The sequence below is a fragment of the Oncorhynchus keta genome, chromosome 17 (assembly GCF_023373465.1).
Source record: "Oncorhynchus keta strain PuntledgeMale-10-30-2019 chromosome 17, Oket_V2, whole genome shotgun sequence".
NCBI classification, from domain to species: Eukaryota; Metazoa; Chordata; class Actinopteri; order Salmoniformes; family Salmonidae; genus Oncorhynchus; species Oncorhynchus keta.
The window spans coordinates 4,450,837-4,522,925 of NC_068437.1; the positions used below are offsets into that span (position 1 = coordinate 4,450,837).

The 72,089-nt window shown below is 42.9% G+C and overlaps 3 protein-coding genes across 4 annotated transcripts in view; 2 read left to right on the forward strand and 1 right to left on the reverse strand.

The window, feature by feature from the left end:
• The first annotated feature begins 489 nt into the window (after positions 1-489).
• On the forward strand, positions 490-26,129 carry LOC118396310 (eukaryotic initiation factor 4A-I-like). Its single transcript, XM_035790424.2, has 11 exons — positions 490-631; positions 1,960-2,017; positions 2,245-2,377; positions 2,854-2,993; positions 5,876-6,044; positions 6,213-6,322; positions 15,133-15,276; positions 16,192-16,329; positions 24,200-24,289; positions 24,700-24,779; positions 25,099-26,129. Exons 1-11 carry the CDS (start codon positions 609-611, stop codon positions 25,241-25,243), a joined length of 1,230 nt encoding a protein of 409 aa, XP_035646317.1. The 5' UTR covers positions 490-608; the 3' UTR covers positions 25,244-26,129.
• Positions 26,130-31,824: 5,695 nt separating this feature from the next.
• LOC118396311 (transcription factor Sox-19a-like) lies at positions 31,825-34,041 on the forward strand. The gene is made up of 2 exons (XM_035790425.2): positions 31,825-32,780; positions 33,058-34,041. Exons 1-2 carry the CDS (start codon positions 32,125-32,127, stop codon positions 33,335-33,337), a joined length of 936 nt encoding a protein of 311 aa, XP_035646318.1. The 5' UTR covers positions 31,825-32,124; the 3' UTR covers positions 33,338-34,041.
• Positions 34,042-71,005: 36,964 nt separating this feature from the next.
• plscr3a (phospholipid scramblase 3a) overlaps positions 71,006-72,089 on the reverse strand; it is a 3,041-nt gene continuing 1,957 nt past the window's right edge. For both annotated transcript variants that reach the window (XM_035790221.1, XM_035790222.2), the window contains exons 6-7: positions 71,905-72,066; positions 71,006-71,419 (exon numbers count right to left, since the gene is read on the reverse strand). In XM_035790221.1, the coding sequence (XP_035646114.1) occupies positions 71,360-71,419; positions 71,905-72,066 (222 nt within the window). In that variant the 3' untranslated portion in view covers positions 71,006-71,359. The remainder of the gene's footprint in view (positions 71,420-71,904; positions 72,067-72,089) is intronic.

Below are 72,089 nucleotides of genomic sequence, written 5' to 3' on the forward strand. Positions count from 1 at the left end.
CTATTGTAAAGTGGCTGTTCCACTGGATGTCATAAGGTGAATGCACCAATTTGTAAGTCGCTCTGGATAAGAGCGTCTGCTAAATGACTTAAATGTAAATGTAAATGAGTAACATCAGGCTCCTTTAGTGCATTATACGGCTAGATACATTTGCAGTCTTGCAGAAATGAATTTATTTTCCCGGATTTATTTGTATACATTTTATGAAACATTGTTTCTAATTGTCTATCTTGTTATAAGGTAATGGCTAGTGGAGTTCAAATAGTGTGTTGTATTATGCCTCATAATCAACAAATCCAATGAAGGCATTTGTTCGTTATGCTGGTTCTAATCATAGAATTATTCATTTATTTGGGTCTCTGCTTCCAATGGTGTTGTTGCTGGGGAGGAACCAAATGTCGAGTCCTCCTTGTCGCTCCTATTATGGTCAAATAAAGGCGGAGACCATACGTTCAGTGACTTCTTAGATAGCCAATAACATGTCACAATGGGGTTGACAATATGACTCTGGCGTGAATGATAGTCCCCTTCAGCAATCACAACCTGAGCTTCCCAGACCACGTTGTGGTATATAACACTTTTTCGCGGCGTATTCGCCCTTTGTGATAATGTCGGCAGATTATGAAGAGAGGTAAAGAAACCTGCAAATTGTTCCATTGTTTTATTATAACCAGTTACACATATGGCTAGATGAAATAACGCGGTCAGCCCCGCAATTCCTTTATCAAATGAAACATGAATGTTTTCCTTGTGCTGTCGCTTTTAGTGCTAACTAACGTTAGCAACTGTAAACTAGCTAGTGGTGGCCGTATTGGAGCCACTAGCTAGCTGGCCAGGTCTAACTGCAAGCCCGTAGTACATGTTCCACGTTATTGTGCCCTGTGTTATTGTAAACACTGATCTGCTGGCCAGCCCACGAACGTTACTTCAGTAATGCTGGGTGAAGGCGAGCTGCTAACATCGGCTAAGATGGCTATAACTAGTTATTTGGCAGGCGAACACCAGACAGGGGTTGCGGGAAAATGGTGGCCTGTCTCACCAGCGAGCCCCGCCATGGTGCCCAGGTCACGTTGAGCGAACAGACGTTAACTACGAACTCCCGGTAGCTGGTGTCTCGCTAGCTACAGTTCTTATCCGGAATATTATGCGTAGGCGCTTGTTGTTTTGGTGTAGCATCGCTAGCAACAGTTCTTAACCGTAATATTATGCGTAGGCGCTTGTTGTTTTGGTGGGGCAATCCTTTCCGCTAACCTTGTGCGCTACGACCACATGCTTTTCGTGTAAAGGGTCGCTCGGCCTGGTGGCGGTGCGTTATTTGTATTTTTTTTCTTTATTGCAACAGTGAAGGATTTTCTATCAGATGGGCCATCCGGTTGAGTGACTGCTCCTTCCAGTTAATATGGTTAGCTATCCCTGTTGAAAGTATCGTTTTGCTTGTTAGCCAAGGTTAGTAGTGTAATCATTTACAGTTCCACTCGGGACTAATCAGCCAGAGAACCCCCACCAATGTGTTGTCCACCATTATTCGAAATCTCTCTGAGTGCAAGTTACTGCATGGGCGTGTTCGAGTCGTCTGCACTGGGAAGACTTAATGAAATATATATATATATATTTTTTAAATTGAGTGGCATCACAAACTTGGTTGTGTGTATGTGTGCCCCAACTTCTGCATCGTTGGTAGCCAGCACCACCATCTTATGCGAGTTTATTATACATGGGGGGGGCCCTCGATGTAGTCATTGGCACTTCATGTCATGCCCATTACAATCACTCTCTGGCATCAAACCCCTTCTAGATGAATACAGGCATGTCATCCCATTACAATCACAAACTCTGGCATTAGACCCATGATACATTTCTGGTTAGAAATGTTTTTGTTCGTGATATCATTAGAATCTGCTAATGTGTTATGAAACGCATGCAATCATCTAGTATTGACATGTGGACGTTTCCCCCCAGAGACCTCTCCAACAGAGACAATGGCCCTGAGGGCATGGAGCCAGATGGCATCATTGAGGTAAAGTTAAATGTTTTGTTTGTGTCAGGCAAGTTTGTCAAAAGTTGGATGAAGGACCAGTTAAATTGTTGAATAGTTGAAAGGCATGTAGTCCAATGGGGTGGAGGTGAAGAAGCATTTTCCATCTCTCCTCTGGTAGTTAAACAATACTGGGAGTCTGTGTAAGGACTACAGTATCTGGGTACTATATACACTAACCGTGATCTGGTATTTTTCTCTCTCCACAGAGTAACTGGAATGAGATTGTGGACAGCTTTGATGAGATGGCCCTGCGTGAGACTCTCCTGAGAGGAATCTATGCCTATGGTTTTGAGAAACCATCTGCCATTCAGCAGCGGGCCATCCTCCCTTGTATCAAGGGTAAGTTCAAGTTTCCTAAAATCAACTCTCACACACAGGATATTGTGTGTGGGAGACCTCTGCATGTTTGTTCGTTTCCATCAACTTATGAAGATGGGTGTAACTTGAATATCAATAGTGTTGATTTTTGTGGTCTTTTTCTGTCAATATCTAGCCTAAGTTGTCGCTGACGGAAGTTGCTTCTATACTTAATTAATCCTCTTCATTCCTATGTGGAACATTAGGTTTCCTTGATCATAGTACACAGGCTTTTATTTATTCCATCGTATCCTACATGTCAGGTTTGGAGGCTTTCTCAATCATGAGTCTAAACAGTGAACCAAATGCCTATCAAACTTATCCATGGTCATATTCACTAGGAACCAACTGGGATGAAACTGGGAAGGACCAGTCTGAATTTGTCCAATAAGAAACACTTGGTATTAGTGTTTTGTTATGGTGTCCACTAATGAATACCACCCTTCATTCCCCACCAGGTTATGATGTCATTGCACAGGCCCAGTCCGGCACAGGGAAGACCGCCACGTTCGCCATCTCCATCCTCCAGCAGATTGATATCGAGCTGAAGGGCACCCAGGCCCTGGTCCTCGCCCCCACCCGAGAGCTGGCTCAGCAGGCAGGTTACACACACACTTAAATTGCCCTAAAAAACTGTCCACATTAAATGCAACTTCTGTACCCTTTACACACTGTCGTGCCAACTCAAACGTACCATGCTGGATCTGATATTTTTAGTATCACGTGGGCCTTTCCAGCAGTGTTCTAGCAACCTATGGTGGATGAATAGCCAGCACAGTACAGCTTGGCTTCACTCTGCTCTATAGTGTGAATCAAACCCTGTAGCCTGATGCTGTAATGTGCCACCCCTGTCACTGGGCAAGGTGGTGTGTTTGAGTGGGACTGAGTCTTGTTAAGCAACATGTTAAGGGCTCAAACTCATGAATTACAAAAGTACTGTTGCTTGTTCGATGACGACTAGCAAAGTAATTAACATGTATGCTAAAATTATCTTGAACATGGAAGTACTTAAAATGTTACTTAGAATAGGGAAGTCAAATGTTCAGCCTACTGCACTAACACTATGGAGACTCTAGAGCGCCTGGTTAAATTGTTTGAGAGCATTTTCAAAATGATACTTTGGGATTTTGGTAGTGAGGTGCTTTATCTACTTCCCCAGAGTCGGATGAACTCATGGATAACATTTTTACGTCTGCATCCAGTATGAAGAAAGAATACTCTGAAAAATCTTGGAAGTGTCCTTTTAAACTCTGAATGGTTCAATTTGTGATCAATAGAGTGGGCAACGTAACATCTGAAATTGACATTTTGATGACTTTATATTGTCCTAATTTCCCTAATGTGGACAGATTTTACTGCCTTACACAAGCTTGTATTTTCACCCCATAAAATGTAGTGGAAATCCACATCCTTTTTTTGCTCAGATTGGTGGTGATGGTATGAAACTTTAGTCATCACAATGAAATAAGATCAATTGCTTAAAACCGATCATTAACTTCGCATAATCAACTGTATAAAACCAATGGGGTGTGCAGGACTTGGAACTGAGTTCATTTTCAAACTCTCATAAGACACAAACAATTAAGGACATTCTCTCTATAAAAGTCACTGGCCACACACCAATACACAGATGTGACAGAAAAATTATCACTTAAGCCGGGTGTACATGACACGATTTTTGGCCACGATTTAGCTGTCCCAGAAGTTTTTGAGATTGGAGAAACAAAATCCCCATGTCGTTGCCTACTTGGGGGGTGCAGCTGTTACCGACGCTCGTTTAATGTGAACAGGTCAGGCACAATCTGAGGGCTACCGATCTAGTCTTTGAGCAGTCCCAGACATCCCGATATTTCCAGACATGTTTGATTTTTATTGGCACAATTTGCAATGCTCTTTTAGTGTGAAATGTGCAAGGACACGTTTTGAGAATGGTCATCAGCAATAGCCAATGAGAGCTCGTCAGAGAGTTGACGTTGTTTCGTGTCACCCAGCATGTGTACTCTCGAGCAGGTGCAATGACTACTACTAGTATGCATTTGTAGTTGTCTTTAGCCAGGGTAGGGGTGGCAGGGTAGCCTAGTGGTTAGAGCGTTGGACTAGTAACCAAAAAGTTGCAAGTTCAAATCCCCCAGCTGACAAGCATCTGTCGTTCTGCCCCTGAACAGGCAGTTAACCCACTGTTCCTAGGCCGTCATTGAAAATAAGAATTTGTTCTTAACTGACTTGCCTAGTTAAATAAAGATAAAATAAAAAGCCAAATTGTCATTGTTACAGCTCTGAAGTTCACAAGCAATGTTGTTCAATTGACAATGTTGGCTAGATATTTCAACTCTGTATGGGACGCGTGAATGTCTGATTGAGAACGTTTGAGTCTGCTTTGAGCCACAGCTCGTTGTAGCTATGTTAAATCCAATCCCAAGATTGTTTTCGTGAGACGACGTGGTGTCGAGAATTCTCACAACCAAGTCAAGAATCTTGTAGTGTGTGACCCCCATCTGTGCCACGTCGTTTAGTGTGCACCACTACGTTGGCTAAACACTACAGGAAAGACGGTAGTTTTTAATGTGAGAGGCTCAGCGGTGTTAGGGTTTTGAAAGTCATGTAGCATACACCTGGCTTTAAATAGCAGCCAACAGTTGTAAGTTTTGCTATCCTATGCTGCGTTGTGATTAGTTGAAGCTACCAGGAAAAGTGGTTTGTTCGCTTGTCCATGATGGCAGCCTCCTGAAATAAACGTTCAACGTTCCAAAACGCAGATCTTAAGCCTTCTACAAGTTCTCATCTAACCAACCATTTCTAGATTATTATTCCAGGTTTCCGTGTGGCCTTTGAATGGTATAGTTTAAATGAAACAGATTCCTCGGGTTTTTGAGCTGTTAGTTTGAATAGAATGTGTAACCTCATCTCGAGCACAATTGATTTCAACATGATGATCTATTTGAGTGATTGACCGTGTTGCTTTTCTGTTTCTGTGACCCGCGTCTCAATGTAGCCATGTTTTGCTGATTGTCCTCCAACCTGTGATGTGAAAATACCCCTCCCTCATCGATTAGTTATTTATTGCCACTTGTCAAAACACGTGTTTTTGTTGTGTGGGCATGTTTTATAGTGCTCATCAGAAGAAAAAATTAATATCACTATTGTTGCACATGTCCAGTGGGGAGATTTGATACACTGCCGATTTTGCAGGTTTTGCTACTTACAAAAATCCAGAAAATCACATTGTGTGATTTGTAAGTAATTAATTAGCATTTTATTGCATGACATTACTTATGTGATTGATTTGAATGATACACCAAAAATCACCAAAATGGGTTTGCCCTGCTAAGAGACCATGGACATGTAAACAAATACATGCCAAAGGAAGCTTTCCATGGCCGCTGTGCTTCTGCTTGCTCCCTAGTCTAGGCTGTGTTACTGTAAAAGCACTTTGTGACAACTGCTGACTTTGAGTTTGATTGACTTCCCCCTCTTCAACAGATCCAGAAGGTGATCCTGGCCCTCGGCGACTACATGGGAGCCTCGTGCCATGCCTGTATTGGCGGAACCAACGTCCGCAACGAGGTGACAAAGCTCCAGGCTGAGGCTCCCAACATAGTGGTTGGAACACCAGGCCGCGTGTTCGACATGTTGAACCGCAAGTTCCTCTGTGAGTGATGTCCGTCTTTTTGTTACCAGATTTGTTACCAGCTTTGTTCAGATGTCAAACTTTTCTCAACATTGTTTACAGCTGTATGTTTTTGTTTACTGAAGAGTATTGACATTTCATTTTGTGTTCAAGTTTTGTCTAAACCAAGTGCTCATCTTCCCCCCTCAGCTGCTAAGTACATCAAGATGTTTGTCCTTGACGAAGCTGATGAAATGTTGAGCCGGGGTTTCAAAGACCAGATCTACGAGATTTTCCAAAAGCTTGGCACTAGCACACAGGTATGAAGACAGATTGTGTCTAACAGTACGTTAGGAAGTTATGCTCTACCTGAAGCTTTTGCAATTTTTATTTACTTTTATTTATTCAATGTAGCCCAATTGAGACCATTGTCATGTCTCATTTGCAACAAAAATATAAACTGGGGCGGCAGGGTAGCCTAGTGGTTAGAGCGTTGGACTTGTAACCGGAAGGTTGCAAGTTCAAACCCCCGAGCTGACATGGTACAAATCTGTCGTTCTGCCCCTGAACAGGCAGTTAACCCACTGTTCCTAGGCCGTCATTGAAAATACGAATTTGTTCTTAACTGACTTTCCTGGTTAAATAAAGGTAAAAAATAAAAATAATTTAAAAAAAGAATACATTACATCAGGTTATTACAAGTTAGAATCGTCAATTGAAATAATTGCACACTTCATTAAACCGTTTTAAACTACCCCGTCGGCACCAGGGAATTTGTGTAATTTGTTTTGTAAGGTATTCCATAACTGTGGCGCGTTAAAACTAAATACGGATTTACCTAATTTTGTGGAGACGAGTGGGAACTCGAGTTAACTAACCCTGTGAATGAGTGTGGTAGCTCATATTTTTGTATTTCAACAGTGAAGTGAGTTATGTTGGAAGCTTGTGGGAGTAATGAAGTGGTCTACAGACCTTTAGTGAGGTCCAGCTGACCTTCGGATGCAGTGATGAATATTAAAACTGTCACCTGTAATTAACCGTAGGGCTCTATGGTAGACTGCATCCAATGGTTTGAGAGTAGTGGCTGCTGCATTCTGGTAAATGGTGTCACCATAGTCAGGAAAGTTGACTGCACAATCTGCTTCCTGCTGTTAATGGAGAGGCAAGATCAATTTTTTTTAAAGCCCTCTTTAAATCTTAGCTTTTTAACTAGGTCATCAGTATATTTTGTTCGTAAGCTCTTTATCAATCCAAACGGACAGATATTTATAGGCAGGAACCCGCTCAATGAGAGCTATCCAATGAAAGACTAGCCCATCTGAGACATTTTTCTGTGAGTTAGAGAACATGTAGTTAATGCAGGCAAAACTAAATACAAGTTTTAAATCCAGGGCTTTCTGTAATGCAACAAAATCAGATTGCAGCTCTAACATAGCTTGGTTAAGTCAGATCAATAGCATACAAAAACGTATTGCATACAGATGAATATTACAGGATTTAATAGATAGACCAATAGTATTTATATAAACAGTAAAGAGAACAGGTCTCAATGCCAACTTCTGCAGTACACCTTTCGTAATATCCGGGAAACTAGACAGCATCAGAAGGCATACATTGTGTCCTGTCGGTCAGATGGCTCTTCGGCCATTTGCAAGATTCCTTGTCCATGCCCGTTTCAGTGGCTGAAACCATACGATGTCCATATCTAAAATCAAACTGGTGCATATTTATATTAGTGAGAAGTTGAACACCTTAGCTGGGAGTTTGTCAAGGATTCTAATACCTTGGCGAGGCAACATGCTTTAACTTGGAGATTGGGTGGTAATTATCGAAGCCTCCCTTTATGTAGGGGGAGGACGTGCAACTTCCCAATTCTTAGGGATAACACCGGTAGCAATTGTCAAGTTAAAAATACAGGTTAAACTTCTTAGGGATAGGCATCCCGTCAGCGGGACACCAGTCAACAACATCCGGTGAAATTGGAAGGCGCGCAATTCAAATAAATAATCATATTAAACATACAAGTATCATTTAAAAGCTTAAATTCTTAATCTAACAGCGTTTCCAGATTTTACAATAGGCTTTACAGCGAAAGCATACCATGCGATTGTTTGAGGACTGCGCCCCACATATTTTTCAACCAGCACAGGCTTCATAAAAATCACAAATAGCGATTTAAATTAATCAGTTACTTTTTAAAATATTCCTCTGTTTGCAATCCCCAGGGTCCCAGTTACAACATGAATGGTCGTTTTGTTAGATAAAATCCTTCTTTATATCCCAAGAAGTCAGTTTAGTTGGCTCCATCGATTTCAGTAATCCACTCATTCAACATGCAGACAAAGGAGTCCAAAAAGCTACCGCTAAACTTTGTTCAAACAAGTCAAACTACGTTTCTATATAATCCTCAGGTATCCTAAAATTTAAATCGACTATAATATTTCATACGGAAAGAAGTATGTTCAATAGAAAAGTAAAATTAGTAAGTCCGTGTTCTCTTTCACCGCGCGCCAACAGACATATTTTGAACTGGGAGTCTGTATAAAATCTCAAAATTCTTGCTTGTTTTTGCAGAGACAAGCCTGAAACAATGAACAGACTGACATCTAGTGGAAGCCATATGAATTGCAATCTGGGAGCTGGAATTACATAGAACCCAAAGCTTTCCATTAAGAGCCTGGGAGCTAAAAAAACAAAACACACAAAAAATCAGGTTGGTTTTTCTTTGGACTTTTGCCTGCCATATGAATTGTGTTAGTCTGAGACATTATTTTAACATTTCTAGAAACTTCAAAAACTTGTTTTCTATCCAATGCTACCAGTTATATGCATATCCTGGCTTCTGGGCCTGAGCAACAAACTGGCAGTTTACTTTGGGCACGTCAGTCAGGAAAATAGACCCTAGCTCTAAGAGGTTTTAAAGGTTCAACAGTGGGGCAGATAGCTGTGGTAAGAAGAGGTGAAGTGAATCAGCCCCAGATCTTTAGCAAGGCACTTAATACATCGGAGACATCAAATGGTTGAAATTCAAATAAGGTATTTGAGTCTATTAGAGCATCATTCTCTACAATCTGTTCTGAGGTGACTAAAGGACTCCCTCCAGTGGAATGAGATTAATTTTCAGAGACTTATTTCAAGCATGTGGCCAGCTGAAGCAAAATGGTTATTAAAAACACTTCAAATTTCTGTTTCAAAGATTAAACCACATTCCAGAGTTAGCTAGGCTTACCACTAGGTTTGGGCAGTATACTGTATGTACCGGGGTATTTGGAAATGGCCACGGGATGGTTTTTCAATAACGTTAATATATCTGTTTTTCAATGCATATTAATATTTGTAGCTATTTAAGGAATTACCTGCAGCCAACCTGTGCAGATAAAGCAGATGGTATTTTAATTTCACCGGTCACATTATTTTACATTATGAAGTTTGCATAGTTCCCCAGTCATGTTTGTTTTTGTAATTAAGGATCCCTATTAGCTGGGTCCAGCAACATTACGGTAGTACAATTTAAGAGATTACATTTCATAGCACATTGTGTTCCCCCAGGCCAATACTCCCTACCACACATGTACAACACAAATCCATGTGTAAGTATGTCTCTTCAGTCCCTGCTGTTCCATAAGGTGTATTCTTATCAGTCGTTTTTAAATATGATTCTAATGCTTGCATCAGTTACCTTATGTGGAATAGAGTTCCATGTATCCATGGCTCTACGTAGTACTGTGTGCCTCCCATATTCTGTTCTTGACTTGACTTGGGGATTGTGAAGAGACCTCTATGGGTGTCAGCTGTGTCCTAGTAGTTTAAACGGACACCTCGGTGCATTCAGCGGGTCAACACTTCTTACAAAACAAGTAGTGTGTAAGTCGGTCTCTTTAGCTTTGAGCCATGAGATTTACATGCATATTATTGTTATCTCTCCATGTACATTTTAGGGCCAGTTGTGCTGCCCTGTTTTGAGCCAATTGTAGTTTTCAGAGGTCCCTTTTTGTGGCACCTGACCACACGACTGAAAAGTAGGCTAGGTGCGACAACTAGGGCCTGTAGAACCTGCCTCGTTGATAGTGTTAATTAGGCAGAGGAGCTTTTTATTATTGACAGACTTCTCACCATCTTAGCTACTGTTATATCAACATGTTTTGACAATGAGTTTACAATCCAGGTCTATTCTAGCAGTTTAGTCACTGCAACTTGCTCTTTTTCCATATTATTTATGACAAGATTTAATTGAGGTTTAGTGAATGATTTCTCCCTAATACCAAGCTTTTAGTTTTTGTAATATTTAGGACAAAAGTATTCCTTGCCACCCATTCTGAAACTAACTGCAGCTCTTTGAGTGTTGCAGTGATTTTGCTCACTGTAGTAGCTGATGCGTATAGTGTTGAGTCATCCACATATATACATACACACGGGCTTTACTCAAAGCCAGTGGCATGTCGTTTGTAATGATTGAAAAAAGGGGCATTATGCATTATGTTGGAGAGGCTTCCATTAAATACACCCTCTGTTCTGTTAGACAGTTAAGCCTTACCACAAGTCTTTCCAGCAGCAGACTGATCGATAAGGTCAAAAACCGCACTGAAGTCTAAAAAAACAGCTCCCTCAATCTCGTAGTCATCCATTTCTCTCAGCCAATCAGTCATTTGTGTAAGTGCCGTCCTTGTTGAATGCCCTTCCCTATAAGCGTGCTGAAAGTAAATTTGTTTACAATAAAATAGCTTCGTAACTGGTCAAACACTATTTTTTCCCCCAAAGTTTACACTGTATTGTAACAGGCTGATTGGTCTGCTCTTTGAGTCAGTAAAGCGGGCTTTACTATTCTTGGGTGTCTGCATTACTTTAGCTTCCCTCCAGGCCTGAGTGCCCATACTTTCTAGTAGGCTGAAATTTAAGATCTGGCAATAATGTCCCCTATTATCCACAGTATATTTTTCATCCAGATTATCAGACCCCGGTGGCTTGTCATTGTTGATAGACAACAATTTAGTCACCTCTTCCACACTCGCGTTACAGAATTCAAAATTACAATGCTTGTCTTAACTAATTTGGTCAGATATACTTGGATGTGTAGTGTCAGTGTTTTTTGCTGGCATGTCATGCCTTTTTTTCATTGGCAAGATTAGCAAACTATCATTAAACTAATTAGCAATATCAGTGGGTTATGTAATGAATGAGACATCTGATTCAATGAATGATCGAGTTTGCCTCCTTGCTCCAAAATTATACTGGAGCACCATAAATTACATTTTCTTTTCATAGTGTAGTTTCTTATTTTATTCAGTTTAGTCACATTTCTCAATTTACAGTATGTTTGCCAATCGGTTTTGCAGCCAAACTTATTTGCCATTCCCTTTTCCTCATCCCATTTGAACCATACAATTTTTCAATTCCTCATCAATCGGGGGGAAGGGTTTAAATCAAAAAAGCATGATCATTACACAGGTGCACTTTCTGCTGGGGACAAAGGGCCACTTTAAAATGTACAGTTTTGTCATAATGCCACAGATGTCTCAAGTTGAGGGAGTGTGCAATTGGGATACTCTCTCAACCCTTACTCTCTTTGCGTAACGCGTATATGCGTCTCATGCACATGACCGATGGGGTCTGACTTGTAGCATATCATCACATCAATAACTTGGTTATAACAAACACTGGATACGTGACAGCTAAGTGGATGCAGAGGACATGACTGGTGAACTCAAAATGGGAATGTTTACTGGTTGCTCAGGAGGTAAACGAGAATTCAGATGTGTGGAATAAATTTGACTCATTGTGGAAAATACTGGAGATCATGACAAAGGTAAGGAGCAAAATGTAATGTTCATTTCTCGACCATAAGCTACATCCAACGTTGTTTTAGAGAATTTGGCAGTACTTCTGACCGCAGACCTCATGTGGCCACGCCAGCCCAGGACTTCCACTTCCAGCTTCTTCACCTACGGGGTCATTGAGTATTTCTGTCTAATAAAGCCCTTTTGTGGTGACAAACTTATTCTGATTGGCTGGGCCTGGCTGCCAAGGGGCCTATGCCCACCCATGGCTGCTCCCCCTGCCCAGTCGTGTGAAATCCATAGATTAGGGCTTAAGGAATTTTATTTCAGGTGACTAATTTCCCTGTATGAACTGCTATTCAGTAGTCTTTGAAGTTTTATATTTTTGTTCGGTATAGAATGGAAAATAAATGTGTTGCAAAACTGTTGCTGTTAGTTTACAATATAATTTTTCTGACCGTTTGGAACAATGTAAACCACTAAATAAATTAAGCGTACCGGAGTCTAACATTTTTTTGTAAAGCCTTTGTTACCTCAGACTAAACATTTGCGTTCATTGCAGAATGCAATTTTCGAAATGGGACGGTTTTAGTGTAAGCTAATTATTCAAGGTTTGCTTTATTTGATTATCAAACTAAAATGCTTGATTTGGGTTTCCAATCATGAATGACTTGTATGCTGTGTGATGACATGAACAAATTATTGAATGAAACAGTAGCCTATATAATCCTGAGTATGTCACGGTTAATGAAGGCTATTATACTAAGCCTAATAATGATGACATTACATATTATAATGATGATCATAATAGTAATTAACAAGGAGATCAACAGCTAATATGTTTCTGACAATTTGGAACAGTGTAAATTACACTTAAATACATTCTAATACCATATTGGCTATTCTATTTTACGTGCTACCCCAGCCAAACCCTCATTGTGCATAACTTTTGCTGTTATGCACATAGCAACATGGTCTAGGAAAAGGCGCCAATTCAATAGTTCACTGATGTTTCAGAACCACGGACAGCGACCGCTATCCAACGAGGGAGAAAGCGGCCCATTGTTTTTTTATGTAATAACCATATTCACTTTCAATAGCACGTGTCTTAATGATGGACTGTTCCATCTACACGGCCTCCACAATGGATCAGTCCACTCAGACAGGCGACTAAAGACATCTCGGTCGACCAACAGCCTATTGACTGACCAGTCGTCAAAATGGGGTTAGATCTACAGCAAATGTTAGTGCATCAATTCATTCCTCCCTCTAATCCAGGGATGGGCAACTTTGGTGGGGTGGGGGCCACAATCTGAACTCTTGAGTCTGCAATGGCATGCAGGTCTGTAGACCTACAGGGTGCAGAGAAAATGTTATCCTTTTTTTAAAATATGGTATCTGAGTGAGAGTGACTATCAAAATCGACAGGGGCTCACCGGTTGGTAATTCAACAATGTTTACAATTTTAGATAACTGCCCATTAGACTAGTTTGCAAATGAAATAAAAACTACATTTCACATTGTGTATTCTACTATTCTAACGCTCAACAGTAAGTTCAGACCCTGACTGAGTAAAAAAATAAAAGAGATTGATCCGGGGCCGCAGATCCCTGCTCTAATGAAACGTAGTAGTTTTAAAGTGAAAACATATTGGATCCCATGTATCCACACTGAACACAAATATAAAGGCAACATTAAACGATTTTGCTGAATTACAGTTCATATAAGGAAATCAAGTCAATTTAAATCAATTCATTAAGCCCAAATCTCTGGATTTCACATGACTAGGCAGGGGCGCTGCAGGCCCACCCAATGGGGAGTGGGGCCCAGCCAATCAGAACAAGTTTTATTACAGAGACACATACTCCTCAGCACTCCCCTCAGACGATCCCACGAGTGTAGAAGCAGGATGTGTAAGTCCTGGGCTGGCGTTGTTACACGTGGTCTGCGGTTGTGAGGCTGGTTGGACGTACTGCCAAATTCTCTAAAATGGTGAAGGCGGCTTATTGTAAAAAAAAAATAAAAAAAAATACATTTTCTGGCAACCGCTTTGGTGGACCTTCCTGCAGTCTGCATGCCAATTGCACATTCCCTCAACTTGAGACATCTGTGTCATTCATTGTCTTGTGTGACAGAACTACACATTTTAAGAGTGCTGTTTTATTGTCCCCAGCACAAGTTGTGTAATGATCATACTGTTTTAATTTTGTGAACAAAATTTGAGAATTTGATTTTTGTGCGTATGAAGCATTTCTGGGATATTTTATTTCAGCTTAAAACATGGGACTAACACTTTACATGTTGCGTTTTTATATTTTTGTTCAGTATAGATGCGTATCGAATCGTCTTGAAAGGGAAAGATGCACATCCCTACAGACTACCCCATGCTAATCAGGAAACTCTTGGGTATGTTGTGAACTGTTGCAATTGCTTTGCAGTGTAGCTAGCCACTGAAATACTCTGAATTCACTAGTGCTCTCATCATATCCGGATGTGTACAGCAGATGGGAGTTGTTTTCATAACTTAGCTAGCTAACACATTTCGAGAAGAAGTTGTATTACGTGCCTAGCTAGCGTAAGCAACGTTTAGTGTTTAATGAGACTGTCTAGACAGCTGAGCTAGCAAATATTGTAACAAGTTTTTAATTTTGGATTAGGGAAAGGGGAATACCTAATCAGTTGAACAACTGAATGCATTCAACTGAAATGTCTTCCGCATTTAAGCCAACCCCTCTGAATCAGAGAGGTGCAGGGGTGCTGCCTTAATCGACATCCATGTCATCGGTGCCCGGGGAACAATGGGTTAACTGCCTTGCTCGGGGGCAGGACGACAGATTTTTACCAGCTCGGGGATTTGATCCAACCTTTCTGGTTACTGGCCCAGCGCTCCTACCTGCCCAACATGCTCTGCATTTCAGGAATCACAGTAGTAACTTCTGCTGCACTGTTCAATTATTTAGCCATTTAAACAATACATTTTAAACTATTTTTGCCGCTGGCTTTCATGAGACTTAAACGTGATCTTGTCCCAGGTGTCAGACTCGACGGCAGTTGCTATCCATTGGAGCGTTGCGATTGGTTCCCCACATTCTTGGGCGGGGCATAGCAAAGGGTCAATTAAGCATAATCTCTGGGAATATAGAATTATTTTTTTTTCAAGTAGAATGTACTGTGCTTTTCTCAATGTTAGCTAGTACTTGTCCCAACCCTCCTCCCTGGTAGTGTTCCTAGAGAAAGAGCTAGCAAGAGGGAGATGAACAGCTGAGCACACCATAGTAATCGTCAATGATCCATGTATTCCTTTGTCAAGTGATTGCTCTATAGAGCTAATACCTTTTTTCAACCCTGTTTTCCAGGTGGTTCTCCTGTCTGCCACTATGCCTCAGGATGTGCTGGAGGTCACCAAGAAGTTCATGCGTGAGCCCATCCGTATCTTGGTGAAGAAGGAAGAGCTCACCCTGGAGGGTATCCGCCAGTTCTACATCAACGTGGAGAAAGAGGTATTGCTGTAATGGATGCATGTTATAGTGCGTGTGTGTGCGCACCCGTATAATGAATGTATTGCTCTTTTTATATGCTCGTTATTACAATCTTATGAGGCCCTTTGCTCTACCAACGGGAATAAGTCAAGTCATGAAGTAGCCTCATTTGGTCAATACAACACAGTAACTGTCCTGTTAACATGGAATGATAATCAATGAGACATTTAGAAATGGCCTTTCCCTTCTTAAAATTGTAGTATTTCATTATGAAGATGGTTGATTTTGTATGAAAGAGCTTGCTACAGGGATTCTAATGAGGAGTTTAGCTATATCCTCTTGAGCACTTTGGAAATGTTGTTGGGGTCCCAAGTTCCCTCTGCGTCTCCATATCTGTATATAACTAAGAGATGCTCATGTCTCCACCCTAACAATGGGAGTTGTCCCGAAGGCGGGCGACAGGCTTAGGTCCACAATAAGACCATTGAAACACATTGGGCTTATTTTGGACAGATGTAGGCGAGAGTGAATCCTCTCACTTGGCCTCTTTATGGCGTCTCCCAAGCTGTTGGAGGAACAATGTTCTTTGGCAGGGGAAGTCGACTGCTCTCCACTATGGCTGGCGTCTTTGTCCCTCTCCACAGCTTTAACTTAAAAGCAACCTCTTCATAATTTAGACGTTTGCTAATACTGTAATATCAACCTTTTGTGTAGATACCCCTTTCAGACTACTGAGCTGAGACAATATTTACTGCACTAGCCAGGTTACTAGCCTGGAACTGTGCTGGATAAGGAAAATATTAAAACAAAACATCATAGCATGGATAGTGTAATTTGGGTTGGCACGATAGCTTGAAATAGGTTTTCTTGACCAGTTCTTAGGCTTGAAGTTTTCCCATGTCTTCAGACTCAATTCAACCCGCTTTCCTTTGTTAGGAGTGGAAGCTGGACACCTTGTGTGATCTGTATGAGACCCTGACCATCACCCAAGCTGTGATCTTCATCAACACCCGCCGAAAGGTGGACTGGCTGACTGAGAAGATGCATGCCAGGGACTTCACAGTCTCTGCCCTGGTAAGAGTTCCTGCACTTCCAGCTCGCTGTCCATGTCCTACAGTGTTGTCATACCGATAGATGCTCATTGGTTATCTGCCGGAAATACAGTTGACCAGTCATGCTTATCGGTCTGTTAATTTGCATAATTTTGTGGAATTCAATTGTCCCGTGTATTTTTGTTAGTCGGCGTGCATTTTATTTATCACACGCACAGCATACAGAGCCTAGTTTGAGAAGCGGAATAGCCTACCTACCATCTGTCAAGACTTGGTCCTCAAAAAGCCTGTAGGCTACTGGAGTGAAACCTGCTTTTGTAAGCCCAGTCATTGTGGAACAAATAACAATTCTAAACACAATTGCGTGTTCACTTTAGTGGCCACAATTTAGAAAGGAGCTCTTTTTATTTCTGAACTTGTAAAGCGCGCCTTCCATTCGGCTGCGTAGACTATAGCCTGCCTACTGTTGACCTTCAGTGTCCCACCACTTTGGGAGCTTGAGGCACTATAATTGTTTAAAACCTGAATGTTTTACTTCAAATTGTGATATCTTATTTTGCTCTAAAGTAGCCTTGCAAAAATCCAACCATAAAAAAGTAAATGGCAAAGATTTTATAAATACTTCCTCGTGCAGTTAATTTGAATTAACAATTAGTTTTGAATACAAAATAAGTTACCTACGTGATTCAATATAGATCCGACCAAGAGGTCACAACTGGTTATATGTGAATGAGTGAATGAGCGCGTTTGGAGCAATACTGGCTGTATCCAAGGCTCAGCCAATCGTTCGCATAACAGAATGATCAGCTATGAAAAGCCAACTGACATTTACTCCTGAGGTGCTGACCTGTTGCACCCTTTACAACCACCGTGATTATTATTATTTGACCCTGCTGGTCATCTATGAACATTTGAACATCTTGGCCATGTTCTGTTATAATCTCCACCCGGCACAGCCAGAAGAGGACTGGCCACCCCACATAGCCTGGTCCCTCTCTAGGTTTCTTCCTAGGTTTTGACCTTTCTAGGGAGTTTTTCCTAGCCACCGTGCTTCTACACCTGCATTGCTTGCTGTTTGGGGTTTTTGGCTGGGTTTCTGTACAGCACTTTGAGATATCAGCTGATGTGAGAAGGGCTTTATAAATACATTTGATTTGATTTTGAGAATGCAGCACGCAATTGCTAGACAACGGAAGAGTGGAAAGGCAGTTTGCCAGTTACAGCAGCGCGTCCCCTGCATGATAACGAAGAGGTAGGTGAGACGCCTGATGATGGAGACGGGTGGGAACGTGATGAAGCCTACTTCATAAACTGTAACCGATAAACAACTGGCATTTGTAAAGTTTGAGATGAGGGTGCAAGTGTGGCGCAACAAGAATTGCTAGCGTTAAGTACTCTTGCTATCTGCATCGACTTCTCCGTTAGCTAGCCAGAGAAATGTTAAGCAACATTAGCCAACTTATCTGATCAAAAAATTTAGTTTATGGCGTGGAAATGAGCTTGCTCATAAAGTCAGACAGCTAACGATAGCTTACAACATCAGATGAGCTAACATTAGTAACCCAACCAATCGCGATAGTATTAACTGGTATATGACTCCTTGCCGTTCAAGTTATAACGTTAGTTGTTTAGTGGACCCGTGCAATCTGTGAGAAATGTTAAGTAGCTAACAAACTAACAATGTAATAATGTGCAGTGGAGGCCAAAGATATTGTTTTTATTGTGTTGAATTTGACAGTAACACGTGAGTAAGGGGGGATTATTTAATGTTTTACTCAGTGAATGTTATTTAGCCTTGTGCACTTGATCAATGTCTACTATAGTGGCCACTAACTATAAGTTTGTTTAATTCTGTTTCTCCTTTAAGATTTTTTCCCAAGTGCAATATTTAGATGTGTGTGTGTGTGTGTGTGTGTGGTCACAGGCATTCTATTATAAAGGCTGTCCATGGCTTACTGCAATATTAGTGTCATTTTTTTAAAGACTTTCTCAAGTGTCATTTGCAGTAAAGTCTAGGCAACAAATAACATTGGAAACGTTTACATTTACATTTAAGTCATTTAGCAGACGCTCTTATCCAGAGCGACTTACAAATTGGTGCATTCACCTTATGACATCCAGTGGAACAGCCACTTTACAATAGTGCATCTAAATCTTTTAAGGGGGGGGTGAGAAGGATTACTTTATCCTATCCTAGGTATTCCTTAAAGAGGTGGGGTTTCAGGTGTCTCCGGAAGGTGGTGATTGACTCCGCTGTCCTGGCGTCGTGAGGGAGTGTGTTCCACCATTGGGGAGCCAGAGCAGCGAACAGTTTTGACTGGGCTGAGCGGGAACTGTACTTCCTCAGTGGTAGGGAGGCGAGCAGGCCAGAGGTGGATGAACGCAGTGCCCTTGTTTGGGTGTAGGGCCTGATCAGAGCCTGGAGGTACTGAGGTGCCGTTCCCCTCACAGCTCCGTAGGCAAGCACCATGGTCTTGTAGCGAATGCGAGCTTCAACTGGAAGCCAGTGGAGAGAGCGGAGGAGCGGGGTGACGTGAGAGAACTTGGGAAGGTTGAACACCAGACGGGCTGCGGCGTTCTGGATGAGTTGTAGGGGTTTAATGGCACAGGCAGGGAGCCCAGCCAACAGCGAGTTGCAGTAATCCAGACGGGAGATGACAAGTGCCTGGATTAGGACCTGCGCCGCTTCCTGTGTGAGGCAGGGTCGTACTCTGCGGATGTTGTAGAGCATGAACCTACAGGAACGGGCCACCGCCTTGATGTTAGTTGAGAACGACAGGGTGTTGTCCAGGATCACGCCAAGGTTCTTAGCGCTCTGGGAGGAGGACACAATGGAGTTGTCAACCGTGATGGCGAGATCATGGAACGGGCAGTCCTTCCCCGGGAGGAAGAGCAGCTCCGTCTTGCCGAGGTTCAGCTTGAGGTGGTGATCCGTCATCCACACTGATATGTCTGCCAGACATGCAGAGATGCGATCGCCACCTGGTCATCAGAAGGGGGAAAGGAGAAGATTAATTGTGTGTCGTCTGCATAGCAATGATAGGAGAGAACATGTGAGGTTATGACAGAGCCAAGTGACTTGGTGTATAGCGAGAATAGGAGAGGGCCTAGAACAGAGCCCTGGGGGACACCAGTGGTGAGAGCGCGTGGTGAGGAGACAGATTCTCGCCACGCCACCTGGTAGGAGCGACCTGTCAGGTAGGACGCAATCCAAGCGTGGGCCGCGCCGGAGATGCCCAACTCGGAGAGGGTGGAGAGGAGGATCTGATGGTTCACAGTATCGAAGGCAGCCGATAGGTCTAGAAGGATGAGAGCAGAGGAGAGAGAGTTAGCTTTAGCGGTGCGGAGCGCCTCCGTGATACAGAGAAGAGCAGTCTGAGTTGAATGACTAGTCTTGAAACCTGACTGATTTGGATCAAGAAGGTCATTCTGAGAGAGATAGCGGGAGAGCTGGCCAAGGACGGCACGTTCAAGAGTTTTGGAGAGAAAAGAAAGAAGGGATACTGGTCTGTAGTTGTTGACATCGGAGGGATCGAGTGTAGGTTTTTTCAGAAGGGGTGCAACTCTCGCTCTCTTGAAGACTGAAGGGACGTAGCCAGCGGTCAGGGATGAGTTGATGAGCGAGGTGAGGTAAGGGAGAAGGTCTCCGGAAATGGTCTGGAGAAGAGAGGAGGGGATAGGGTCGAGCGGGCAGGTTGTTGGGCGGCCGGCCGTCACAAGACGCGAGATTTCATCTGGAGAGAGAGGGGAGAAAGAGGTCAGAGCACAGGGTAGGGCAGTGTGAGCAGAACCAGCGGTGTCGTTTGACTTAGCAAACGAGGATCGGATGTCGTCGACCTTCTTTTCAAAATGGTTGACGAAGTCATCTGCAGAGAGGGAGGAGGGGGGGGGAGGATTCAGGAGGGAGAAGGTGGCAAAGAGCTTCCTAGGGTTAGAGGCAGATGCTTGGAATTTAGAGTGGTAGAAAGTGGCTTTAGCAGCAGAGACAGAGTAGGAAAATGTAGAGAGGAGGGAGTGAAAGGATGCCAGGTCCGCAGGGAGGCGAGTTTTCCTCCATTTCCGCTCGGCTGCCCGGAGCCCTGTTCTGTGAGCTCGCAATGAGTCGTCGAGCCACGGAGCGGGAGGGGAGGACCGAGCCGGCCTGGAAGATAGGGGACATAGAGAGTCAAAGGATGCAGAAAGGGAGGAGAGGAGGGTTGAGGAGGCAGAATCAGGAGATGCAGAGGGAAGAGATGATAGGATGGAAGAGGAGAGAGTAGCGGGGGAGAGAGCGAAGGTTGGGACTGCACGATACCATCCGAGTAGGGGCAGTGTGGGAAGTGTTGGATGAGAGCGAGAGGGAAAAGGATACAAGGTAGTGGTCAGAGACTTGGAGGGGAGTTGCAATGAGGTTAGTGGAAGAACAGCATCTAGTAAAGATGAGGTCGAGCGTATTGCCTGCCTTGTGAGTAGGGGGGGAAGGTGAGAGGGTGAGGTCAAAAGAGGAGAGGAGTGGAAAGAAGGAGGCAGAGAGGAATGAGTCAAAGGTAGACGTTTACATTATTTTTCTTTGTTTACATTTTTTAGCTGTAAGTTAGGTTCACATTAACCACTTATTTTACCCAGACTGATCATGTAGATTGTATTCTTTGTTGTTTAATAAGGTAAAAACCTGCATTTCAAGAAGGGATCCAGCCTAAATCACTAGAAATTAGGATCAGTGCAAAAAAAAGTGTCACCTTTTTGGGCCCTCGCCAGTTTGCAACCCTGGTTCTATTGGTTTTCATATCAACATTATTTAATTGTCCAGAAGCCAAAAGCACAATCCTAGTCATATTAGAAACCCATCATAGTAGTTGCTACTAGATTCCCTTTAAGTTTTTAACAGATTTGAATCTCGGTCACAATGTGCCTCCTTTATATACTTAACAAAAATATAAACGCAACATGCAACAATTTAAGATTTTACCGAGTTATAATTCATATGAGGAAATCAGTCAATTGAAATATATTCATTAGGCCCTAATATATGGATTAGGTTACAGATACCTTTAAAAAAAAATGTGCCTCAGGATCTCATGGTATTTTTGTGCATTCAAATTGCCTATCGATAAAATGCAATTTGTTGCCTGTAGCTTATGCCTGCCCATACAATAACCCCCCACCGTGGGGCACTCTGTTCACAATATTGACATCGGCAAACCTCTCTCCCACACAATGCCATACACAAGGTCTGGTTGTGAGGCCTGTTGGACGTATGGCCAAATTCTCTCAAACTACGTTGGAGTGGCTTATGGTAAAGAAATGAACATTACATTCTCTGCCAACAGCTCTGGTGGACATCCCGGCAGTCAGCATGCCAGTTGCACATTGTGTTTTGTGACAAAACTACATTTTTCTAGTTAATGAAGGTTTTTGGGAAAGCCTTTCTCCGTCAACCAGAAGTCTTATCCTTAGCATAGCTAACGGTTATAGTCGTAGACATGCGTGCGCTGCACACATACAGATAACACTGTATTCCATCCCTAACTACAACATTTTCCATCAAGATAGAACTGCCAAAAGGTGTGGCGTTGACATCTACTGCAGAGATGGCCTGCAGAGTTCTGTCATACTGTCCAGGTCTGTGCCCAAACAATTCGAGCTTCTACTTTTAAAAATCCACCTTTCCAGAAACAAGTCTCTCACCGTTGCCGCTTGTTATTATAGACCACCCCTCAGCCCCCAGGTGTTCCCTGGACACCATATGTGAATTGATCGCCCCCATCTATCTTCAGAGTTCGTACTGTTAGGTGACCTAAACTGGGACATGCTTATCACTCCTACAATCTAAGCTAGATGCCCTCAATCTCACACAAATTATCAAGGAACCTACCAGGTACAACCCTAAATCTTTAACCATGGGCTCTTAGGTATCATCCTGACCATCTTGCCCTCTAAATACACTGCTGTCTTCAACCAGGATCTCAGCGATCACTGCCTCATTGCCTGCGTGCGTTATGGGTTCGCGGTAAAACGACCACCCTTCATCACTGTCAAACGCTCCCTAAAACACTTCAGTGAGCAGGCCTTTCTAATCGACCTGGCCCGGGTATCCTGGAAGGATATTGAGCTCATCCCGTCAGTAGAGGATGCCTGGTTGCTCTTTAAAAGTGCTTTCCTCGCCATCTTAACCTCTCTGGGGTAGATGGGACGCTTGCGTCCCACATGGCCAATAGCCAGGGAAACTGCAGAGCGCCAAATTCAAATACATTTCTATAAAAATCAAACTTTCATTAAATTACACATGCAAGATAGCAAATTAAAGCTACACTCGTTGTGAATCCAGCCTACATGTCAGATTTCAAAAAGTATTTTCTGTGAAAGCATAAGATGCTATTATCTGATGATAGCACAACAGTAAACAATGAGAGTAGTATGTCAACTCTGCAGGCGCGACACAAAACGCAGTAATAAAATATAAATCATTCCTTACCTTTCATGAGCTTCTTTTGTTGGCACCCCTATATGTCCCATAAACATCACAAATGGTTATTTTGTTTGATTAATTCCGTCATATATATATATATATACAAAATGTCAATTTATTTGGCGCGTTTGATCCAGAAAAAACACTGCTTACAACTTACACAACGTCGCTACAAAATATCTCAAAAGTTACCTGTAAACTTTGCCAAAACATTTCAAATGACTTTTGTAATACAACTTTAGGTATTTCTAAACGTGTATATAATTGATCAAATTGAAGACTGGATGATCTGTGTTCAAGACAGGAGCAAAACAACCTGACGCTACTTTTCTGGTTACGCACCTCTGTCAAAAGGTACACATGAAGTGACGTTTTTTCTGAGCTATGGTACTTCATTACACAAAGAAAAAACCTCAACCAATTTCTACAAACTGGTGACATCCAGTGGAAGCGGTAGGAACTGCACGAAAGTTGATTAGAATTCTGGATTCCCCATGAAAACATATTGAAAAGACAGTGACTTCAAAAGAAATCTGAATGGTTTGTCCTCAGGGTTTCGCCTGCTAAATAAGTTATGTTATACTCAAACATGATTCAAACAGTTTTAGAAACTTCAGTGTTTTCTATCCAATACTAATAATAATATGCATATATTAGGATCTGGGACAGAGTAGGAGGCAGTTCAGTTTGGCATGCTATTTATCCAAAAGTGAAAATGCTACCCCCTACCCCAAACAGGTTAAATAAGCATGCCCTGTTCAAACAATTTACAACTAAGAGCAGATCTAGCCCTTGGTTCTCTCCAGACCTGACTGCCCTTGACCAGCACAAAAACATCCTGTGGCGTTCTGCATTCGCATCGAATGTGCAACTTTTCAGGAAAGTCTAACCAATATACTCAGTCAGGAAAGCTAAGGCTAGCTTTTTAAAAATGTTCCTAATTAGTTTATTGATAAATTTAAGTTCATAACTGTGCTCTCAAACAATAGCATGGTATTCTTTCACTGTAATAGCTACCATAAATTGGACAGTGTAGTTAGGTTAACAAGAATTTAAGCTTTCTGCCCAAATCAGATGTCTCTATGTCCTGGGAAATGTTCTTGTTACTTACAACCCCATGCAAATCATATTGGCGCACGTTAGCTCAACTGTCCCGTGGGGGGTGTCACCGATCCCGTAGAGGTTATAAATTGTATTGAGGTGGCAGCATTAATTTACATTATCTGCAGAATCTTAAGTTTCTCCATTGTGTCTTAGTGCCTCTATTTGTGCGGGGAACATACTGTCGATCTGGTTAGATCAGCATTTCTTGGTTTTTGATTTCCGTAATGTGAAATGAAGTGCTTGTGGTGTTCACAGATCCAGGCTGACTGTCTTGTTTGACTATAAGTGGGTCTGCATAAGTCTACTAAATGTCAAATGTGACACCTTCCTTCCTCCCCAGCACGGTGACATGGACCAGAAGGAGAGGGACCTAATCATGAGGGAGTTCCGCTCTGGCTCCAGCCGTGTCCTCATCACCACAGATCTGCTGGTGAGTTGAGTTCAGGAGACGAAGCAGCACCCTACTACCTGGGCAGAGCACACTGTGGCCTGAATCTTTTCATTCGTTGAATGTAATAAATATCATTTTTCTTATTATGTTAATCAACTTGGCAAACCCTTTTATTCAAAGTGACTTCCTTTACAGTGATATTAAATGTGGAAGTGAGCTCTATGATTGATTTAATTAGCCTATTCTCAGTAATGACAAAGCTTTAGTCAAGTGGCACATTTGTTGTATGTTATCTCTGGAATCGAACCCATAACCTTTGGCTTTGCTAGTGCTACATGTTTACCAGCGGATTCACATGGAACCAAGCTAGCCTGCACCAGGGTTCAGGGTAATAAAGCAATGGCAGCTAGAGGTCAGTGCAGGGGTGCTGATCATGTTGTTGCTTTCAGGCCCGAGGAATTGATGTCCAGCAGGTGTCTCTGGTTATCAACTATGACCTGCCAACCAATCGTGAGAACTACATTCACAGGTAGGAGGGACCCTGAATTATATTAAAAACAAAGCTTCATAGGAATAACTTATGTCACTGTTTTTATTATGGCAATAAACATGGTTCATATTGGGGTGTGAATTTTCTGCTTTTCTGACATCCTCCATTTCATACATCTTTGAAATGTAACTAGCTAACCACAAACCAATGTCCTACTTTTTCTGACTTGTTCTATAATGTCCTGGTCTCGTTCCTCCTGGTTTGTTAATTCAAATCGTATTTATTTCCCTACCGTTTTGATTCTAAATTCCGATCGGCAGGGTTCGTATTAATCTGGTCTTTAATTGTTGTGTGCCAGGATCGGGCGAGGAGGCCGTTTCGGCAGGAAGGGTGTTGCCATCAACATGGTGACTGAAGAGGACAAGCGCACACTCCGGGACATTGAGACGTTCTACAACACCACAGTAGAAGAGATGCCCATGAATGTGGCTGACCTGATCTAGACTACCCCTGGCACCCTGCCTGCTGGTGATACCTTAACACTCTACAGACTATCATCATCCCACTACCCCCCCATTCTCTAACATCTCCCGTTTCCTACCTATCACCCACCTAAACAAGCCTCCCACTTATCCCAATTTTGCGCTCTTAAATGGGTTAGGGGGACTCCTGTTTGCCTCCTCTTCCATGCCCTCTGCGGTCCCTCAGCTCAGCCCCACTCATTTGTTTTTCTATGGATCGCCTTGCTTAATAAAAATCAAGACTTGTATTTTACTTGGCCACAGATGAGATTTGCTATGTTTGTATTAGCAGCAGACTTGATATCCTTGTGGTCTACAAGGACCCTTGCGACTCCATTTCAATAGGAAATGGTGACTTCTTGGGGGATGGGGATTGCATCATTCAGTTCCATTCTTTATTTGCATCGAAGTTATATTGTATCACTATCCATTGCTGATATGCAGTAGTTTTTCTGCAGGAGTGTTTTTAAACAGAAACAAGGGATGACATTGTTAATCTGTTTGATCGTTTTTTTTTTGTTCCATGTGCCCCCTTGGAAGTACAGCAATTATTTGAATACACTTAGTGGTGTTCCAAACATGTTGGTAGATATTTCTAGTGTGTATAATTGACATTTCACACGGGTTGACATTGAACCCTTGTTCTAAACGTTCATTGACATTTTTGGGGGAGAGCATGACTGTGTACAGAGGGGGGTATTGGGAGTTTTTTTTGGTTGCAAAGATATTTGGACTCGACAAACCCTAGGCAAATCAACATCCAGTACAAACTATTTATTTTCCACCCCTTTTTTATTCATTCGTTTGGTTTCATTTTACAAATTGGGGGAGGGGAATGACTTCAATAAAGTTACCAAATAAAATCCTGCATTTGTTTTGCCAGTTATTTATCTCCTATTGTACTCAGTGTTTCTCATCAGTGCTGAGTTGGTATGTGGTCTGTCTGTTTCAGAATGTAAGATCATGGAGTTGGCCAGATGACCCTGAAATGATTTTAATATTTTTGAGCAATACAGATGTGTAAAATGTACATGGTATGGGTTACTTGACAACCAAAACCCATATTCAAGTTCAGCTTTCTAAATGAACCAGATCGACATAATGATCCTGTTTTCTGGAACACCCCAGTGGTCCTGCTGGGGGTTTCAATGCATTCATAGTAGGACCATGAAAGTATTGCATGCTTTGTCTTGTATTAGCCCATAAATGTAGTTCTCATATGAATTCTTGGATTGTCTCTAGGACTAGACAAATGTATACAGTGCGTTGAAAGTATTCAGACCCCTTTTCCACATTGTTACGTTACAGGCTTATTCTAAAATTGATTACATATTTTTTTCCCTTCAATCTACACACTATCCCATGACAGCAAAAATAGGTTCAGAAATTTCTGCAAATGTATTTATAAAAAAAAAAAACACTTTCATAAATATTCAGACCCTTTACTCAATACTTTGTTGAAGCACCTTTGGCAGTGATTACAGCCTTTCTTCTTGGGTATGATGCTACAAGCCTGGCCCACCTATATTTGGGGAGTTTCTTGTTCTTCTCTGCATATCCTCTCAAGCTCTGTCAGGTTGGATGGGGAGTGTCGCTGCACAGCTATTTTCAGGCCTCCAGAAATGTTTGATAGGGTTTAAGTCCGGGCTCTGGCTGGGCCGCTCAAGGAAATTGAGGCTTGTCCCGAAGCCGCTCATGCATTGTTTTGGCTATGTGCTTAGGGTCGTTATCCTGTTGTAAGGTCAACCTTACAACCCCCGTCTGAGGTCCTGAACAGGATCTTTGTACTTTGCTCCGTTCAGCTTTCCCTCGATCCTGACTAGTCTCCCAGTCCCTGCTGCTGAAAAACATCCCCACAACATGATGGTGGCTTCACCGTAGGGATGGTGCCAGGTTTCCTCCAGACGTGATGCTTAGCATTCAGGCCAAAAAGTTCAATCTTGGTTTCATCAGAACAGAGAATCATTGTCTGAGTCCTTTAGATGCCTTTTGGCCATCTCCAAGCGGGCTGTTATGCCTTTTACTGAAGAGTGGCTTCTGTCTGGCCACTCTACCATAAAGGCCTGATTGGTGGAGTACTGGAGAGATGGTTGTCCTTCTGGAAGGTTCTAACATTTCCAAGGAGGAAGTCTGGAGCTCTGTCAGCGTGACCATCGGGTTCTTGGTCACCTCCCTGACCAAGGCCCTTCTCCCCCATTTGACCGGGTGGCCAGCTCTAGGAAGAGTCTTGGTGGTAACAAAACTACTTCCATTTAAGAATAATGGAGGACACTATGTTTTGGGGAACCTTCAATGCTGCAGAAATGTTTTGGTACCCTTCCCCATATCTGTACATTGACACAATCCTCTCTCGGAACTCTACGTACAATTCCTTCGATCTCATGGCTTGGTTTTGTCTCTGACATGCACTCTCAGGTGTGTGCCTTTCCAAATCATGTCCAATCAATTGAATTTACCACAGCTGGACACCAAGTTGTAGAAACATCTCAAGGATGATCATTGGAAACCAGATGCACCTGAGCTCAGTTGTGAGTCTCATAGCAAAGAGTCTGAATGCTTATGTCCTTAAAACATTTTTTTTTTTTATACATTTGCAACTTCTAAACCTGTTTTTGCTTTGTCATGATTGGGTATTGTTTGTAGATAGATAAATTAAATGTTATTTTAGAATGAGGCTGTAACGTAACGAAATGTGGTAAAGTCAAAGGGTCTGAATACTTTACCAATGTACTGTATGTATACTGTGAGCAACTTTATCATGCAAACAGTTGTCTGCTGCTCAAGCATAATTAAACATTGACGTTGATGACTAGCTGAAGTTTGTGTCCGTATGTTTTAACATAAACAATGTAAGCTTTTATACATCGGATGCTGCTCTCTAAGTCTGGATGTCTTTGATTTAATGTCTGACTGCTTCTTGGAGAAACAACTTTGGATATCTGCAGTTGATTGGAGTTAGAGTTGAGCATAGTACAGACTACTAATCACATTTTGTGTAAATTGAACATTTATTGTTGATATTTGGCAAATGCATTATGCTTGACCAGTCCCATTTTAGGGGTAGAATGTTACAGTTTGACATTTCCTGTCAGAGAAAAAAAGAATATATTACATAATGGCTGGGTTGTTATACCATTATCTACCACCAGATGGATTCCAAATACTTTCCGGTCTTGGGTGCCTTCCATGCAGTGGTGCTGCTTGACTCAGCAATGCTATACTAGACATTTAGAGGGGGCTACCAGTCTTGGGTGCCTTCCATGCAGTGGTGCTGCTTGACTCAGCAATGCTATACTAGACATTTAGAGGGGGCTACCAGTCTTGGGTGCCTTCCATGCAGTGGTGCTGCTTGACTCAGCAATGCTATACTAGACATTTAGAGGGGGCTACCAGTCATGGGTGCCAACCATGCAGTGGTGCTGCTTGACTCAGCAATCCTATACTAGTGACATTTAGATTTGAAGAAATACAGATCACTTTTTGTTTAAATGCTAGGATGCCGAGATGCTTTTATTTCCTAATAACTGAATCATTTAAGACTTGCTCAATTGACACACAGAGATCTTTAGACGGGGCTATAGCCTAAAGAGTAGTTGTTTCAGGACACAGGAAAAGTAGCTGCTGCATGTGCAACAGCTAATGGGGATCCTAATAAACTAAACATAAAGACACACACAAAGATAATATAAATGACTGAAATGTACTCCCAATAGCATATCTGAAAAAACATGATTACATGGGATTATTTTTCACTTGATCCACTTCATGACTCCACAGTAATGAGTAAAACATTGTACACATTGTACAAAAATTGGTTGGTTTATCAATATGACACTTGTGCTCAAGACTTTGAGTTATCTTCTAACTCTTGTGGGTGCATTTAAACAAAAAGTGATCTGTATTTCTTTAAATCTAAATGTCACTAGTATATGATTGCTGAGTCAAGCAGCACCACTGCATGGAAGACACCCAAGACTGGTAGCCCCCTCTAAAGATCTAAATGTCTAGTATAGCATTGCTGAGTCAAGCAGCACCACTGCATGGAAGGCACCCAAGACTGGTATCCCCCTCTAAAGATCTAAATGTCTAGTATAGCATTGCTGAGTCAAGCAGCACCACTGCATGGAAGGCACCCAAGACTGATCTAAATGTATCCCCACCACTGCATGGAAAGATCTAAATGTTGCTGAGTATATGCATTGCTGAGTCATTGCTGAGTCAAGCAGCACCACTGCATGGAAGGCACCCAAGACTGGTATCCCCCTCTAAAGATCTAAATGTCTAGTATAGCATTGCTGAGTCAAGCAGCACCACTGCATGGAAGGCACCCAAGACTGGTATCCCCCTCTAAATATCTCTGCGTGTCAATTGAGCAAGTCTTAAATGAATCAGTTATTAGGAAATAAAAGCATGTCGGCGTCCTATTTCTTTCTCAATAAGAAACAATTCTTCACCTAAAACGTTTTTTACACTTGAGAATGACGTCAAAGCAGCCTCTTGTATTTCTCACACTGTTTCTCTTGTGATTTCATTGCTTTTCCTTATGTTATTTCACACAATCAACCTAAACCAATGTATGCTTCTCTGGCTCAATGTCGGTGGCCATTCCTCTAATTTCTCTCCCCTCCGGTATCCATCCTCCAGCATTTCTCTCACTAGGATTGGCCTCCCAACCGTGACCGCCCACCCCCCACTGGCACCCCAATTGTTGGCAGGGCAATTGTGTGTGCGGGAGGCTCGTAAAGGGCACTGCCTGGGTCCCCCTGCCCTGTGACGGATAGCTGGGAGACTGCAGGGACATTTACATGAGAAGAGCCGGAGGAGAGAGCGATGAATAGAGCGGCTTTCAATCTGCTTGTCTCTGAGGACTTTCTCTCCTTACCACCAACCCCCCATCACCAACCCTTTCTTTGTGCAACTCTGTTTTTTTGCCTCCCTCTCTCTTTCTTCCCTCTTTCTTCTCCTCAACCTCTTCACTTCATTTTCCTTGCCTTGATTTTCATTGCCTCAAATCTGTCATTACCAATCATTTTTTTTCTTGTATATAATGCTCGAGGCTTTCAAACCTCCCTGTCTGTCTTTTATTTGTCCACTTTAATGCTGAATTGATTGTCACCATCACAACACCAGGAGACATAAATGTGTTTCCTCTACTTCCCCTATATTATGCTCACAATAAGAATGACTCTGGCACAATAGGAGACGAACACTCACTCCATAAGTACAAATAAAGTCAAATGAATTGGATAATGGCTGTATTGTCTTGGTCATTGGAATCAGTCCAAATAAATTGCATAATGGCTGTATTACTGTGGCGATTGGAACTATTCCTTTTCCAAATCAATCAAATAGATTTATAACGCCCTTTTTACATCAGCTGAAAGTGCTATACAGAAACCCAGCCTAAAACCCCAAACAGCAAGCAATGCAGATGTAGAAGCACGGTGGCTAGGAAAATAATGTGTCTATTACTGTGGACTTTTAGACAAGTCCAAATCAACAGATTGACCTCTCAACCAACCAAATCTCCCCGTAGCTGAGGGGGATGGGATTATTGTGCATATTGTGGTCTATTTTTAGCTATTGTAATCAACCTATTTGCTTGTATCACTCTACTCAGTTTGAAGTGAACTAGGTGCCAGTTAGCACTCAGTTATGATGAGTGCTAACTATAGGTGCCAGTTAGCACTCAGTTATGATGAGTGCTAACTAGGTGCCAGTTAGCACTCGGTTATGATGCCAGCCCAGTAGTCTTGTTATTTACTGATGGATAGCTATGGGTGAACACCTAACCAACAATGGAGGTGTAAAGTGATGACCATGTAATCTAGAAAAGGGTGTCAATGGGTAGCTACGAGTAATATCACACCTCGCCTGATTTTAGAACAGCAGGGAGCTGCTACTGGGTAGAGGGGGCATGGATCATGGGCTATATTGGGAAATGGATCCTGTTTTGTTGACATCCTTTCTCTCTGAAAACATAGGTCTACCAGGCACTCCACAATGGAATGTATATTGTCATATATTAGGTCATTCAAAAAATCCTACAGGTTTCATTCTTATATGACATTTATTTGAAAAGCCTAAACTTGGATTATTGTCAACAAGTGTCATTAGTTTGGTGGTCAATATTAGGCCCCCCAAAAAAACGGAAACCAAATGATTCTATATCTTCAGTAAATAAAAATAATACATCTGAACATTTAAAATAGTTTAAAAGTTTTTATTGGAGAGAGACTGGGTGAGGTGAACCCCTTCCACATCCTTCCTTCCTTACCTCCCTTGCATTAAACATGTCTCTGTGGTGGCCAATGTTATGGAAATAAACATGAACTATATCATACATGTAACAAACTAAAGTTTGTCTTTGCTATTGGAAAGAGAGAGGTGGGTGAGGGATCCCCCCTGCCCCCCTCCTTCCCTCCCTCAGCGATTCCTCCTCTTTTCATATTCACTCAAGTGCATTCCAAATTCACCGCACCCCTTCTATAGTGATGTAAATTAGTAGGGTGGAGGAAGGGAGGGAAGTTAAGAGCGGATTTACTGGAGAATACGTTTTATAATCACCAAGCTACCAGTGGGAGAGGGAGTTTTGATTTCAAGAAGGAACTCTACAGCAGTATCTCTTGATCTCAATTCTCAGAGTAGCCTAAAGGTCTGCATCTGAATCGTGAGTTGGTAGCAGGATGTTTTTGCTACGACTTTATTTACATCGCTGACATTTTAATTGTATTGTTTTCAACTAATGCTTGGGATGCTTGGTTGACATTTTCACCGACTTTTTACCAAGGAAGTTTGGTCAACCACTGCGAGGACAGCAGGCGTACTATTAAAACTTTGTTCACAAATTGTATATTTCGTTTATGGTAAATATGTATAACATTATGGAACACCAACTCAAGTCCTCTGGTCCCTCGCATCATCTTGGAACAGGGATGCCACCTGCCAATGGAGGAGGGGGGCACGGGGGCGGCCACACAGGATCCAAACCACCGGCAATCCAACCCGACCCGATGGACAAAGTCAAGCGGCCCATGAATGCCTTCATGGTATGGTCTCGCGGTGAGCGACGGAAAATGGCCCAGGAGAATCCCAAAATGCACAATTCTGAGATATCCAAACGACTGGGTGTCGCGTGGAAATCTCTGACAGACGCAGAGAAAAGGCCCTTCATTGACGAGGCCAAGCGCCTCCGCGCGGTGCACATGAAGGATTATCCAGACTATAAATACAAACCCCGTCGTAAAACCAAACTAATGCCGAAGAACAATACTCTAGCCGCGCAGTATCAGATGTCGGCTGGTAACCACCTGCTGAGTGCGTCCACGGCTCAGGGACAAGGTGGAAACCCCAGAATCGACAGTTATGGCTGGGGCCACACCGGGGGCTACACAGCGGCGATGCAGAGCGAGGCGCTCGGCTACAGCCAGCAACTTCACCGCTATGACCTGTCAGCACTTCAGTATCAGTCCAGCGTGGCCCAGGCGCAGGCCTACATGAATGGTGCCAACGCATACAGGTGAATTTAGATGGTTTTGTCAGTGAATGGAATTGCTGTGTTTTCTATATTTCCTTTCCAATGGGAGCTATAGGCCTAAACTGTTGCTAATCAACAGTTGGAACAAACAAACCAATGGCCAGGTTGTTTTAAGGATGCTGGTAGCCTATTCCCACCTTGTTAATGTAGGTTGTAGGTTTGTTTTCTGTTATTTTGTGACTTTTTCAAGTCCAATAGTTCCTCTCATTTATTTGCCTCAATTGATTAGTAACTCTACTCTCCAATCTCTGTCATCCAGCCCCATGTCCTACAGCAGCAGCCCCCAGCAGGTCAGCCCAGTGATGTCTATGGTGAAGCAGCAGTCTGATGGCCACAGCATGTCCCCCTCCCCTACGGGGACCCACAACCACCACCAGGCCCAGCGTGGTCCCCAGGTCCAGGGGGACCATCTCAGAGACATGATCAGCATGTACATGCCTGGGGGAGATGCCTCAGATGCCCAGAGGGGGTACTCTGCCTCGGCAGCTAACATCCAGCAGCATTACCTGGGAGGGTCAGCTCCACTCACCCACCTTTGAATTCACTCTTACCCACAACCTGATCTCACTTGGTCTGCTGGGATTGACTGGTGGTAGACTGATGTGGTTTAGTAAATGTGTTGGGACTGAAGAAAGAAAAACGTAATTTTAATACAATGATGCGATCGGTTACTGACACAAACACTATTTTGTGGCAAGATGATGTCATTGATTGGTTTCAGTGTACATTTTAGTTGGAACGCCTCAATGGTTATGAGTTATTGCAAACCCCAAATATTGTCCCATTCTGGCCTTTCTCTAAACCCCCTCATATGAAAATAGTTTTTAGGACTGAAATGGGATCTCAAAAAGTTGAAGTGGACTTTATTTTGATGAATTCTGAACAAAATGGCTTCGACGCTGACAATCCCACGTTTTTCTCTCAGACTGCCTATTCTGTCTGTTCAGAAAACAAATGTACATCTAAATGGGTCTATACACTTTGATTTATATTCAAGTTAACAGCAGTTGGTTTTTTTCATTTCACAACTTTTTGAAACAAAACTGAACAAATGTTTGAGGATTTTGTTATCGTTTAGTTTAAATCAATGCTGCTTTCTAAGGTTCAGGCCTTATTTAGAGTTGTGAAATGTATTGAATAATGTTTTTATTAATGCCCTTATAGTAAGGGTATTGTTATTTCAAGTCACTTGACGATAATAATGTAAAAACAAAAGAAATAAAGATTTGTTTTATCATTTTTCTATTTTCTTCCCGTCACAATTTTTCTACGACAAATTCCTAAACAAACACCATTTACATCAAATGTAGCTAAGCTTTAGGATTAACGTTGAGACAGATTTTCATATACATTGCTTTTATTTATTTGTAGCTTGAGAAAATCTGGCATAAGTAAAAGTCCTATATAGGTCTACATCCACCGATAATATCTCACTTTCTCCAGACCTTTGCCCGCTTCTTTGCCAACAGAAAAGGAGAGTGGACTTCAGAGCATAATTGCCCGTTTCGGTAAATCTCATTGTTCCCCTCACTGCTTTAGAGCATGCAGGTGCACACAGTATACCGTGGTTCTCAGCATGTCTTATGCTGGGCTTTGTCCTCTTTTCTTGGTGTGTCCCACGGGGCAGAAAATTAGCGTTGCATTGAATGCCTATTCTTCCTTATCCCACAGTCCAGGCTTAACCCTTTCCCTGCCCCTCGCCATTCTCATGGAAATAAGGTCTGCTATCACTGACTGACTAGTCAAGCTAGGCTAGGGAATGTCATAGGGCAGGCCATGGATGGATATTTACGGAACTCAACAAACGTTTCTCTCGAAACTATTTCACAAAGTTCATATTGTTTTTGAGGTGGGGTCTTTTCTGATTAGGGCAAGTCGGAACATGTAAACTAACGGATAGAGTGAGAGTACCTGCATTTGCAAGCTATAATCTCCTTAGGAGGAAGGAAGGGGGGTCCACTTTTCTGGTTGAAGAAATCTCTTAGCAGAAGGCTGTCTTCCACATGTTGTTGTTGCCAAGGGATACCCCTGTCAGACTAACTACCCCCTCCAGTTAAATGACTAAGACACTGTCTTCTTGTATCTCAACAAAACACCTTCATCCCACCCAACAGTGTTTTGTAGATGTCAAATAGAGGCCTACACAGCACAATTCAACAATTTTATTACAGGCAATTGATAGCTTAGCATTGATCTGAGAGCCTCTCAAACTGATGCTAAAGCACAACCTAACGTGTGTGTGGGATGTACGGTTAAGAACTAGACAGCCCTGACAAACATGTACCATGGTAGTACAATGGAAAAGAATACCATGGACCTTTCTTATTTTTCATGGTGCAAATACCATAGTATGTTCCTGTCATGCTAGTGACCAAAAAGCCATGTATTTTGTTGATTGGTACTACCACAGGTGGAGTGACTGCATGTGTTTTAGTACTAGCAGCATGTAAACAGGAAAGCATGGTAGTTGTTTACAATGTATTATTACCATGATACTATGGTCTTTTGGGTTGAAGTGACCAAAAAAACTAATGCTTTATGGTACTGACAGAATGCAACATTGAATTAGATCAATAAAAAGCTCAAGCTTCAACAATCTCAAGAATCACACAAACTTAAGCAAGCCTGTGCGCACACAAAACATACCCCAAAAAACGTAATCAAAAGCTGCCGTGCATATGAAAAAAAATGGAAAAGGTATATTCCCTGAAAAAAAGGTGTGGAATTGCTGAAGAAATGGGTATTAAAAGAGAAAAAGAGAATGCGAGAGAATAGAGAAAGTTAGAAATAGGATAAAGAGAATGGAGGTAGAGGGGAAGGAGAGACGAGAAAGAAGGGGGAAAGAGAGATGAAGAAATTGAGAGAAGGATAGAGAGAAAGGTAAAGCGAGAGAGGAGAAACAATACAAAAAGAGGATGAAAAAGAAAGAGAAATATAAAAATGTAGAAAATGGATGGACAGAAAGTAGGACAGAGGGGAAAGTGAGAGGATAAAGACAGAGAAAATATAGAAAGAGAGAAAATGGACAGAAAGTAGGACAGAGGGGAAAGTGAGAGGATAAAGACAGAAGAGAGCAAGGGGAAAAGAGAGAAATGTTGAGAAAAAAGGGAACATAAGGATAAAAAGAAAATGATAGGATAGAGATAAAAGACAGAAGAAAGGAGCCATGAAAGGAAGAGAGAAGAAAAAATAACATTTATGACCATTAATAGTGGCTGATGAGTAGGGATCTGCTCAAACAAAGTTATTACCAGACTTTCCAATAGATAATAATCTTCCAGCACAATGAGAACGCATATAGAAGCTGTACATGAAACTGGTAACATGAGATAAAATGAGTGAAAATGTTACCGGGGACAGCCTCCACAATGTAATCGTCCAGCTTCTCCTTACACACATTTCCTTATGCTGAATGGTTGGTTGGTGCTCGCCAGCACAGTTCTCGGCAGAAGGGCCACCAACAAGTCAGACACCAGTTTTGGATCCTACTTGTGGCAGCACATCTCCAACTTGGGCTTGTTGATGCTCACCTTGCCAATCAGCTGAATTAGTGGCCTGAAATAATTAGGTGTGCTTGCTTAACGCAAAGCACAACATTACGAACTGTTCATACTTAATAATAATATTATTCTGCTGCCAAAACCGCCAAAGTTACCAACACCAAAACAACTGTCAAATGTCCAGACCACCACTGGCCAGTGTGCTTAAATGTTTTTTGATACTACTAATAATACTTTTCACACTATTACGATATTTGCATGAATCCCAATGCATTTCAGGAGCCAAAGACTAGAATGGGAAAATTCTGGTCACTACAAGTCTTCAACCATTTTAGCTAGAAGAACAATTCAAACTGTAAAACAGGCAGACCGGTCTGGAATGGTGTGCTTGTTTACTGACAATAGCCACGCAACTACTGAACAACGCAACTGCTGAACCACTCAAATACTGTCGACAAAACTATTTAAATACAGAACTACTGCCCACAACCACACAACTACTGCCCACAACCACACAACTACTGCCCACAACCACACAACTACTGCCCACAACCACACAACTACTGCCAACAACCACATCTACTAACCACAACTACTGACCATGTCCATAATGTAGGGCCCAGAAAAGTAGCATCAGAACCACCCAAATACTGACCACAACCACACAACAACTGAACCACACAACAACTGACCAGTGACACACAACTACTGACAAACTACAGACCACAACAACTGACGACAACCACACAACTACTGACTACCTTGCGAAAGTATTCGGCCCGCTTGAACTTTGTGACCTTTTGCCACATTTCAGGCTTCAAAAATAAAGATATAAAACTGTATTTTTTGTGAAGAATCAACAACAAGTGGGACACAATCATGAAGTGGAACGACATTTATTGGATATTTCAAACTTTTTAACAAATCAAAAACGGAAAAATTGGGCGTGCAAAATTATTCAGCCCCTTTACTTTCAGTGCAGCAAACTCTCTCCAGAAGTTCAGTGAGGATCTCTGAATGATCCAATGTTGACCTAAATGACTAATGATGATAAATACAATCCATCTGTGGGTAATCAAGTCTCCGTATAAATGTACCTGCACTGTGATAGTCTCATAGGTCCGTTAAAAGTGCAGAGAGTATCATGAAGAACAAGGAACACACCAGGCAGGTCCGAGATACTGTTGTGAAGAAGTTTAAAGCCGGATTTGGATACAAAAAGATTTCCCAAGCTTTAAACATCCCAAGGAGCACTGTGCAAGCGATAATATTGAAATGGAAGGAGTATCAGACCACTGCAAATCTACCAACACCTGGCCGTCCCTCTAAACTTTCAGCTCATACAAGGAGAAGACTGATCAGAGATGCAGCCAAGAGGCCCATGATCAGTCTGGATGAACTGCAGAGATCTACAGCTGAGGTGGGAGACTCTGTCCATAGGACAACAATCATTTGTATATTGCACAAATCTGGCTTTTATGGAAGAGTGGCAAGAAGAAAGCCATTTCTTAAAGATATCCATAAAAGTGTTGTTTAAAGTTTGCCACAAGCCACCTGGGAGACACACCAAACATGTGGAAGAAGGTGCTCTGGTCAGATGAAACCAAAATTGAACTTTTTGGCAACAATGCAAAACGTTATGTTTGGCGTAAAAGCAACACAGCTCATCACCCTGAACACACCATCCCCACTGTCAAACATGGTGGTGGCAGCATCATGGTTTGGGCCTGCTTTTCTTCAGCAGGGACAGGGAAGATGGTTAAAATTGATGGGAAGATGGATGGAGCCAAATACAGGACCATTCTGGAAGAAAACCTGATGGAGTCTGCAAAAGACCTGAGACTGGGACTGAGATTTGTCTTCCAACAAGACAATGATCCAAAACATAAAGCAAAATCTACAATGGAATGGTTCAAAAATAAACATATCCAGGTGTTAGAATGGCCAAGTCAAAGTTCAATAATTTTGCACGCCCAATTTCAGTTTTTGATTTGTTAAAAAAGTTTGAAATATCCAATAAATGTCGTTCCACTTCATGATTGTGTCCCACTTGTTGTTGATTCTTCACAAAAAAATACAGTTTTATATCTTTATGTTTGAAGCCTGAAATGTGGCAAAAGGTCGCAAAGTTCAAGGGGGCCGAATACTTTCGCAAGGCACTGTACTGACTACATCCACACAACTACTGATCATACCTCCTGGGCTGCGAGCTTGTCTTTAAATCACCTTCCATAATCCGCAAAGTAACGCTTCGAATAGGGCTTCCGGGTTCCAGGCACTCTCAGCCAGCAACGTGCCAAAATCCACTGTATCGTTTGCCACTCTACGGGAGTCTAGACGTAGTTGGAGCAGCTTATGAGCAGCCTTTCTCCCGGACAACTGAGAATCTTACACTTCACGTACATCCGCCACAAACCCCTCCAGACTGAGGATAACGGTGGACTGTTGCTCCCACACCGCCGTAGCCCAGAGAGTGTTCTCCGTGGATCAGAGTTATCAAATAAGTTATCTTCAAGTGGTCCGAGGGGAACGAAGAAAGCTACAGCTCGAAGATGAGGGCGCACTGGGAGAGATACGCCCGACAGGTTCCAGAATCTACAGCGTAGAGCTCCGGAGGAGGTAAGCAAGGTTCATGAGGTACCGGGATAAGCTGGGAAGAAGTGCCACTGGTGGCGAGGTTGCTTAGAGTCTGGGAGATTACTTTTGTGGCTTGCTGCCTAGTTTGGAATTTGGGGAATTGTTTCAGCAATGTATCAAATACTTGGTCATGGTGTTCTCCCAGCACAGGAAACACGGGAACGTGCTGGTAGGACTTAACGGAACAAGACAAACTGGCAACAGACAAACAGAAAATGCAGGTATAAATACACAGGGGATAATGGGGGAGATGGGAGACACCTGGAGGGGGTGGAGACAAGCACAAAGACAGGAGAAACCGATCAGGGTGTGACAGTATCAGCCTGAGAGAGAAACGGCTGCACCTTAGCAATGTTCCTCAGATAATAAAAAGCTATTTTGGTCACATTCCTAATATGTGACTCGAAAACTGCGTTAGAATCTACAATTTTTCCTTGTTTTTTTACCCGGTGTTTATCTTTATTACCTATGAATTAAAATGTGCGGGCAGATTCTCTCTATGGTTTGACTCCAAAAATAAGTACCTCAGTATTGTCTTGATTTAGCATGAGGAAGCCATCTAAGTATTTAAATCACTATTAGAATCTAACAATTTATCAGTGGAGATAAATCCTCTGATGACACAAATGTAAAGTTGTGAAAATCAATTATGTGCTTTCTGATCACGTTGCCAAGGGCTAACATATAAAAACTTAACAGTATTGGACCCAAAATTGAAACTTGTGGAACAGATGTATTTTCTCTGAGTTATGTTCACAAAGGGTGACAAACTCTTGACAGGTTAAATAAGTCTTAAACCAATTTAGAACTGGACCTGAGAGTCCAACCCACCTTTCCAGTCTGTCCAGAAGGACATCATGGTCAACAGTGTCGAATGCAGCACTTAACCTTTTCATACATACCAACAAACGGGTGTGACCATTGTACAGTGGTCCCTGCAGCGTAAACTCAAACTGGTTTGATTAGAATGCCTATTTAGAACGTCCATTTTCGATTGACGCAAGAGTCAGCATTTCAGCTAGACAGTTTTTTCACATAAACCTTTTGCACAAATACAGTCCATACAAAGTTACGTCCTGAATGTGACCAGTTCATTTGTGGATGCAACGTTCAGACATTCAGAGAAGTAGCAACAGCATACACAATCATCCATACCGGAAAATGTAGATACTGTACATTAGTTTTAGCGCTAACTGAGGAAAGATTGACGTAACACAAGCGGTCATATTTAGATAACTCTAGGCTGACAGAAACCACAATATGAATTAGCTAATAGCAATGACTATTTATAATTAATCACATCACGGGTGAGCTCAACATTGATCGAAATAATTGAGTAAAAGTAAGTAATGTGACGATGGGTAGGAATTTCGCCGTCATGTTTCTTTTTCCCGTCACCCAAAGATAATAAGAGGAGACAAGATGAGTTTGGTCTGTTGGAGGGGGTGTGCCGGCTGCGACCATTCACTTCCCTTTATTCACAAACATAAATTGTCCGCAGCGCTGAATTGCGCTACTTCTATGTGAATTAATGAGGAGGTGCAACACACCTCAAATCAAAGTGTTGTTAGAAAATACAACCTGTTAGAAAATCATTTGAAATTGACAAGTTGAAACATAGCCTATAGATAATTAGCAGGCAGCACGTGTTAACTGTCCTGTGCGTAATAATCACATTTTGGAACAGTGACTGCATTCTGACATCACGTGCATAAAACAACTCACACTGGGGCAACCATTAGAGATATTTGGAAATCATGTATGAAAAGGTTTAATCCAAAAGAACAAGGACAGAGAGCTGTTTGGCATCTGTGTTGGCTCTAAGATAATTTACCACTTTAACTAAGGCGGTCTCTGTGCTGTGGTGGGCCCGAAAAACAGATTGGAATTTTTCAGAAATACAGTTGGCACTTAACAATTCATTTAGCTTTTTGAACACCAATTTCTCCAGAATTTTGCTTAAGCATCAAAGGTTGGAGAATGGCTGAAAATTAGCAGTTTTTAGTGCAGTGGGGAAAGTGCCTGTGAACATTGAGTGATTAACAAAAGCTTGCGCTTCTTCAGGTGTCCCATTAAAAACTGTTTTGAAGAAGGTGGTGGGGATAGGATCAAGAACGCAGGTAGAAGGCTTAAATTGTGATATCACTTTCCTGAGTATGTCTGTGTCAACCAGGGAAAATAAATCCACAGTGGCTTTGAATGACAGGCTAGGGCACATATCATCAAACTTATCATCAGGTCTTGCTTGACTGATACCCAGCCTAATGTTGATTATCTTATCTTTGAAATATGCCACAAACTTATCACATTTAGATGTGCAGGAAAGTTCACATAGGTTTGCAGAGGCAGGATTCTGTAGGTCATTAATGGCTGAGAAGAGCACCCTCAAATTATTCTGATTATTGGTGATCAAGTTGGAAAAATTAGCCTGTCTGGCATTTTTAATTGCCTTGTTTTATAAGCCAAGTTGCTCTCTCAGATATCATAATAGACCTGCAACTTTTACTTTCTCCACTGCTGCTCTACTTTTCTGCAATTTGTCTTTAATTTATTTTTTCCTCACTCATCTGTTTGGATGTGGCCTTTCTGTAGTGTGAAGCACTGTCACGACTTCCACTGAAGGTGGTTCCTCTCCCTGATCGGCTGGCGCTCGGCGGCCGGCGTCGCCTACTAGCCATCAGCGATCCTTTTTTCCTTTTCTGTTTGTTTTATCTTTGGTTCTTTCACACCTGGTTTCACTTGTCTTCATTTCCGTGTGTGTAATTAACCCTGTTGCCTGCCTAGGTTTGTGTGGGATTATTTATGGTGATGTTGCTCGTTTAGGTTGTGCCCATGTTGCTTTACATATTTTATACTGAGTGTGTATAATATTAGGAGCTGTGTTTGTTCCTCCTTTCGTGAGTAAAGGGTTTCTCTGTAGTCGAGGGCGTTTGATTTTGTGATTGTACCTTACCTGTCACGCCCTGACCTGAGTATTATTTTGTTTACTTTATTGTTTTGGTTAGGTCAGGGTGAGACATGGGTGATTTATGTGTTTTTTTACTGTCTATGGGGTTTTATAGGTTTATGGGGTTGTTTTTCATCTAGGTGTTTATATATGTCTATGGTTGCCTAGATTGGTTCTCAATTAGAGGCAGGTGTTTATCGTTGTCTCTGATTGGGAACCATATTTAGGCAGCCATTTTCTTTGGATATTTCGTGGGTTGTTATCTATGTCTAGTTGCCTGCGATAGTTTTATATAGCGTCTCGGTCGAGTTGTTGTTTTTTTTTGTATAGTTTGTTAAGTGTTTTTCATCTTCATTAAAAACATTTACATTACATTTAAGTCATTTAGCAGACGCTCTTATCCAGAGCGACTTACAAATTGGTGCATTCACCTTATGACATCCAGTGGAACAGCCACTTTACAATAGTGCATCTAAATCTTTTAAGGGGGGTGAGAAGGATTACTTTATCCTATCCTAGGTATTCCTTAAAGACGTGGGGTTTCAGGTGTCTCCGGAAGGTGGTGATTGATTCCGCTGTCCTGGCGTCGTGAGGGAGTTTGTTCCACCATTGGGGAGCCAGAGCAGCGAACAGTTTTGACTGGGCTGAGCGGGAACTGTACTTCCTCAGTGGTAGGGAGGCGAGCAGGCCAGAGGTGGATGAACGCAGTGCCCTTGTTTGGGTGTAGGGCCTGATCAGAGCCTGGAGGTACTGAGGTGCCGTTCCCCTCACAGCTCCGTAGGCAAGCACCATGGTCTTGTAGCGGATGCGAGCTTCAACTGGAAGCCAGTGGAGAGAGCGGAGGAGCGGGGTGACGTGAGAGAATTGGGAAGGTTGAACACCAGATGGGCTGCAGCGTTCTGGATGAGTTGTAGGGGTTTAATGGCACAGGCAGGGAGCCCAGCCAACAGCGAGTTGCAGTAATCCAGACGGGAGATGACAAGTGCCTGGATTAGGACCTGCGCCGCTTCCTGTGTGAGGCAGGGTCGTACTCTGCGGATGTTGTAGAGCATGAACCTACAGGAACGGGCCACCGCCTTGATGTTAGTTGAGAACGACAGGGTGTTGTCCAGGATCACGCCAAGGTTCTTAGCGCTCTGGGAGGAGGACACAATGGAGTTGTCAACCGTGATGGCGAGATCATGGAACGGGCAGTCCTTCCCCGGGAGGAAGAGCAGCTCCGTCTTGCCGAGGTTCAGCTTGAGGTGGTGATCCGTCATCCACACTGATATGTCTGCCAGACATGCAGAGATGCGATTCGCCACCTGGTCATCAGAAGGGGGAAAGGAGAAGATTAATTGTGTGTCGTCTGCATAGCAATGATAGGAGAGACCATGTGAGGTTATGACAGAGCCAAGTGACTTGGTGTATAGCGAGAATAGGATAGGGCCTAGAACAGAGCCCTGGGGGACACCAGTGGTGAGAGCGCGTGGTGAGGAGACAGATTCTCGCCACGCCACCTGGTAGGAGCGACCTGTCAGGTAGGACGCAATCCAAGCCTGGGCCGCGCCGGAGATGCCCAACTCGGAGAGGGTGGAGAGGAGGATCTGATGGTTCACAGTATCGAAGGCAGCCGATAGGTCTAGAAGGATGAGAGCAGAGGAGAGAGAGTTAGCTTTAGCAGTGCGGAGCGCCTCCGTGATACAGAGAAGAGCAGTCTCAGTTGAATGACTAGTCTTGAAACCTGACTGATTTGGATCAAGAAGGTCATTCTGAGAGAGATAGCGGGAGAGCTGGCCAAGGACGGCATGTTCAAGAGTTTTGGAGAGAAAAGAAAGAAGGGATACTGGTCTGTAGTTGTTGACATCGGAGGGATCGAGTGTAGGTTTTTTCAGAAGGGGTGCAACTCTCGCTCTCTTGAAGACGGAAGGGACGTAGCCAGCGGTCAGGGATGAGTTGATGAGCGAGGTGAGGTAAGGGAGAAGGTCTCCGGAAATGGTCTGGAGAAGAGAGGAGGGGATAGGGTCGAGCGGGCAGGTTGTTGGGCGGCCGGCCGTCACAAGACGCGAGATTTCATCTGGAGAGAGAGGGGAGAAAGAGGTCAGAGCACAGGGTAGGGCAGTGTGAGCAGAACCAGTGGTGTCGTTTGACTTAGCAAACGAGGATCGGATGTCGTCGACCTTCTTTTCAAAATGGTTCACGAAGTCATCTGCAGAGAGGGAGGAGGGGGGGGGGGATTCAGGAGGGAGGAGAAGGTGGCAAAGAGCTTCCTAGGGTTAGAGGCAGATGCTTGGAATTTAGAGTGGTAGAAAGTGGCTTTAGCAGCAGAGACAGAGGAGGAAAATGTAGAGAGGAGGGAGTGAAAGGATGCCAGGTCCGCAGGGAAGCGAGTTTTCCTCCATTTCCGCTCGGCTGCCCGGAGCCCTGTTCTGTGAGCTCGCAATGAGTCGTCGAGCCACGGAGCGGGAGGGGAGGACCGAGCCGGCCTGGAAGATAGGGGACATAGAGAGTCAAAGGATGCAGAAAGGGAGGAGAGGAGGGTTGAGGAGGCAGAATCAGGAGATAGGTTGGAGAAGGTTTGAGCAGAGGGAAGAGATGATAGGATGGAAGAGGAGAGAGTAGCGGGGGAGAGAGAGCGAAGGTTGGGACGGCGCGATACCATCCGAGTAGGGGCAGTGTGGGAAGTGTTGGATGAGAGCGAGAGGGAAAAGGATACAAGGTAGTGGTCGGAGACTTGGAGGGGAGTTGCAATGAGGTTAGTGGAAGAACAGCATCTAGTAAAGATGAGGTCGAGCGTATTGCCTGCCTTGTGAGTAGGGGGAAGGTGAGAGGGTGAGGTCAAAAGAGGAGAGGAGTGGAAAGAAGGAGGCAGAGAGGAATGAGTCAAAGGTAGACGTGGGGAGGTTAAAGTCGCCCAGAACTGTGAGAGGTGAGCCGTCCTCAGGAAAGGAGCTTATCAAGGCATCAAGCTCATTGATGAACTCTCCGAGGGGACCTGGAGGGCGATAAATGATAAGGATGTTAAGCTTGAAAGGGCTGGTAACTGTGACAGCATGAAATTCAAAGGAGGCGATAGACAGATGGGTAAGGGGAGAAAGAGAGAATGACCACTTGGGAGAGATGAGGATCCCGGTGCCACCACCCCGCTGACCAGAAGCTCTCGGGGTGTGCGAGAACACGTGGGCGGACGAAGAGAGAGCAGTAGGAGTAGCAGTGTTATCTGTGGTGATCCATGTTTCCGTCAGTGCCAAGAAGTCGAGGGACTGGAGGGAGGCATAGGCTGAGATGAACTCTGCCTTGTTGGCCGCAGATCGGCAGTTCCAGAGGCTACCGGAGACCTGGAACTCCACGTGGGTCGTGCGCGCTGGGACCACCAGATTAGGGTGGCCGCGGCCACGCGGTGTGGAGCGTTTGTATGGTCTGTGCAGAGAGGAGAGAACAGGGATAGACAGACACATAGTTGACAGGCTACAGAAGAGGCTACGCTAATGCAAGGAGATTGGAATGACAAGTGGACTACACGTCTCGAATGTTCAGAAAGTTAAGCTTACGTAGCAAGAATCTTATTGACTAAAATGATTAAAATTATACAGTACTGCTGAAGTAGGCTAGCTGGCAGTGGCTGCGTTGTTGACTTTGTAGGCTAGCTGGCAGTGGCTGCGTTGTTGACACTACACTAATCAAGTCGTTCCGTTGAGTGTAATAGTTTCTACAGTGCTGCTATTCAGGGGCTAGCTGGCTAGCTAGCAGTGTTGATTACGTTACGTTGCGTTAAAAGAACGACAATAGCTGGCTAGGTCACAGACGGCTATGTAGCTAGCTATGTAGCTAGCTACGATCAAACAAATCAAACCGTTGTGCTGTAATGAAATGAAATGAAAATGTGATACTACCTGTGGAGCGAAGCGGAATGCGACCGGGTTGTTGAGTGCGGAAGTTCTATTCAGTAGACGTTGGCTAGCTGTTGGCTAGCTAGCAGTGTCTCCTACGTTAAGGACGACAAATAGCTGGCTAGCTAACCTCGGTAAATTAAGATAATCACTCTAAGACTACACGCTCTAAACTACACAATTATCTTGTATACGAAGACAGCAAAGACAACTATGTAGCTAGCTAACACTACACTAATCAAGTCGTTCAGTTGAGTGTAATAGTTTCTACAGTGCTGCTATTCGGTAGACGGTGGACGTTTGCTAGCTGGCTAGCTGCTGGGCAGATAGCAGTGTAGACTACGTTAGGACGACGAAATACGAAGTTGCAATAGAAGTGCTGACTGTTTCACTTTGTTGTCCTCTTTCTTTTCCTTTTTCTTCTGTCCTTATTTTGTCTTCCTTTCTTCTGTTAACTAGATATTTTTTGTTGTTATTCTTTGTAAGCTAGCTAGCTTCTTCCAGGAGAGTCCCTAGCAACTGCTTAGCAACAAGTAAACAATTCTGCTAGCAATTCAGCTAGCTAAGATAACTGTACAATTTTATGAAAAATAGTTAATTTTTCATAAGCCTGTCTTTTTTGGTTTGTTCCTTGTTTTGTCTTCTATTGAGTCTTGCAGTTTTCTCTTGATTTTTTTCAATGTACTTCACTCTAAAAAAACATTTAAATCTCAATATATACAGGAGCTCATTTTTCAGCAGATGCTCACATTTAGAACTCCGGAACACTCGCATACTCAAAAAGTATGTATTCTAATCATGCTGCGGTCTCCTACGTCCGACAAACGTGACATTACATGTATGTTGGTGGACTTGCCCATTAAAATGATGCATCTCGGACATCTCTGCTCTCCTGCGCCTAATGTGGTACACACACTTCTTAGTTTTTTCAATATGACATGCCCTTCTAGATGTACATTTTAAGTCATTTAACCGACTCTCTTATTCAGAGTGAGTTACAGTCAGTGCATTCAACGGAAGCAGGTAAGACAACCACATATCAAAGCAATTGCAAGTAAAACTTTCCTTAAAAAAGTAGTTTGATATGTTTGCAGTTTGACATACGGTTCTCACTTACCATACTCTCCACTCTGGTATGGACCAACAGAGAACAATCAGGATCAGAAGGATAAATATTTGTTGCAAATCAAATTAGCATTTGTGTGTAAAGCCGGATGCAAATGTAGAATGTGTTTTTTTTTTTACTCGTAAAGTAACAGAAAATAACGTGGATAGGTGTGATTTCAGAATTCCCCAGTAAACCCTTCAGTGACATGCAATAGTTATCTAGTTGTGCAGATTATAATACACACACGCATACATATGTGTGTGTGTGTTCAAAAGCTTGCGGTCACTTAGAAATGTCCTTGTTTTTGACAGAAAAGCACGTTTTTTTTGTCCATTAAAATAACATAAAATTGATCAGAAATACAGTGTAGACATTAATGTTGTAAATGACTTGTAGCTGGAAACGGCAGATTTTTTTGTGGAGTATCTAGATAGGTGTACAGAGGCCCATTATCAGCAACCATCCCTCCTGTGTTCCAATGGCACGTGGTGTTAGCTAATCCAAGTTTAACATTTTAAAGGCTAATTGATCATTAGAAAACCCTTTTGCAATTATGTTAGCATAATCATTTGAAGCATCAGAGGGTGTTGGCTTCTCGGTTGGTGGTGAGGTCGGCTCCGGGGGCCGCCGCCGATGGAACCGGGGGTGCCTTAGCTGGCTCCTCGAGCTTCAAAGCCCTAGCTGGCTCGAGAGGTTTCCTTGCCCCGGTTGTCTTGGCAGGCGCCCATCCCACGTCAGGCCTCAGCCGGATCGTCAGGCGCCTACGCCTCTGCCGGTTTGTCGGGCTACTACGCCCCCGCCGGCTGGTTCACCGCCAATGCCTCGGCCGGCCAGTCATGCTCGTCCAGGTGGGACGCCGGGGGTTACTATCATTACGCACACCTGCTTCCCTCGTCACACACATCAGCGATTTATTGCACTCACCTGGACTTAATCACCTGTGTCATTACTTCTCCTATATCTGTCTGTTCCCCCCTTCAGCATTAATTGTTGTTTGTCGTTTTGTTACCCGGTTCTGACGCTGTTCCTGTCCTGTTCCATGTCTGTGCAAAATTAAATGTTCAGTCTCCGTACCTGCTTCTCTACTCCAGCGTCGGTTCTTACACAGCATATTGGTGTTGAGAACAATGTGGCGGAAGGCAGCAGCGGAGTGAGGAGATGAGAAAACAGGAAAAGTGAGGAAAGAGGAAACCAACTTCATTAGGTTTATATTCAATAGCCGTACCTGTACCTGGCATTATAAATCATACTGCTGCCTATTTGAGAGTTTGTTTAATGGCTTACTGATTCCTTAATATCTTAGCCTCATGCAACATGTCAGTTAAAGCAATTTCACAATCTTGTCTGTTTTAGTCTATGCTGTAATGAAGGCCTTACAATGTTTTAGAACAGTCTCTGGTGTTATAATTCATGTTGTTTACACTGTTCCAAACAGGCAGAAATAATATTGTAGTCTAACAGCACCTGTTTGTCACACACAAATCTAATAGGCTACGCACGTGGCTGCGAAGCTCGCACTCCTATACCCTCCTTTTCTTGATCTCTTTCTTATTGTTATTATTACAATTATTATTATGATCACCATTCTAATAGTTGTAATGTCATTATCATTAGTAGTGTTCACGTGCTACCTCCTCGGCCTCTAGGTCACCAGGCTGCTCGTTATGGCGCACACCTGTCACCATCGTTACACAATGCTGCGTGTCATCAGACTCACCTGGACTCCGTCACCTCCCTGATTAGCTTCCCTATATATATGTCACTCCCTGTGGTTCCTTCCCCAGGCGTCATTGTTTCTGTTTCATGCCTGTGTGTTGCTTGTGTTTCTTGTTTTGTATTATGTTGTGTTTATTTATTAAAACACTCACCCCCTGAACTTGCTTTGTGACTCTCAGTGCACATCGTTACAGAATGATGCCTTACCCAAGGGAAGCATCAGGGAGTGTTTGTTGTTGTTGTTGTTGGTTAGGTGGGAAGGACGTCGGGTCTGGGAGCCGCTACAGGCTCTCGTGCCTCTGCCGGATCAACAGGCTCCCCTGCCTCAGCCGGCTCGTCGGGCTTTCATGCCTTCACCGGATCGCCAGGCTCCCCTGCTTCCACTGGCTTGTCAGGCTCTCATGCCTCAGCCGGTCTGTCAGGTTCCCGCGTCCCAGCCGGTGACAGGTTCCCGCACATCAGCGAGGGTGACCGGTCTTTTCCTGATCCCCGGGATCGTCCCTTGGGTTGGCGTTCTGCGGCTGGAGCCGAACGCGCCGGGGAGGGGGTATCGTCACTTATGCTCTCTTTCAGGCGCTCTAGGTCGCCACGTTCCTGCATCTCCGCCAGATTGACAGGTTTCCTGCGCCTCTGCAGAGGTGACCGGTCCGCTTCTGTTTTCCGGGATCGTCATTTTGGCCAGCGTCCTGCGGCTGGAGCCGCGTGTCGGGAGGGGGTACTCTCACGTGTGCTCCCTCTCTGGCCTCTAGGTCACCAGGCCGCTCGATATGGCGCACATCTGTCACCTTCGTTACGCGCTCCTGCGTTTCGTTAGACTCACCTGGACTCCATCACCTCCCTGATTACCTTCCCTATTTATGTCACTCCCTGTGGTTCCTTCCCCAGGTGTTATTGTTTCTGTTTCTGTTTCATATCTGTGTGCTGTTAGTGTTTCTTGTTTTGTATTATGTTCCGTTTATTTCATTCTAATACTCACTCCCTGAACTTTGTTTGCGACTCAGCGCACATCGTTACAAGTAGGCTTAGTATGTAGTATAACCACCATCGAGCTGTAGTCCTGTTTAACTGCCTTAATACCATGACTTACTTAGGCCTATAATTCAATACAGCCTATAGGCTACGGCATCAATCAATCATCACACAGCATATGAGTCATTCATGCTTTGAAATAATCAAGCATTTTAGTTTTAAAATGAAATTAACAAAGGGGTCAATAAATAAACTGAAACATATTGGCAATTGCATTCAGGAATGCATGCACCTGTTTTCAGTCTTTGCAGGAATAAAGGCTTTACAATTCACTCTGGTACACTTAGAATTTATTTAGTGTCATTTCCAAACTGTCTGGTTTTGGGGGGTATTGTAAGCTTCCACAACTAAGTCAAATGTCTTTCACACATAGGACTCCCCCCTTTCCCTCCTGAGCAAACAGTAAACATTCAGTAAACAACTCAGCAAAAAAATAAACGTCCTCTCACTGTCAACTGCGTTTATTTTCAGCAAACTTAACAAGATTCAACAACTGAGACATAAACAGAACAAGTTCCACAGACATGTGACTAACAGCAATTTAATAATGTGTCCCTGAACAAAGGGCGGGTCAAAATCATAAGTAACAGTTAGTATCTGGTGTGGCCACCAGCTGCGTTAAGTACTGCAGTGCATCTCCTCCGCATGGACTGCACCAGATTTTCCAGTTCTTGTTGTGAGATGTTACCCCACTCTTCCACCAAGGCACCTGCAAGTTCCCGGACATTTCTGGGGGTAATGGCCTTAGCCCTCACCCTCTGATCCAATAGGTCCCAGGCGTGCTCAATGGGATTGAGATCCCGGGCTCTTCGCTGGCCATGGCAGAACACTGACATTCCTGTCTTGCAGGAAATCACGCACAGAACAAGCAGTATAGCTGGTGGCATTGTCATGCTGGAGGGTCATGTCAGGATGAGTCTGCAGGAAGGGTACCACATGAGGGAGGATGATGGCTTCCCTGTAACGCACAGTGTTGAGATTGCCTGCAATGACAACTCTCTGTACTTAGCTCTGTTCATCTTTTCCTTGATCCTGACTTGTCTCTCAGTCCCTGCCACTGAAAAACATCCCCACAGCATGATTCTGCCACCAACATGCTTCACAGTAGGGATGGTGCCAGATTTCCTAAAGATGTTACACTTGGCATTCAGGCCAAAGGGTTCAATCTTGGTTTCATCAGACCAGATCATCTTGTTTCTCATGGCCTGAGAGTCGTGAGGTGACTTTTGGCAAACTCCAAGCGGGCTGTCATGTGACTTTTATTGAGGAGTGGCTTCCATCTGGCCACTACAATTATAGGCCTGATTGGTGGAGTGCTGCAGAGATGGTTATCATTCTGGAAGGTTCTCCAATCTCCACAGAGGATCTCTAGAGCTCTGTCAGAGTGACCATCGGGTTCTTGTTAACCTTCCAGACCAAGGCCCTTCTCCCCCGATTGCTCAGTTTGGCTGGGTGGCCAGCTCCAGGAAGAGTCTCTGTGGTTCCAGATCTCTTCCATTTAAGAATGATGGAGGGCATGTGTTATTGGGGACCTTCAATGCTGTATAAATGTTTTAGTGCCCTTTCCAAGATCTGTGCCTCGACATAATCCTGTCTCGGAGCTCTACAGACAATTCCTTCGACCTCATGGCTTTAGTTTTTGCTCTGATATTGATTGTCAACTGTGGGACCTTTTATAGACAGTTGTGTGCCTTTCCAAATCATGTCCAATTAATTGAATTTACCATAGCTGGACTCAAATCAAGTTGTAGAAACATCTCAAGGGTGATCAAGGGAAACAGGATGCACCTGAACTCAATTTTGAGTTTCATAGCAAAGGGTCTGCTTTTGTAAATAAGGTATTTCAGTTTTTTTTGCTAAATTTCAAAACATTTCCAAAAACCGGTGTTCTCTTTGTCATTATGAGGTATTGTGTGAAGCTTGCTTAGGATATTTATTTATTTAATCAATTTTAGAAAGAGTCTGTAATGTAGCAAAATGTGACCGACAGCCTTTATTCAGTCTTATGTAGCAAAATATGAAATTCTATTTTTTTTTTTACATTGGATAAAAGCAGAGACACAGAGCTGCAAAGTGGTATATCATACACCACATTTTTGAGGAAAATGGAAAAGTAATTCTGCATTGAAAGTTGATAAACTTGTAAACTCAATTTTGACAAAATGGCCTTTGAATTTTGGTACTACTACTGGAGGGTTCTCCTTTGAATGGTACTACTACTGGAGGGTTCATTTGAATGGTACTACTACTGGAGGGTTCCCTTTGAATGGTACTACTAGCTGGAAGGGGTTCTCCTTTGAATGGTACTACTACTGGAGGGTTCTCCTTTGAATGGTACTACTACTGGAGGGATCTCCTTTGAATGGTACTACTACTGGAGGGCTCTCCTTTGAATGGTACTACTACTGGAGGGCTCTCCTTTGAATGGTACTACTACTGGAGGGTTCTCCTTTGAATGGTACTACTACTGGAGGGCTCTACTACTTTGAATGGTACTACTACTGGAGGGCTCTCCTTTGAATGGTACTACTACTGGAGGGATCTCCTTTGAATGGTACTACTACTGGAGGGTTCTCCTTTGAATGGTACTACTACTGGAGGGATCTCCTTTGAATGGTACTACTACTGGAGGGCTCTCCTTTGAATGGTACTACTACTGGAGGGATCTCCTTTGAATGGTACTACTACTGGAGGGATCTCCTTTGAATGGTACTACTACTGGAGGGCTCTCCTTTGAATGGTACTACTACTGGAGGGATCTCCTTTGAATGGTACTACTACTGGAGGGCTCTTCTTTGAATGGTACTACTACTGGAGGGATCTCCTTTGAATGGTACTACTACTGGAGGGTTCTCCTTTGAATGGTACTACTACTGGAGGGCTCTCCTTTGAATGGTACTACTACTGGAGGGATCTCCTTTGAATGGTACTACTACTGGAGGGTTCTCCTTTGAATGGTACTACTACTGGAGGGATCTCCTTTGAATGGTACTACTACTGGAGGGCTCTCCTTTGAATGGTACTACTTCTGGAGGGCTCTCCTTTGAATGGTACTACTACTGGAGGGTTCTCCTTTGAATGGTACTACTACTGGAGGGTTCTCCTTTGAATGGTACTACTTCTGGAGGGCTCTCCTTTGAATGGTACTACTACTGGAGGGCTCTCCTTTGAATGGTACTACTACTGGAGGGTTCTCCTTTGAATGGTACTACTACTGGAGGGCTCTCCTTTGAATGGTACTACTACTGGAGGGCTCTCCTTTGAATGGTACTACTACTGGAGGGTTCTCCTTTGAATGGTACTACTACTGGAGGGATCTCCTTTGAATGGTACTACTACTGGAGGGTTCTCCTTTGAATGGTACTACTACTGGAGGGATCTCCTTTGAATGGTACTACTACTGGAGGGCTCTCCTTTGAATGGTACTACTACTGGAGGGATCTCCTTTGAATGGTACTACTACTGGAGGGTTCTCCTTTGAATGGTACTACTACTGGAGGGCTCTCCTTACTACTACTGGAGGGCTCTGAATGGTACTACTACTGGAGGGCTCTCCTTTGAATGGTACTACTACTGGAGGGATCTCCTTTGAATGGTACTACTACTGGAGGGTTCTCCTTTGAATGGTACTACTACTGGAGGGCTCTCCTTTGAATGGTACTACTACTGGAGGGTTCTCCTTTGAATGGTACTACTACTGGAGGGCTCTCCTTTGAATGGTACTACTACTGGAGGGCTCTCCTTTGAATGGTACTACTACTGGAGGGTTCTCCTTTGAATGGTACTACTACTGGAGGGCTCTCCTTTGAATGGTACTACTACTGGAGGGCTCTCCTTTGAATGGTACTACTACTGGAGGGTTCTCCTTTGAATGGTACTACTACTGGAGGGTTCTCCTTTGAATGGTACTACTACTGGAGGGTTCTCCTTTGAATGGTACTACTTCTGGAGGGCTCTCCTTTGAATGGTACTACTACTGGAGGGATCTCCTTTGAATGGTACTACTTCTGGAGGGCTCTCCTTTGAATGGTACTACTACTGGATTACTGGAGGGTTCTCCTTTGAATGGTACTACTACTGGAGGGCTCTCCTTTGAATGGTACTACTACTGGAGGGTTCTCCTTTGAATGGTACTACTACTGGAGGGATCTCCTTTGAATGGTACTACTACTGGAGGGCTCTCCTTTGAATGGTACTACTACTGGAGGGATCTCCTTTGAATGGTACTACTACTGGAGGGTTCTCCTTTGAATGGTACTACTACTGGAGGGATCTCCTTTGAATGGTACTACTACTGGAGGGTTCTCCTTTGAATGGTACTACTTCTGGAGGGCTCTCCTTTGAATGGTACTACTACTGGAGGGTTCTCCTTTGAATGGTACTACTTCTGGAGGGCTCTCCTTTGAATGGTACTACTACTGGATTGTTCTCCTTTGAATGGTACTTCTACTGGAGGGTTCTCCTTTGAATGGTACTACTACTGGAGGGTTCTCCTTTGAATGGTACTACTACCGAAGGGCTCTCCTTTGAATGGTACTACTACTGGAGGGTTCTCCTTTGAATTGTACTACTACTAGAGGGTTCTCCTTTGAATGGTACTACTACTGGAGGGCTCTCCTTTGAATGGTACTACTACTGGAGAGGTCTCCTTTGAATGGTACTACTACTGGAGGGCTCTCCTTTGAATGGTACTACTACTGAATGGTACTACTACTGGAGGGCTCTCCTTTGAATGGTACTACTTACTGGAGGGCTCTCCTTTGAATGGTACTACTACTGGAGGGCTCTCCTTTGAATGGTACTACTACTGGAGGGCTCTCCTTTGAATGGTACTACTACTGGAGGGATCTTTGAATGGTACTACTACTGGAGGAATGGTACTACTCTGGAGGGTTCTCCTTTGAATGGTACTACTACTGGAGGGCTTCTCCTTTGAATGGTACTACTACTGGAGGGCTCTCCTTTGAATGGTACTACTACTGGAGGGCTCTCCTTGAATGGTACTACTACTGGAGGGTTCTCCTTTGAATGGTACTACTACTGGAGGGCTCTCCTTTGAATGGTACTACTACTGGAGGGCTCTCCTTTGAATGGTACTACTACTGGAGGGCTCTCCTTTGAATGGTACTACTACTGAAGGGCTCTCCTTTGAATGGTACTACTACTGGAGGGCTCTCCTTTGAATGGTACTACTACTGGAGGGTTCTCCTTTGAATGGTACTACTACTGGAGGGCTCTCCTTTGAATGGTACTACTACTGGAGGGGGCTCTCCTTTGAATGGTACTACTTCTGGAGGGCTCTCCTTTGAATGGTACTACTACTGGAGGGTCTCCTTTGAATGGTACTACTACTGGAGGGTTCTCCTTTGAATGGTACTACTACTGAAGGGCTCTCCTTTGAATGGTACTACTACTGGAGGGCTCTCCTTTGAATGGTACTACTACTGGAGGGTCTCCTTTGAATGGTACTACTACTGGAGGGTTCTCCTTTGAATGGTACTACTACTGGAGGGCTCTCCTTTGAATGGTACTACTACTGAAGGGATCTCCTTTGAATGGTACTACTTCTGAGGGATCTCCTTTGAATGGTACTACTACTGGAGGGTTCTCCTTTGAATGGTACTACTTCTGGAGGGCTCTCCTTTGAATGGTACTACTACTGGAGGGCTCTCCTTTGAATGGTACTACTACTGGAGGGTCTCCTTTGAATGGTACTACTACTGGAGGGCTCTCCTTTGAATGGTACTACTACTGGAGGGATCTCCTTTGAATGGTACTACTACTGGAGGGTTCTCCTTTGAATGGTACTACTACTGGAGGGTTCTCCTTTGAATGGTACTACTACTGGAGGGCTCTCATTTGAATGGTACTACTACTGGAAGGGATCTCCTTTGAATGGTACTACTACTGGAGGAATTCTCCTTTGAATGGTACTACTACTGAAGGGATCTCCTTTGAATGGTACTACTACTGGAGGGTTCTCCTTTGAATGGTACTACTACTGGAGGGTTCTCCTTTGAATGGTACTACTACTGGAGGGATCTCCTTTGAATGGTACTACTACTGGAGGGTTCTCCTTTGAATGGTACTACTTCTGAGGGATCTCCTTTGAATGGTACTACTACTGGAGGGTTCTCCTTTGAATGGTACTACTACTGAAGGGATCTCCTTTGAATGGTACTACTACTGGAGGGTTCTCCTTTGAATGGTACTACTACTGGAGAGGTATCCTTTGAATGGTACTACTACTGGAGGGCTCTCATTTGAATGGTACTACTTCTGGAGGGATCTCCTTTGAATGGTACTACTACTGGAGGGCTCTCCTTTGAATGGTACTACTACTGGATGGTTCTCCTTTGAATGGTACTACTACTGGAGGGCTCTCCTTTGAATGGTACTATGGTACTACTACTGGAGGGCTCTTCTTTGAATGAATGGTACTACTACTGGAGGGCTCTTCTTTGAATGAATGGTACTACTACTGGAGGGCTCTCCTTTGAATGGTAATGGTACTACTACTGGAGGGATCTCCTTTGAATGGTACTACTACTGGAGGGATCTCCTTTGAATGGTACTACTACTGGAGGGATCTCCTTTGAATGGTACTACTACTGGAGGGTTCTCCTTTGAATGGTACTACTTCTGGAGGGATCTCCTTTGAATGGTACTACTACTGGAGGGATCTCCTTTGAATGGTACTACTACTGGAGGGCTCTCCTTTGAATGGTACTACTACTGGAGGGCTCTCCTTTGAATGGTACTACTACTGGAGGGCTCTCATTTGAATGGTAGTACTACCGGAGGGCTCTCACTTGAATGGTACTACTACCGAAGGGCTCTCCTTTGAATGGTACTACTACTGGAGGGCTCTCCTTTGTCCACACCCACCAACCATCTCTTTAAGGATTCACATTGAAGGTCATGTACGAAACAGTGAGTTGTGGAATAAAGATTAAGACTAAAAGTGATAAAAGTAGTAGCCTACAATAAGGAAGAATTCCAGGTAAAGAGAAAGTATCCAGATTAAAATATTTGATCAATATTAGATGATGTTTCCCCCGACACACTAAATTGATGGATCATGTGAAAGAAATGCCATAACCCCCAGCCACATCTTGCTAAGTGGATGGGTCTCGACAGAAGGTGTAAACGCTACAGCGAAATAGTTACTTGCATAGTAGCAATATCAGAAATATATATATATATATCCAGTATGTACAAGAACAATGTCAATAAGTGATCAGTGATAGATGAGGTAGTTATATGCATACAATCAGGGGTATAGTGGCTGAGCAGCAGGATAAACAAATAAATAGTAACAGCAATGTATGGCGTGTGTGTTAGCAGAGAGTCATTTGAATAGAGGCACTGCAGATAGTGCTGATGACTGGTTTGTCTGAACCACGCATGAACAAGGGAATCTATATTCGGAGAGCCTGTTTCTGTCCTGCCCTTGACTTTGGTGCAGGGCTCGTGATGTCCATAGCCTCTTCGTCGCAAAACCCCTTGATCTTCTCAAAAACATAAGTTTGTCTAGCTGTGTCCAGTCCAGGTAGTGCTTGTCCATGCAGACCATCTATGGGAGGATGGATGTCAGCGATGCGCAGCAGCTGAAACCTGGTCCCGACTGAGTCCGAACGCTCCTTGGCAACAACAACAACAACAGGCTCCAGAGCATCAAAATAACAAAAAACATTTGAGAAGACATTACAACCTTGCACAACATCAATTCATCCCCCAAGTTTAGATAAGAAGAGTAACCTCCTACAATTCAATGAAAATTATATTCACTTGTTGTGGTATTCCTTCACAGCAGACACCAAACAAGCCACACATGTGAGGAGTTAAAAGTGAGATGGGACCTGGCTGCATATGGTCAGAATGATAGTACATCTGCGAACAACAAAAATAACATTAAGATCAATTAAAATGTCTCACCCCTGTCAGTCTGTCTTTACACAGCTCAGTGAAAGGCAATTGCCTGCCTTCCATATCCTATCTATCTATCTATCTATCTATCTATCTATCTATCTATCTATCTATCTATCTATCTATCTATCTATCTATCTATCTATCTATCTATCTATCTATCTATCTATCTATCTATCTATCTATCTATCTATCTAATCTCCTTAATCACTATAAAGGAGGAGATGTTGCTTACTTGTTGAGCCCAAATCAAAGCTGTATGCATCCTGATGTCTTTGCTTGCTAGTTCAGTAGGGGCACAAAAAAAAGAAACGCATTTTTTTTTTTAACGGTTTATGTTCAAATGAAGTAGTGACCCACGACATACTTCTAGTTTCCTGAAACAGCTCACGAATTTGGAAAAGGTCAAGGGGTCTGAATACTGAATACAAACCCCTGAATACAACTCCCTGAGGTACCTTTTTGGTATTATAAACTGGTTACCAACATAATTAAAGCAGTAAAAATAAATGTTTTGTCATACCCATGGTCTGATATACCACGGCTGTCAGCCAATCAGCATTCAGGGCTCGTACCACCCAGTTTATAATAAAATTAACCACGTGGAAATTGCTATGTGTCCCTTATTTCTATTATACAGAATGTGTGTCAAATAGAAAAATCACCCGTAGTCTGTTCAAAAAGGACAAATTTGTTCCGATGACAATACCAACCAGGGTGAAAATATCTTTAGAGACTTTTGTTGCAAGAAATTATACAAACTGTTCTCTTACCATTCTGATAGATTGGAGACGGTCAGAAAACGTGGTTGTAACGTTAATCATTTGGTTGTTATTCCATTGGTTACCTCGAGGCAGATGCCCACAGACATTAAGTATGGCACTTTTAAATGTTAGAGCAATCACAAGTAAAACACCTTTCCAGTGAATGACCTCTGTACTGAGCTCAAAGTTGATTGCATGTTTCTCACTGAAACATGGCTGTAATGAGAGTGTAGTGCCGCTCTTATTGAAGCATCCCCCTGGACTACAGGCAATTATTATAATTATTTTTGGATTTTTTTTGTTGTTGATTGTGTTCAATTCACTAGCTGTACGGCATTATTAGGTTACTGACAAATAGCAAAACCTAAATATGGTTCAGATTGAATTACGGCATTAGACACTAAGTTTAGAGCATCATTATTTTATACATAGATTTTTATAATAATAACATACTCTATCAGAAAAGGGAAAAAAGGTGCGGTGACAACCCCTATTTTTACTAATGCTAATAGCTGTAAGGACATTTTTTTTGGCGACATTGGGCATCTGTTATGCTATACTGTTTAAATGTCAGCCACCAGTGCTGGCCATAACCCTGTATAGGCCACCAAACCACTGACCCACTTTCTTTACTAACTTCTATGAACTTTTATCTATTGTCCTTGAGAACTATGGTAAAAATCATTGTGTTGGGAGATTGTAATATTCATGTTGACAAAGAGACTGACTCCAAGGCCATTGAAATTATGAATCTTTTGAGAACTATGGACTTTATCCAAAATGTTACTGGGCCCACCCATAACCGCGGCCATACTCTGGACCTGGTTATTACTAAGTGGCTTTCTACTGGGCCCACCCATAACCATAAGCCATACTCTGGACCTGGTTAGTACAAAGGGGCTTTCTACTAGGCCCACCCATTACCACAGCCATACTCGGGACCTGATTATTACCAAGTGGCTTTCTACTGGGCCCACCCATAACCACAGTCATTCTCTGGACCTGATTATTACCAAGGGGCTTTCTACTGGGCCCACCCATAACCACAGCCATACTCTGGACCTGGTTATTACCAAGGGGCTTTCTACTGGGCCCACCCATAACCACAGCCATACTCTGGACCTGGTTATTACCAAGGGGCTTTCTACTAGGCCCACCCATAACCACAGCCATACTCTGAACCTGGTTATTACCAAGGTGCTTTCTACTGGGCCCACTCATAACCACAGCCATACTCAGGACCTGGTTATTACCAAGGGGCTTTGTACTGGGCTCACCCACCAGCCTGGTTATACCAAGGGGCTTTCTAGGACCTGCCATACTCTGAACCTGGTATTACCAAGGGGCTTTCTACTGGGCCCACTCATAACCACAGCCATACAGGACCTGGTTATTACATTTCTAACCACCACCCATACTCTGGACCTGGTTATTACCAAGGGGCTTTCTACTGGGCCAACCCATAACCACAGCCATACTCTGGAACTGGTTATTACCAAGGGGCTTTCTACTGGGCCCACCCATAACCACAGCCATACTCTGGACCTGGTTATTACCAAGGTGCTTTCTATCCTCTACTGATGATGTTGCTTTATATGATCACCACTGTGGATGTTATACTACCTTGCTGCCCATAGCACAGGGTAATACTGGACATATAAGAAACGCTATCTTACCTCTGAATTTGCTACAGATTTGACAGATTTTATCTTTATTCACCACCTATTCTGCCTCCCGCTTGTAAGGATTTAGTTGATAACTTTAGGAGCAAATTAACGACAACCATTGATGCCATAGCTCCAGTAAAATTGAAAAAGGCCACACCTAAAAGCGCCTTGGATGAGTGAGGAAACAAATAAATGAAAGAGAAATTACAGAAAGGCAGAGCGGAAGTGGAGAAATTAAAAGTTGCAGGTCTATTATGATATCTGAGAGAGCAACTTGGCTTATAAAACAAGGCAATTAAAAATGCCAGACGGGTTCATTTTTCTAACTGTATCACTAATAATCAGAATATTTTGAGGGTGCTCTTCTCAACCATTGATGATGTCCTGATAAATCCTACTCCAGCAAACCTATGTGAACTTTCCTCCACATCTAAATGTGATACATTTGTGGCATATTTCAGAGATAAGATACCCAGCCTAATGTTTGTTATCAGTCATGGAAGACCTGATGAGAAGTTTGATGATATGTGCCCTAGCCTGTGCAAAGGCATATGGATTCATATTCTCCCTGGTTGACACAGACATACCCAGGACAGGGATATCACATTTTAAGCCGTCTACCTGCCTTCTTGATCCTATCCCCACCACCTTCATCAAAACTGTTTTTAATGGCACATCTGAAGAAGTGCAAGCTATTGTTAATCACTCAATGTTCACAGGCACTTTCCCCACTGCACTAAAAACTGCTATGGTGAAACACCTTCTGAAGAACAGTAATCTAGATCATTCAACTCTTAGCAATTTTCATCCAATCTCCAACCTTCGATGCTTAAGCAAAATTCTGGAGAAATTGGTTCAGACAGCTAAATTAATAGTGCCAACTATATCTTAGAAAAATTCCAATCTGGTTTTCATGTCCAACACGGCACAGAGACCGCCTTAGTTGAAGTGGCAAGTGATCTTAGAGCCAACACAGATGCCAATCAGGTCTCTGTCCTTGTAATCAAAGATTTAAGTGCTGCATTTGACACTGGTGACCATGATGTCCTTCTGGATAGATTGGAGAGGTTGGTTAGCTTCTCCATTCCAGTTCTAAATTTGTTTAGGACCTGTTTAATAGGTCAAGAGTTTTTTTGTCGTTATTGGTGAACATAACTCAAAGAAAATACATACCATGTGTCGTTCCACAAGGTTTGATTTTGTGTCTGGTACTGTTCAGTTTATATACAGTACCAGTCAAAAGTTTGGACAAATCTAGTCAATCAAGTTTAAAAAATATATTTACTATTTTCTACATTGTAGAATAATAGTGAAAAAATGTAAACCAAAAAAGTGTTAAACAAATCAACCACCCTTGGCTTTCATGACAGCTTTGCACATTTTTGACATTGTCTCATCCAGCTTCATGAGGTAGTCACCTGGAATGCGTTTCAATTAACAGGTGTGCCTTGTTAAAAGTTAATTTGTGGAATTTATTTATTTATTAATGCGTTTGAGCTAATCAGTTGTGTTGTGACAAGGTGGGGAGGTGCATACAGAATATGTGGGAACTCCTTCAAGACTTTTGCAAAAGCATTCCAGGTGTCATCAAGGCAAACGGTGTATACTTTGAAGAATCTCAAATATAGAATATATTTAGATTTGTTTAACACTATTTTGGTTACTACATGATTCCATATGTGTTCATTCAGAGTTTGGATGTCTTTGCTATTATTCTACAATGTAGAAAGTAGTAAAACAAATAAAGAAAAACCCTTGAATGAGTAGGTGTGTCCAAACTTTTGACTGGTACTGTATGTTACCCCTTGGCAGTATATCAGAAAGCACAGCATAGATTTTCACTGCTACACAGACGATACACAACCTTTCATTTCATTTCTGTGTAACCAGAGGATTTTAGCTCTACGGATAAATTATTAGACTGTATTTTTTATGGGTAGCCAGAGGAACAATCCAAAACTGAAACATAATTTACAAGTAAGTTAGTAAGTCTGTCAGATCAGGCAGAGGGAGACCAGGGTTGTTCTCTTGATAATTGAATGAATTGGACGATTTTCCTGTCCAGCTAAGCATTCAACTGCAACGAGTACTTTTGGATGTCAGGGAAAATATACGGAGTAAAAAGTACATTATTTTCTTTAGGAATGTAGAGAAGTAAAATAAAAAGTTGTCAAATCTAAATAGTAAATTACAAATACTTTAAATTATTTTTAATAATAATAATAATAATAATAATTTTTACTTATGTAAAGTACTTAACTGCTCACCACAATTGCAGCACTATGCACTGACCCTTCAACAACACACATATATATTTATATATATATACTACGTTTGCACACACTTGCCACGTGGCAAAACGTTTTGCAATTACGACATTGCAATGGCCTGTTCACAAAAGCTCTCACCACATATCCTGTATAACCCAGCTTGACATGTGTCGAGAGAAACTCTTCATCAAATAGCAATAACACAGACAGGCTTTTCTTCTCCCTACCATCCACCACACAATTCAAGTGACGTGCCTCCACTACTCCTGGTATGTCGCGTTTAAGACATTGAGCCTGAATTTCCATCGAGACGCCATAGATGACACCTTTTACCGGAGCCCTGCTCAGAAAGTCAAAACATTCCACTTCGTACTCCCATAATTTTCAGAGCCACAATGCATGTTCCTTTTGTTAATCTGATACACAAAATCAACACCATACCACTTCTGGTAACTCTGGCTGACTCCACCTTTCCCAATCGTCCCCCACCATCTGCGCAACAACAATTGAGTCTTCCAAACATGGACGGATTGGCCATCTGGCAATTGTGGCAAATGCCAGAAGGACCAGACCATCTTCTACTGGGGTGATCTGGTCGAAATTGACATAGCCGGCAGTCTATGGGCCTGTTACTTTAATGACTGTTGCACAATTTCTCTGTCATAATAATATATATTGATAATTTAGCTGAGATGGGCCGGTCCAGTTTTATGATTGGCTGAGCTAATTTGGTGCCAATTCACAAGTCAAATGCACATTATCATGCTCTGACTGTCAGTCACTCAGTGAGAACTGTAAAGTCTGCTTCCAACTCACACTCTCAAACACATAGATCCCCTGAACTCAGCTCACTCTCCAGATCCCAATAAAATGCAAATTAATTACTTAAAAATCATACAATGTGATTTTCTGGATTTTTGTTTTAGATTCCGTCTCTCACAGTTGAAGTGTACCTATGATAAAAATTACAGACCTCTACATGCTTTGTAAGTAGGAAAACCTGCAAAATCGGCAGCTACTTTGTAGCTCCACCTTTTGCTGCGATTACTGGTGTAAGTCGCTTGGGGTATGTCTCTATCAGTTTTGCACATCGAGAGACTGACATTTTTTCCCATTCCTCCTTTGTGAACAGCAGTTTTCAGTTCTTTCCACAGATTCTCCATTGGATTCAGGTCTGGACTTTGACTTGGCCATTCTAACACCTGGATATGTTTATTTTTGAACCATTCCATTGTAGATTTTGCTTTATGTTTTGGATCATTGTCTTGTTGGAAGACAAATCTCCGTCCGAGTCTCAGGTCTTTTGCAGACTCCATCAGGTTTTCTTCCAGAATGGTCCTGTATTTGGCTCCATCCATCTTCCCATCAATTTTAACCATCTTCCCTGTCCCTGCTGAAGAAAAGCAGGCCCAAACCATGATGCTGCCACCACCATGTTTGACAGTGGGGATGGTGTGTTCAGGGTGATGAGCTGTGTTGCGTTTACGCCAAACATAACGATTTGCATTGTTGCCAAAATGTTCAATTTTGGTTTCATCTGACCAGAGCACCTTCTTCCACATGTTTGGTGTGTCTCCCAGGTGGCTTGTGGCAAACTTTAAACAACACTTTTTTTGGATATCTTTAAGAAATGGCTTTCTTCTTGTCACTCTTCCATAAAGGCCAGATTTGTGCAGTATACGACTGATTGTTGTCCTATGGACAGAGTGTCCCACCTCAGCTGTAGATCTCTGCAGTTCATCCAGAGTGATCATGGGCCTCTTGGCTGCATCTCTGATCAGTCTTCTCCTTGTATGAGCTGAACGTTTAGAGGGACGGCCAGGTGTTGGTAGATTTGCAGTGGTCTGATACTCCTTCCATTTCAATATTATCGCTTGCACAGTGCTCATTGGGATGTTTAAAGCTTGGGAAATCTTTTTGTGTGATTGTGGAGGCCAGATCATTTGATGCAGCAGTCCATCACTCTCCTTCTTAGTTAAATATCCATTACACAACATTTAGGTGTGTTGGATCATTGTCCCGTTGAAAAACAAATGAAAGCCCCACTAAGCGCAAACCAGATGGGATGGCGTATTGCTGCAGAATGCTGTGGTAGCCATGCTGGTTAAGTGTGCCTTGATTTCTAAATTAATCACAGATATTGTTACCAGCAAAAAGCACCCCCACACCATCACACCTCCTCCTCCATGCTTCATGGTGGGAACCACACATTGGAGATCATCCATTCACCTACTCTGTGTCTCACAAAGACATGACGGTTGGAACCACAAATCTCTAATTTGGACTCATCAGACCAAAGGACCGATTTCTAATGCCCATTGCATGTTTCTTTGCCCAAGCAAGTCTCTTCTTATTATTGGTGTCCTTTTGTAGTGGTTTCTTTGCAGAAATGTATTAAATTTATGAAAACATTACAACACATGTATTACAGAATTCTCAACACACTAGTGTGTGCCCTCAGGCCCATTATCCCATCATAACCACATATCTACAGCGCAAAATCCACGTGTACGTGTGTGTATAGTGTGTATGTTATCGTGTGTGTGTATGCATGTGTCTGTGCCTATGTTTGTGTTACTTCACAGTCCCCGCTGTTCCATGAGGTGTATTTTTACCTGCTTTTTAAATCTGATTTCACTGCGTGCATCAGTTACCTGATGTGAAATAGAGTTACATGTAGTCATGGCTCAATGTAGTACTGTGCACCTCCCAAAGTCTGGACTTGGGGACTATGCATGGGTGTCCGAGCTGTGTGCTAGTATTATAAAAAGACAGCTCGGTACCTTCAGCTTTTACAAAGACAAATAATGAGGAAGTCAATCTCTTTTCCACTTTGAGTCATGAGAGATTGACATGCACTTCATTAATGTTAGCTCTCCGTGTACTTTTAAGGGCTAGCCGTGCTGCCCTGTTCTGAGCCACCTGAAATTTCCCCAAGTTCCTCTTTGTGGCACTTGACTGAACAGTAGTCCTGAACAGTAGTCCAGGTGCGACAAAACCAGGGTCTGTAGGACCTGCCTTGTTGATAGTGTTGTTAAGAAGAAGGCAGAGCAGTGCTTTATTATGGACAGATTTCTCCCCATCTTAGCTACTGTTGTATCAATATGTTTGACCATGGAGATATACAATCCAGGGTTACTCTAAGCAGTTTAGTCACCTCAACTAGCTCAATGTCCACATTATTCATTGCGAGATGTAGTTGAGGTTTAGGGTTTAGTGAATGATTTGTCCCAAATACAATTCTTTAAGTTTTGGAAATATTTAGGACTAACTTATTCCTTGCTACCCATTATGAAACTAACTGCAGCTCTTTGTTAAGTGTTGCAGTCATTTCAGTCGCTGTAGTAGCTGATGTGCATAGTATTGAGTCATCCGCATACATGGACACACTGGCCTTACTCAAAAACAGTGGCATGTCGTTAGTAAAGATTGAAAAAGCAAGGGGCCTAAACAACTACCCTGGGGAATTCCTGCTTCTACCTGGATTATGTTTGAGAGGTTTCCATTAAAGAACACCCTTTGTTCTGTTTAGACATAAAGCTTATTTATATCTCTCAAATGTTGTGCACATTTGTTTACATCCCTGTTAGTGAGCATTTCTCCTTTGCCAATATAATCCATCTACCTGACACGTGTGACATATCAAGAACATGATTTAACATCATGATAATTACACAAGTGCACCTTGTGCTGGGGACAACAAAAGGCCACTCTAAAATGTGCAGTTTTGTCACACAGCACAATGCCACAGATGAAAATGTCCCAGTTCTTCCATGGCCTGCATACTCATCAGACATGTCAAACCTGGTTTAAAAAAACATATAAAGCAATAATTTATGGCACAATGCCTCTCCCCTATTTGATAGTGTGTGTGTATGTATTGACATGTAGGCCTACATGTGCCTTTTTAAAATGTATGTAGTTCTGTTATTGTCTATTATTGTTCTGTATTATGTCATGTTTCATGTTTTGTGTGGACCCCAGGAAGAGTAGCTGCTGCTTTCGCAACAGCTAAGGGGGATACTAATAAAACACCAAATACCGATTGAGCATGTTTGGGATGTTCTGGATTGACATGTACGACAGTGTGTTCCAGTTCCCACCAAGATCCAGCAACTTCTTATAGACATTGATGAGTGGTACATCATTCCACAGGCCACAATCAACAGCCTCATCAACTCTATGCGAAGGTGATGTGTTGCACTATATGAGGCAAATGGTGGTCACACCAGATTCTGACTGCTTTTTTGATTCACAACCTTCCTTTTGGTTTTAAGGTACAATATACAGTATAAAGAAAAAAGTATGTTGACACCCCTTCAAATTAGTGCATTTGGCTATTTCAGCTACACCCGTTGCTGACAGGTGTATAAAATTGAGTACACAGCCATGCAATCCCCATAGACAATCATTGGCAGTAGAATGTCTTTACTGAAGAGCTCAGTAACTTTCAACAGGGCACCGTCATAGGATGCCACCTTTACAACAAGTCCTCAGTTTGTCACATTTCTGCCCTGCTAGAGCTACTCTGGTCAACTGCAAGTGCTGTTATTGTGAAGTGGAAACGTCTTGAAGCAACAACGGCTCAGCCGAAAAGTGGTCACACAAGCTCGGGACCGGCAAGCGCATAGCTCGTAATGTTTTTTGTTGTGGTTTGGGCTCGGCCCCTTAGTTCCAGTGAAGGGTAATCTTAACCCTAGAGCATGCAATGCCATTCTAGACTACTCTGTTCTTCCAACTTTGTGACAACAGTTTGGGGAAGGCCCTTTCCTATTTCAGCATGGCAATGCTCCCAAGCACAAAGAGAAGTCCATACAGAAATGATTTGTCAAGATTGGTGTGGAAGAACTTGACTGGCCTGCACAGAGCCCTAACCTCAACCTCATTGAACGCCTTTGGGATTAATTGGAACACCGACAGTGAGACAAGTGTAATAGCCCAACATCAGTGCCCGACCTCACGAATGCTCTTGTGACTGAATGGAAGAAAGTTCCCACAGCAATGTTCCAACATTTAGTGGAAAACCTTCCCATAAGACTGGAGGCTGTTATAGCAGCAAAGGGGGAACCAACTTCATACTAATCCCATAATTTTGGAATGAGATGTTCAACAAGCAGGTGTCCACATGCCATTGGTCATGTACCGTATCTGTGATCGACAGATGCATATCTGTATTCCCAGTCATGTGAAATCCATAGATTTATTTTCAGTTGACTGATCAAATCAAATCCAATGTTATTTGTCACATACACATGGTTAGCAGTTGTTAATGCGAGTGTAGCGAAATGCTTGTGCTTCTGGTTCCGACAATGCAGTAATTACCAACGAGTAATCTAGCTAACAATTCCAAAACTACTACCTTATACACACAAGTGTAAAGGGATAAAGAATATGTACATAAAGATACATGAATGAGTGAGGGTACAGAGCGGCATAGGCAAGATGCAGTAGATGGTATCGAGTACAGTATATACATATGAGATGAGTATGTAAACAAAGTGGCATAGTTTAAAGTGGCTAGTGATACATGGATTGCATAAAGATGCAGTAGATGATATAGAGTACAGTATATACGTATACATATAAGATAAATAATATAGGGTATGTAAACATTATATTAAGTAGCATTGTTTAAAGTGGCTAGTGATATATTTTACATCAATTCCCATCAATTCCCATTATTGAAGTGGCTGGAGTTGAGTCAGTGTGTTGGCAGCAGCCACTCAATGTTAGTGGTGGCTGTTCAACAGTCTGATGGCCTTGAGATAGAAGCTGTTTTTCAGTCTCTCGGTCCCAGCTTTGATGCACCTGTACTGACCTCGCCTTCTGGATGATAGCGGGGTGAACAGGCAGTGGCTTTGGTGGTTGTTGTCCATGATGATCTTTATGGCCTTCCTGTGACATCGGGTGGTGTAGGTGTCCTGGAGGGCAGGTAGTTTGGCCCCGGTGATGCATTGTGCAGACCTCACTACCCTCTGGAGAGCCTTACAGTTGTGGGTGGAGCAGTTGCCGTACCAGGCGGTGATACAGCCCGACAGGATGCTCTCGATTGTGCATCTGTAGAAGTTTGTGAGTGCTTTTGGTGACAAGCCGAATTTCTTCAGCCTCCTCGCTACTTCGCCTTCTTCACGATGCTGTCTGTGTGGGTTGGCCAATTCAGTTTGTCTGTGATGTGTATGCCGAGGAACTTAAAACTTACTACCCTCTCCACTACTGTTCCATCGATGTGGATAGGGGGGTGTTCCCTCTGCTGTTTCCTGAAGTCCACAATCATCTCCTTATTTTTGTTGACGTTGAGTGTGAGGTTATTTTCCTGACACCACACTCCGAGGGCCCTCACCTCCTCCCTGTAGGCCGTCTCGTCGTTGTTGGTAATCAAGCCTACCACTGTTGTGTCGTCCGCAAACTTGATGATTGAGTTGGAGGCGTGCGTGGCCATGCAGTCGTGGGTGAACAGGGAGTACAGGAGAGGGCTCAGAACGCACCCTTGTGGGGCCCCAGTGTTGAGGATCAGAGGGGAGGAGATGTTGTTACCTACCCTCACCACCTGGGGGCGGCCCGTCAGGAAGTCCAGTACCCAGTTGCACAGGGCGGGGTCGAGACCCAGGGTCTCGAGCTTGATGACGAGCTTGGAGGGTACTATGGTGTTGAATGCCGAGCTGTAGTCGATGAACAGCATTCTCACATAGGTATTCCTCTTGTCCAGATGGGTTAGGGCAGTGTGCAGTGTGGTTGAGATTGCATCGTCTGTGGACCTATTTGGGCGGTAAGCAAATTGGAGTGGGTCTAGGGTGTCAGGTAGGGTGGAGGTGATATGGTCCTTGACTAGTCTCTCAAAGCACATCATGATAATGGAAGTGAGTGCTACGGGCGATAGTCGTTTAGCTCAGTTACCTTAGCTTTCTTGGGAACAGGAACAATGGTGGCCCTCTTGAAGCATGTGGGAACAGCCAACTGGGATAGGGATCGATTGAATATGTCCATAAACACACCAGCCAGCTGGTCTGCGCATGCTCTGAGTGCGAGGCTGGGGATGCCGTCTGGGCCTGCAGCCTTGCGAGGGTTAACACGTTTAAATATTTTACTCACCTCGGCTGCAGTGAAGGAGAGTCGGCATGTTTTGTTTGCGGGCCGTGTCAGTGGCACTGTATTGTCCTCAAAGCGGGCAAAAAAGTTATTTAGTCTGCCTTGGAGCAAGGCATCCTGGTCCGTGACTGGGCTGGTTTTCTTTTTGTAATCCGTGATTGACTGTAGACGCTGCCACATACCTCTTGTGTCTGAGCCGTTGAATTGCGATTCTATTGACGCTTAGCTTGTTTGATTGCCTTGCGGAGGGAATAGCTACACTGTTTGTATTCGGTCATGTTCCCGGTCACCTTGCCCTGATTAAAAGCAGTGGTTCGCGCTTTCAGTTTCACGCGAATGTTGCCATCAATCCACGGTTTCTGGTTTGGGAATGTTTTAATCGTTGCTATGGGAACGACATCTTCAACGCACATTCTAATGAACTCGCTCACCGAATCAGCATATTCGTCAATGTTGTTGTCTGACGCAATACGAAACATATCCCAGTCCACGTGATGGAAGCAGTCTTGGAGCGTGGAATCAGATTGGTCGGACCAGCGTTGAACAGACCTCAGCGTGAGAGCTTCTTGTTTTAGCTTCTGTCGGTAGGCAGGGAGCAACAAAATGGCGTCGTGGTTAGCTTTTCCGAAAGGAGGGTGGGGCAGGGCCTTATATGCATCGCGGAAGTTAGAATAGCAATGATCCAAGGTTTTACCAGCCCTGGTTGCGCAATCGATATGCTGATACAATTTAGGGAGTCTTGTTTTCAGATTAGCCTTGTTAAAATCCCCAGCTACAATGAATGCAGCCTCAGGATATATGGATTCCCATTTGCAAAGAGTCAAATAAAGTTTGTTCAGAGCCATCAATGTGTCTGCTTGGGGGGGAATATATACGGCTGTGATTATAATCTAAGAGAATTTCCTTGGTAGATAATGCGGTCGACATTTGATTGTGAGGAATTCTAAATCAGGTGAACAGAAGGACTTGAGTTCCTGTATGTTGTTGTGACCACACCACGTCTCGTTAACCATAAAGCATACGCCCCCGCCCCTCTTCTTACCAGAAAGATGTTTGTTTCTGTCGGCGCGATGCGTGGAGAAACCAGCTGGCTGCACCGACTCCGATAGCGTCTCTCGAGTGAGCCATGTTTCCGTGAAGCAAAGAACGTTACAGTCCCTGATGATTTCCTTATATGAAATGTAACTCAGTAAAATCTTTGTCTATTGCATTTATATTTTTGTTCAGTGTATCTAATAAAAATATATTAATGATTTATTTTTTATATTTATTTTTTACAAATATTCACATTTTTTTCATTACAGAGTATTTTGTGTAAATTGTTGACCAAAAATTACAATTTAATGCATTTTAATCACAGTTTGTAGCACAACAAAATGTGGAATAAGTAGTGGAGTGACAACCTTCTGAAGGCATAGAGAAACATAGTGAAAAGATGGTCAAATGTGTTTATTCGGGAACATTTGAAACTGCCATTTGCGCAGTCAGCATATTACTGCTGTGAGAGTGTGTTGAAGTACGTTGGAAAGCTAATGTGGAGTGTACCAACTGAGATTGAAATCATTTACAGAAACAGATTTTTACAAATGTAAAATATTTGTATTATTATGTTATCATCTCTGTGGTATTGAGAGATAAACATGGTAATGCTTTTACTGATTGCACATAAATGATGATAATTCATACATGATAGAGTTCTTGCTTTATTATTCAACTGATCTTGTGTCCTTTCTGTCATCCAGTGAACCCCATTCATTGCTGCTCGCAGCTATATTTGAGAATGTGCTTCATCCTTTACATGAGATACCCAATATTATTACATGACATTTCAATATTTTCAAAAGAAAAAGCAAACAGTGTTACAAATGTTTGAATATTGTATTCAGACAACCAAAATACAGATTAATATATTGAATTAATAAAGAACACATGTTTGTTTTGTCTTAAATGTCATGTTATGTGATTCATATGCATCCAATAGCCATGTCATTATCAACTATAGTATCATGTAATTTGTACATGATCAAAAACTCTCTCTCTTATCCAAATACAGAACACCGTTGATCACCGTCACCACTGCTTTCAAAGAACATGAAATCCTGTTTGGAGACAAAGAATAAAGAAAGAGAAAATGGATACACAATGAATAGGCATGATGGAGATCATCACACTATCATAAATACATAATTGTTTGATTCATCTTAATAGACAGGATTTATAATGGCTTTATATTGATGCACTACAATAGGAGTGTCAGTACTGACTAATTGATTGGTTTGCCGGTAAATTTTCAGCAATGGCTGCTTCACTAGGTCACTGACACAATGATTGAGAAATTCGCTTATGGATTATAGCCTGTGTACTGTATATGTGTGTAATGTACTATATAAGAGAGCTCCTACAAAGAATTCCAATGTAGGCTATGTCTTCTTAACTAAAAATGCCAAATGAACTTGAATCTGACTTAGCTCTATAGATATGGCTGGGTTTACACAGGCAGCCCAATTCGGATCTTTTGCCAATAATGGGGCCACAGATCATAATTGGGTTGCCTGGGTAAGTCGCAGTGTGTGGCAACACTTACAATAAGGATGCAGGCCCCCATCAGCACAGCCTTCATCTTGACATCCAGGTCCATGGGGAACTGGATCCCAAAGTTGTCTGAGTCAGTGAAGGCCTCCTTTATCAACCCACTCCACTGCTTACTTATTCTCCCAATGGGCTGGTCGCTGTCCTTACCCATCACCTGTTATAGAAACACAAAGGACT

Coding starts and splice junctions, on each gene's coding strand:
- LOC118396310 (XM_035790424.2), top strand. CDS start 609: ATGTCGGCAGATTATGAAGAGAG. Junction 2,018..2,244: donor AGCCAGATGGCATCATTGAG/GTAAAGTTAAAT, acceptor CTCTCTCCACAG/AGTAACTGGAATGAGATTGT. Junction 16,330..24,199: donor ACTTCACAGTCTCTGCCCTG/GTAAGAGTTCCT, acceptor CTTCCTCCCCAG/CACGGTGACATGGACCAGAA.
- LOC118396311 (XM_035790425.2), top strand. CDS start 32,125: ATGGTAAATATGTATAACATTATGGAACACCAACTCAAGTCCTCTGGT. Junction 32,781..33,057: donor AATGGTGCCAACGCATACAG/GTGAATTTAGAT, acceptor TCTGTCATCCAG/CCCCATGTCCTACAGCAGCA.